The sequence below is a fragment of the Nicotiana sylvestris genome, chromosome 3 (assembly GCF_000393655.2).
Source record: "Nicotiana sylvestris chromosome 3, ASM39365v2, whole genome shotgun sequence".
NCBI lineage: Eukaryota > Viridiplantae > Streptophyta > Magnoliopsida > Solanales > Solanaceae > Nicotiana > Nicotiana sylvestris.
Genome location: NC_091059.1, coordinates 105,883,645 through 105,944,592, shown reverse-complemented (window position 1 = coordinate 105,944,592; position 60,948 = coordinate 105,883,645). Strand labels below are relative to the sequence as shown.

The window sequence follows — 60,948 nt, the reverse complement described above, 5'->3', positions numbered from 1 at the left end:
TCTTCAACAGCTTGTCTACCCAATCACAAAAATTGGGAACATCTTCTACAACTCTCATGGTTGCTGAAAAAGAAAGGCAAAATTAGAAAAATTAACAAAATCGAAGAAAAAAGTACGAGAAAGTTAGAAGACTCACGTGCAAAATTCCACTTCTCAAGGAAGAGAACGTTCTCATCACCCACTAAACCAACAGTGGGGGCAACAACAAACTTGGCATACCAGCCACAGTCATTGTCATCTTCAGGGCTCACTAGAACTCTTTTGCTCCTGGCTACTAGTGTAAAAACACCATTGCGAAAGAGTCTAGGGGAGTAAAGGTGAATCAGATGCGGGAAAGTAAAAGGCACACTGGCTGTGTTGATCAAATGTCTCAAACAGGCGAAAGCCCTCCATATTATTGGGCCAATTTGACCTAAGCAAATATCAAAGAAACGGCAGAACTCGAGAATAACAAGATCAATAGCAGGTTTGAATCCTAAAGTGAAAGGGTACGTATAGACAAATGAAAATCCGGCTAAGTAAGAGGTAATTCTTTGATTCGGATTGGGAATAATGATAGGAAAGTCATGATCCCAATGGCAGTCTCTACGAACTAAAGAAATCAAACCTTCAATAATTTGAGTGGGATAGATATCAGCATGGTCTAAAGAAGATACTTGATTTCTAAGAGATTCTCTGTCATTGAAAAAAGATAATTCCGCAGGAACTATTTCCTCTACTAAAGGTTTACGAAGAGGTTCAGAAGGTTCTTTACCCCTAGAAGAAGATCTTTGTGAAAAAGAACCCCTAGTTCTAGAAGAGGGGCCAGAACTAGGCGAAGGAAGAGAAGAACCATGCAAAGATGAAGATCCCAAATTACGAAGCCTACCTCATCTTCTGCTCCTACTGGAGACATCAGGGAAGTTATCAACTATGGGGACCCTTCTAAGGTTAGGGTTTGATGAAGACATGACAATGCGAGAAAGAAACAAATAAAGATTCAAGAACTAAATGTTTTGAAAACTTTATGTGATAAAGACAAAGAAGAAAATTATATTTATACTACGAAGCAACTGTCAAAGAAAAGGAGCACTGATGGAAAAGTCAAAATGAGAACTGATGCTTCGTGATTAGTGAAGTTGTGAAAAAGCCTTAAAAGGCATTGCAACGTCGCAGATTCAGTATAAGGGTGCCACGCATGAAGAGCATTATATGGAAGTAACAAATGAAGTATTGATTTTATTATAGCATTAATGGTGACAAAAATTTCCGTTTTAATGAATTCCACTTCCTAAATATTCAATTGATGAATAAATGGCAAGTGAGGGGACTATCTGTATTGGGAAAAAATGAGTTTATATATTTAAGTGATTAGAAGATGACGTGACATGACACGTAGACTGGTCAAAGAGTTATGATTGGCAAAGAGACACGAGTTGCAACAGATACGAGCAGAGGCATAAGAGGAAGCAAGCGCAGATACTCAAAAGATTCAACGACCGTACCTATTTAAGTCCAGGAATCAAAGGGAATGAATCTGACAGTTCACGGGAGTACAGATACAGTATTTAATGAGCCTTAAATACTAAAAACATTAGAGAATCTGTATTAAATATAATGATTATGTAATGTAGCATTTAATGTATTTAATTACCTATAATGGCCTTATTATGACAAAGGCAAAACACATATCTTCGAAGTAGCTATAAAAGGGAGATAATGGATCAATTGTAAACACACGAAATATTATCTGAATATACCGATTTACTTGCTTTTCTTCTGATTATCTTATTGCTAGCCAAATTACTTTCTTTCATATATACTTTTGATTATCAGTAACCCGAGTTCTTTTAAATTAAAGCTTTGACCGAAATCTCATTTTTTGGTTAAACAAAAGTATTTTTGTGGAAAAACAATTTGTGATTGACTGATTAATTTAAGAAATACTTTGTCTTCTATCCTTAACTGGTATGTTCTAATTTAATTACAAGTTCAAAACTCTATGTGTTCTCTTACTGCATTAGTTTACTTATTCTTGTCTATCACTTGGCTTTTTGATATGTAACTAGCATGCTTAAATCCTGGTTTCACTTAGCATATATGAGTACTACCTATTCAACTTATGATTAACATGTCTGATGACTTGTCTATTGCTTTCTCTAGCATGTCTCAATTTGACTCTACTCCATGTATGATTGTCTGTCTGTTTGTTTACCCAATTCCTCATAGTAATCTACTTTGCTACGTTACTTACTACTCCCTAAGTACTTCTGACCCTATGTTCAATTCTGCCTAGTATAACTATGTTCTTACTGTTTGTTCTATGGCTGTGTAATTGACTCCTAAATCCCATAAAGAACTCTGAAAAGGAAACTTTTGTGCTCTTGTTGTTACATTAATATGTTCTATGTGTCCCCAATTCTTATACTCCCTGAGTGAAATTTGTGTCTGAATGATGTTGTTTAAACTGTTTGTTGATTTCTCACAAGTCCATTGTTTCTTTCAAACTGTTTTATTACTAATCAATTCCTATTTTTATAAAACTTCTTTACTTAATTGAGCCATTTTCAACACTATTTTTTCATATCAAAACCATTTCAAAACTAGGTCAAGCACTCTCACATTACTCCTAGAGTATTAGGTTGTGCCCCTCTGGCATGTGTACCACCTTGAGATCCTTGAGATCTCTCTGAACTCTGGCATGTCAGAGCTGGCCCTTCCACACTGCACTTAAATCAGTTATTGTTGAGGAAAGGTCTAGGTATGAGCATTGCCCGGGATCCTTGAGGTTCTTAGGGAACTTTGACACACCTAGACACGATACTGTCTATGGAACTTTGGCATTTGAGGCTATTGGAGGCTTGGGAAGTCATTTGGGCCTGCTTCAGGCTCCCTATAGTTAACTTCTTCTTTTTCTTTACTTGTTTATGTAATTTATTCAGCTGGTCTATAATAATTATTTGTAAACAATATTAGGGTGATTAGTGAAAAGGGGTGGGTAGTTATATCTGTTGGGTAATTCGGGTAGATACCATGCCTATAGGATTGTGTTAATGCACTTGCTATGTTTTCACAATATTAGAAATCATGTCTATAGGATTTAAATGGCTTTAATAATAGAAATCATGTCTATAGGATTAAAATCAACTTTATAATTAGAAATCATGCCTATAGAATTTAAATAGCTTTATAATTAGATATCATGTCTATGAGGTGTAAAGTGATTAAGTTCAGTTTCTGTTACAACATGTATTTACATTTGTTTCCCTAGAAATCATGTTTATAAGTTCCAACATCTTCTCTTAACAATTAGATACCATGCCTATAGAAATTAAAATCAGAAATCCTGCCTATAGAGCTTAAAATTAATTTAGTTAAACAAATCAGTTTAATCCATGTTAGTTCCTTTTGAACTAGTTTAATCAACTGTCCGCTTCTTTAATGAGTTTTCAAACACTGCCTTAATTTACTACCGCTAGAAACATGTCTATAGGACCTCAAATATCCGTTTAAAACTGTTCACTATTTTAGTGCATCAATGTAGATATCATGCTCTTAGGACATTACTGTTCTGTGTTTAGGCAAGCCTATAGGACGATTTAAATTTTGTAACTCTGAAACTGTGCTTTGGTTATTTAAAATTGTCCAACTTCAACAGGTTTAAATCAATATGCAAGCTAAATAGGATCTTTTACACTTTTTCCTAAGTCAATACTGCATAATCCCTGCCCACCTAGATATCATGTTCTAGGATTTTCTCTTAAATACCTGGTTGTTGTTTGAAGACGTGCATTTACTTGTTCTATTTGTGGAAGTGACTATGAGCCTATAATCTGTTCTCTTTAAATACAGTCCTACTTGTTCTTGATTGACTCCTAGACTTTTATCCTTTAAAACCTTAGGAAGGTCTAGAACTGTCCAAAAGTAGAGGTCCTAAAATACCTCCAGGGCCACAAGGAAGGGACGGGTAGTGCACACATAGGACATTTTCAAGGTTTCTAGAATGCTTTAAGCTATGACCAAGGGGAAGGAATTGCGTAGAAAGGGATAATATGACTACGCGCTAATGTCACGTGTAGCCCCTCATTGAGGAGTGTTTACCGGGCATTATGTGGGGTGATCTTATAGGCTAACCAACCTAGGACCCCTCTTTCCCAACTCCCGATGTTTAAACCTTACTCTTTATATGCAACTTATTCAAATTCTTTGAGTCATACCATGTCCAACATGCTTTTATTTGCAATTATGTGTTTCAACTACTTATTTGTTAAAGGACTAATTCATAAGTATAAGTTCTGCCGAGACCCACTGTTGTGGATCGAGAGGGGTTCCTAACACCTTCCCCTCAAGGTTATTTCGAGCCCTTACCCTAAATATCTGGTAATGCAAACTAGTCTAAGAGTTAATCTCTCTACGTGCCCTAACACACCATAATCTGTTAGGTGGCGACTCTTCAAAATATCCAAATCCCAAAAGGAAATGAGTTATTACCCCCATAAACGTCAGAACCCGGACTTTCTCCACGGAGGAAAAAAGGGGGCGCGACACTCAGGATATTCTTTTGTTTTCAAAAACCTTTTTATATCATGATACCACGGTTAAACATCTAGCTCCATTTCAACTACGTTACAATAACCATGCCTTTCTCGAACTTGGATTTCCAGCGGGTCAATATGGACATTACACGGGTATGGTAGCATTGAGGCCAAAGTAGCTAGCGTATCAGCTAACTCATTGTGGAATCGAGGGATATACCTGAACTCGACGGACTTGAATTGTTTGCTAAGATCTTTCACATGTTGCTTGTATGGGATGAGTTTGATGTCTCGAGTTTCCCATTCACCTTGGGCTTGCCGAATAATTAAATCAGAATTCCTTATGATTAATAATTCCTCTACATCTAGATCAGCTGCCATATTCATTCCTATGATGCAGGCTTCATACTTGGCAGTGTTGTTTGTACAGAAGAAATGGAGTCGGGCTATGGCCGGATAGTGTTGACCTGTGGGTGAAATCGGAATTGCTCTAATCCCGACACCTTTTGCACTTACAACCCCATCGAAGAACATTTTCTAGACATTGGTGTCCTATGGAACTACTTCAACCGAATTTACCTCCTCGCCAGGAAAATAAGTGCTTAGGGGTTGGTATTCATCATCGACCGGGTTCTCAGCTAGATAATCTGTCAAGGCTTGGGCTTTCATCATCTTGCGAATGACATAGACAATGTCAAACTCGGTGAGCTAACCTTCCCGTGGGCATTGGCTTCTAGAATATGTACTTCAAAGTATCCATCCTAGTTATGAGATATGTTGTGTAAGCCAGCAGATAATGTCTGAGCTTCCGGGCGACTCACGTTAGGGCGCAACAAGTTCTTTCTAACAAAGTGTATTTGGTTTCATAACTGGTAAACTTCTTGCTCAGATAATATATGGCTTGCTCTTTCTTCCCAGTCACATCGTGTTGCCCCAGGACACAACCGAAAGAATTTTCCAAGATTGTCAGGTACGAGAACAAAGGTCTTCCCGACTCGGGTGGAACCAACAGTGGAGGATTTGAAAGATATTCTTTGATTTTATCAAAAGCTTCTTGACACTCATTTGTCCATCTGATTGGCGCGTCTTTCTTTAACAACTTAAATATGGGCTCACAAGTGGTAGTAAGCTTAGCAATGAATCTACTGATGTAATTCAATCTTCCTAGCAGACTCACGACCTCTTTCTTAGTTTTAGGAGGTGTCAAATCCTGAATAGACTTTATCTTTGTTGGATCTAATTCAATACCCCTCCGACTGACTATAAACCCAGAAGTTTCCCAAACGGAACTCCGAATGCACATTTAGCTGGGTTTAATTTCAAGTCATACCTGTGCAGACGCTCGAAGAACTTCCTCAAATCTCGCACATGGTCTTCTTGCGTTCTGGATTTAATGATCACATTATCCACATACACCTCAATCTCCTGGTGCATCATGTCATGGAAAACGGCAGTCATAGCTCTCATGTAGGTTGTCCCGGCATTTTTCAGACAAAATGGCATGACCCTGTAATAGTAAGTACCCCAAAGTGTGGTGAAAGCCGTCTTTTTTGCATCTTATTCATCCATCAGAACCCGGTGATACCCAGCATAACAATCTATGAAAGACTGTATCTCATATTTGGCACAATTATCAACTAGAATGTGGATGTTTCACAATGGAAAGTTGTCTTTAGGTATTGCTTTGTTCAAATTTCGATAATCAACACATACTTGGGTTTTCCATCTTTCTTCGGCACTAGAACTACATTGGACAATCACGTGGTGTATCGGACCACTCAGATCACACCTGCCTTCAGTTGTTTGGTGACTTCTTCTTTGATCTTATCACTGATGTCTGTTTTGAACTTTCTTTGTTTTTGTTGGACAGATGGATAACCAGGATAGGTGGGCAATTTATGTACCACCAAATCAACGCTCAGCCCTGGCATATCATCATAAGACCATGCAAAGACGTCTTTGAATTCAAACAAAAGTTGGATCAAGGCATCTCTGATTCTTTCATCAGCGTGAATGCTTATCATGGTTTCTCGGATCTCTTTTGAACTGCCCAAGTTAACTGCTTGGTTTCATTTAAGTTTGGCTTAGGATTATTCTCAACTTGTTCCAATTCTCGATTTATTTCCCTAAAAGCCTCATCTTCATCATATTCTGGTTCATGATTCATTATTTCAAGGTTAGAATCTGTGCATGAAATCCGCAAGCATGTCATGTTATTTAAGTCCGCATTATTAGAATTGAAAAGAAAAAGATAAGAAAAATAGCAAAATCAGAATAAAGAAAAAGAGACATTTATGGACGATGACATATTGATTCCATTCCAATTAATTGAAGATATGAGGGTTTACATCAAAATCAAAAGACTATAAAGTAAATACATTCGATGTATGCCCTAAAATATCTCGTAATGTAGAAGAGATGGCAAGACTGGACTACCGGGACTCCCATCTAACAGGGAATAGCATAGTCCGGTCCCATATACTGCACCTCAGCATTGCTCGTGCCTTCCCCTGGCTAGACAATGTGAGACTCATATAGCATTTGTTTCAAGCCTTCTTAAATATCATCAATTTCTTCGGCCGTGAAGGCCTCTTCTTTTTCTTCCACATATTTTGGTTTGACAAATGATTGGGCGAGATGTGTAATGGGCTGGGACAGGACCCACCCTTTTTCTTTGCGCTCATCAGCCCATTTTCTATCGAACTCTGTAGCTCGGAAAGCCACATCGAAAAAACTTCTCATTAGTGATTGAAGTAATAGGCTTAGTGATGCCTTGTAGAGATACCCCGAGCCCCTTTTCGGACTTGTACCCATGTCTAATCATTTGGGTGGCGACCATGACCGAAGCATTAGGCAAGCAAGGTTGAGGTAATGGGGCCCCTTCTTCACATTGGTCAGTGACCACAATTTCAAAAGCTTGGTATATAATATGCTCGCTGCCTTCGCTAGCTTCAAGACATGGGACTAAAGGTCCCGGTAGATGGACTGCTCGCCCTCTCCATGGAAAACAATTTCTTGATTATCATATTAAAATTTGACCATTTGGTGAAGAGTGGAAGGAACAGCTCCGGCAGCATGAATCCATGGTCTTCCTAAAAGGAAATTGTATGAGGTGTCCATGTCCAAAACCTGGAAAGTCACCTCAAAATCCATGGGCCAATAGTCCAATCAAATCAATTTTTTCTATTGTGTCTCTCTTGACCCTATCAAAAGCCCGTACACAGACGTTGTTAGCTCGAATTCTTTTCGTTCCAATCTCCATTCTCTAAAGTGTTGAGAGAGGGCAAATATCGAGCCCGGAACCACCATCTAACATCACTCTCATAATAGCCCTCACATTTGACAGTTAGGGTAGAGGGCTTTGTTGTGGGAGGCTCTCTCTGGGGCAAATCATCGCGGCTGAAGGAAATTTTATTAACCTCAAAGAATTGTTTGGCCATTGTCTCCAATTGTTCAACAGAATTATCAACTGGGACATATGCTTCATTTAGTGTTTTAAGTAGCACTTTCTGGTGTTCATTTTAACTCAGCAGCAGAGATAAGAGTGAGACCTGGGAAGGAGTCTTCCGAAGTTGGTTGACTATTGCATATTCCAAAGTTTTCATCTTTCTAAAGAACTCTTTTGCTTCCTCATTGTTTACAGGCTTCTTGGATGGCAACCGTTTAACCCTATTCAGTTTGGATTTCTTTAACTTTTCTAGGTTATGGTACTTCGCAGATTGATTCATTTCATTCACTTCACCCATAACTTCTTTCCCCATGTATGTAACCACGGTTCTATTGTAATTCCAGGGAACTGTGGTGGTATCTTTCATAGGACTCTATGGTGCGCAGCTGATAATGACGGGCTCAGTCAGCCTTGGTGAAATTATCGGCCCCGCACTACGTAGGTCCCCTTTGGCACATATAATCTTGGCACATTCAACGTAGCCTTCCTTTCCTTGAATTTCTTGGGAGTGTTTAGGATGAGTTGTTCTTTTCTCAAGGCCTTAGGAACATAAAGAACCACGTTCTTAGCCTGCCCTAGTCTTTGTTTCTACAGCTTGAGGAACCAGAGTGATTTTCTTCTCAGTTTTGGCATGTTTCGCCACCGCTTTGGGTCTTGCCTCTGAATCGGCGATGACAATGATGACTTTCAATGCTGGATCAAATTCCTTGTCGTCATAAATCATTCCAATGACCGGCCCATTGTTGTGAGCCGGTAATGGATTGGTCACATTAGGGACTTTCTCGTCCCTCAACACAACTCTTTTTTGTTCTATCAAGCTTTCAATCGCCCTTTTGAGGGTCCAACAATCTTTTGTATCGTGGTCGTCTACTACCCAATGGTAAGTACACTTGGTACCACCCCAGTATGATGGGGATTCGGAATTTTGCAACAGACCCAGTTGGGTCGACTTCTGAAGCAAACTGGAATAAGATTCACCAATAGAGGTGAAATTGTTTCTCCTGGGAGGCTCACAAGGGCGTGGATTGTGTTGATGTGTGCTTTGTGGTAGATGGGGGTTATACGGGGCTTGATAGGGATGGTTATTTTTAGGAAGTGGAGCTCGGGCTTGACTGTAATGATGTTGTGCTCGTGCGTAAGGTTGGGCGTTTATCATTGCATAGTGAGGCGATGCCACGGCATAAGCTGCATCTTGGTGTAGATAGTAGTGTTATGGGGTTCTTGACGCCATGTAAGAGTGATCAAATGATCGGCGGGGCCCTTTTGAACCTAAAGCTATTATGGCTCCTTCCTCCCCCTTTTTACGACTAGCCAAACCCCTTGAGCCGTTCTAGATGGCTTGGGAGGTAGCTTTCAAAGCAGCTTGACTCAATATCCAGCTAGTTTTCAGACCGTTCTCTACCATTTCCCCGATTTTGATTGCTTCCACAAATGGTTTGCCCATGGCGGACATCATATTCTGAAAATAATCAGCCTCTTGGGCCTGCAAGAAGACTATAACCATTTTTGTTTCGTCCATGGGCAAGTTTTCTCTGGTGTCCTGCTCGCGCCATTTGATAGCGTTCTCGCAAAAACTTTCCGCGGTCTTCTTCTTCAAGTTAGTAAGGGAGTTTCTGTCTGGAGCTACGTCGACATTGTACTAGAACTGTCTGACAAAATCTCGAGATAAATCATCACATATGTGCCAATGGGAGATTTCCTGATCCATATACCATTCTGAAGTGATTCCTGTCAGGCTTTCTCCGGAATAGGCCATCAACAATTCTTTTTCCCACCAGCCCCTCGTAGCTGATTGCAGTATCTTTTAAGATGAGCAATTGGATCTTCGTGCCCATCATACTTTTCAAACTTTGGCATTTTGAAGCCGATAGGTAGATGAACATTTGGGAACATGCACAACTCTAAATAGGAAACACTTTTTTGGCCACTCAGGCCTTGCATGTTTTTTAAGCTTTGTCCTAAGTTTCTCATTTTTCGAGCCATTTATTCCTTCTAGGGGTTCCCAACTACTCTTTCTTGTTCAATTGGGGACTCATATTATGGTTGTTGAGCGTATGAGTCTGGAGTAATATGAGTTATGTCCGGCTGAAATTGCAGGACTTGGAAGGTGAATGTTAAAGGCTCAAAGTATGGACGGGGCACGGTTGGTTGTTGATGCTGCCCAAACTCACACCACAATTAGGTAGTGAGGTGGTCGAAGCAATAATAAAACCCAACGCGAGTCGGGGTTGATTTCTTAGGGAGTTAGAAATGGGATTAGGTGTATACCTAGTGTAATTGTATAATGTGCCTCAATTTGCATTTCCACTTTCTTGTTTGATATTTCTATTTCTACTTTATACTATTGTTTGCAAATAATAAACTAGAAGACAATAATTTTTATTTTGGTTGTTTATCAAATGATAAAGGATCTAGGATCGTGACTTCCACCTAGGTGGATACCTAACGGATTGTAAACTATAGGGCAAGTTTGATTAATCGGGATCATAATATAACAATCACACGCAATTGGTCACTCTATACCTCTCGGTAGTTTGAGTGATTTTGCCTAATTTGGCTTTCTCAAGCCCAAATGGGTATTGCACAAATCAAGTGATAGATGCTCAAGTCGGGTCGTACTATCTCTAGATTTGACCCTTTAATTGGGGCTTTCAATTTCTTGAGTTCACCCCAATTCCTTGTTAGCCAAATTTTCTTAAACTTAGTCTCTCTTTCTCAAGTAAAGACTAGGTCAAATAAGCATGAATCAATGTTTGCAACCATTAATTCTAGAATTCAAGCATAAACAAGGCTAAATATCACTAACTCAATCACAAACAAGCCCTAAAATTAAATACTCATTAAGTACCCACACTAGGGTTGGGTCACAACCCTAGCTAATGATTTAGCTACTCATGAAAAATAAAGAAATACAAGAAGAAATTGAAATAGAATGCATACTAATTGATTAGACAAAGAAAATCTAATGTTTAGAAGTAAATCTAATACAAAATTACTCAAAGAAGTAAAGAAAATGGCTCAGGTGCACTTTTGGAAACTGAACTTAACCTAAAAATGACAAAAAGTACTATTTATACTAAGCTAAAAATATCTGACAAAAATGCCCCTACGAAGGTTGTGCGGCCGCATAATTCTGGTGCGGTCCGTACAATGGGCTTCTGTGGCTGCACAATTATTGTTCGGTCCGCAGTCTTGGGAATTTGGGCTTGGAACTTCAGGCCTCTACGGTCCGCATAAAAGTGGGTGCGGCTACACTTCTGACTATGCGGTCGCACAAAAGTGATGTGATCCACACTCTTCTGCTTTTGGACTTAAAACAGCTCTCTGATTCTCTAATCTTGCGGAACGCATAATAATGATTGCGGACACACTTGACCTACTACGACCGCACAATTTCGATGCACTCCACACTCCTTGAGCTGGCCAAAACACTACTCTTTGAATCTCCCTTCTACGGCCGCACTAGAATTGTGTGGTCTGCTCTGCTAGCCTTTTTTGCCCTATTTTGTTTCTTGTTCACTTTTGACTCTTTTATGAGTTGATTTTGACTTCTTTGGCTCGTTTCCCAATATTCCTGCAAGTAAGCATATTTTGTTAGTTTCCTGGAATACCTTTAAGCATTTTTGAGCTAAAACGCAAGTAAAAGAGAGCAAGTAAGCGGTCAAAATCTCTACTTATCAACTCTTCCAGACTTAAGCTTTTGCTTGTCCTCAAGAAATTAAGGCAATTCCCACCTCCATTAAAAAAGGGATATTTCAGCTAGCCTAAGGTGAATCAATTACACATCAATTGGGACCAACAATTACCCACAACACATATAAATTATCAATAACGCAATGATTTGACTTTTTGAGTACAATAGTTATAGTGTGACACTAGAGCATCAAGAGTTGACTCTATTCATCAAGGAAGCTCGCTCTTTCATATAGGTCATTGTGGATCCCACACTCTTCCTCCTCTACTCTCCATTAGCAAATCTCACTTAAGAATGCAACACTCGAAGCAAGGATTGTGAAAAGTTCGCTCATCTCTCTCAAATGAAAGTCACAAGTCCGGCTTTAAGTACCATAAGCTTTCCCCTCATGTAAATCACCACTAATGTAAGCTCACTTAACCTGAAATCATGTAGGGCTTTTGCGGAATGTAATGAAGGCTTTTGGATCATAGTAGGACTTGTTGGAATATATTGGTTTCATCTTTCCTTAAGCACTCTATTTTCTCTTTTCGGCTCATACTTTCTCGACTCTTTAAGTCATTTTCTATTTCCTCAGGGGAATTAGAGAGACATAATGTCACTCTTTCTTGATCATGACAATTCATTTTTCTCCTTTTATATTTACTCCATGACTTTCATCGTTGTTTTCTTTTGAATTCCCTTCAACTCTTTCACTTTATTCACTTTCTTTTTGGCATTTTTCTTTTTGTTCCTTCTTTCTTTTTTTTGTCTTCCCTTTTCTTCATTTCATTGTCTTCTTTGTACGTTATATCACTTCAATCTCCTTGTATCTCTCCCAAACTTATGTTTCTACCAATTGTTTCTCAAGAATGCTAAGGAAAGATTGGGTGCTAAGAGAGAGTCAATACAAAACGGATAAAGGCTTGTAACGTGGTTATTAAAAGAAAAAGGGCTTAGGCTCGAAGGGGTTGACTGGGATATTATATTGGTAGGCTATGGAAGATTTTAAATTTCAATTTTGGATCAAGGAGAGCCTACAATCATTTATCAAGCCAAGCTACACTTAGAATTTCTCCTAGACAAACATTTGGGGCAAGTTCTAGACCATTAGCACAGGTACTTGGACTTGTATCTAAACATCTCACCTCTCACGCTTCTGGAATGCTAAAGAAAACAGAGTTGAGGGTCCACAACAACCCTACCTAAGATTGAGAATCACAAATGGCTCGATTTGAACCACTAGATGACTACTTAAGTCAACACAAGTGTCAAAAGAGTCACAACTAGAGCTATTTTAAGCCAACAACTTATTTTTAACCATACGATCATAGGTAAATATGTTGGTACCAAGTGAAGCATGCTTGAGACCCCTTTTATTCAATACTACTATATTTACCAAAACATAAAAGAAAACGGGCTCAATCCCTTAAGAAGGTTGTCACGCCATCCATCGTTGGGAAGAGCCACCCGGTTCATACATAATCCACCTTTGGAAAGAACCGTGACATTAAGAAAACTAAAAGCTTATTGTTCACTCAAAATGTAAAAAGAAGCTAGCAGATTAAAAATAAGCTACTAAAGTAAATAAGAAGATATATTACTAAGGAAAAGCAAACTAGAGAAGTTATGAAATAAACTACGGAAAGCGAGATAAATGAATAAACAAATCGATATCAAATGAATATATACATAAGGAAAATGAATATCTACATCAAATGGGGAAAATATATACATACCAAAGGAAAATAAAGATGAAAAAAATAGTATCAGAGTTATTACAACCCAAATGTCAAATAATCAAAATAGACCACCCCCGCCCAAATGAAAATAAGCATTATCCTCAATGCTTAACAAAAATAAGAACAGGGAAAGGGCCATATAGTTGAGAGAAATCCCTATGTGATCTCAGTATGCATAGGATCATCAGCAACCTCGGCCTCAAGTTGTATCTCATCATCACCTGGCTGAGGGACAACTGGGTTGCTGAGCATTTGGATCATCTCCTCAGCAGTGTGGGAAGTGGCAACCGGCTCCTCAGACTGGCCGGCTGCTGCCTCTGGTGCTGCCTTTTGCTGCTGGGACTGAAGGCTCCATAAGCAGGTCCAATGGCAGATCTCCGGCAGATGCAAACTTAGTGACCTCCCTTATCAACTTGTCCACTGATCTCTTCGATACTTGAGACTTCTTCATCTTTTTTACTTGCTTTCTTAAGTCCTCAATGACCTTCTCATGCTCCACTGGAGTATTCATAATGGTTTTCTGGTTTTCCAGTATCTTTTTCAATGTTTCCTCCACTAACGGAGGTACTTCTGGCTCTGCTGGGGCTGCGGACTATGCTGCAACATCACTAGATATAGCAATTATCTTTGTAATAGTTGCCTGCATCCAGTTATTAAGGCTTACCAATGTTTGGGAGACTCGCAGCTCAGTCTGAGAATATGTAGATGAAGCCGACACTGGCAATGACATTGATAGACTCGCAGAAGCAGGTGGTCCGGTGGATGAAGATGGTGGCATGGTTGTTGTCCTGGTGGAAGTACCGGCTGATGTGGAAGGCTTGATAGCTGAATCAATAACCACTATCGCTAGCTCTCCAGACTGGCCAGTGGAGGTAGTAGCTTTACCCTTGGATTTCGGGTTGTCAGCTCCCTGAAGATGGTACCAGGAGAAAGGCTTCTCGGCCTTCACTTCTGTATCATAATGCTTCGACTCCACCCCTTGATCCTTGAAGTATTCAGTGAGGAATTTTGGGTATGGATAGGATCTTTCATCCTTCTAGACAACTAGAGTGATGTTGGTGGACATGATGGCACCAACATTTATCGGGTACCTGGCCATAATCGAAGCCACCAAGACTGCACGGGGAAGTCGGAGCATGTTTTCATTGATACATGGGTCAATGCGGCCACACACGAACATTTTTCACCCTTTTGCTTCAAAGTTTAGGGTGCCCCGGATAATTGGAACCCTTGCTGTGAGCCACGGAGGTGTTGACCATAATCTCAGCTAACCATGGACGAGTTGCATCACCCATAGCTAGTTTTTCCAAGTATTGCACTACTTCTACTTCTTCAAACCCCACATATTTTTTCAGTGCACAGGGGTCAAAGCGGATTTTCAGATTCTGCATTTTTGTCACCTTAGTACCCTTTTTTATATGAGCAACATTTGCATAGAATTCCTTGACTAGGTACTCATTTGCATCTAGGATGGTGTTGGTGAACCATTTCCAACCTTTCCGCTCCTCGAATTGCCTAAGGACATTGAGGTTGTGCTTGTTCAAATCTTTCATCAAAAATTGTCGCTCAAGAGTGAGCGACCTCTATGGCCACCATTCCCTAAACTTGGTAAAGGCATTGGCACTGACAAATTTGTCCTCCCATATCTCTGGCCTCCTTGATCTTTCTAACCCGGCCACTGCAATATCGCCCCCTCTCCCATCATCTGGAACATCATCATCATCTAAATTTATTGGAGCAGGGGGAGCATGTGAGGAAGAGGGCTCAGAATCTTGACTACACTCTTTCGAGCCTTCAGACGAACTGGCAGCTGAAGAAGACTCATCGACCAAATGGAATCTCCCTGGGATTTGTTGTGATTGGGCTTCCGACTGTGCTTGCACGGAGTTACCCTCAGAAGCTTCCCCGGATGGGACATACTCACTGGTCTTCGAGGTATCAGGGGCTCTGCTTGTGGTTGGTTTCTTGGTTATGACTCTTTAAGGTGCTAGAGGAGGTTGCTTTTACCTCGACCCCGGCCTCGGGAGGGTTCTGCCCTTCCTTTTGCTATATCTCCTTTGCCACGTGATTGAACCATTGTTTGCAACCCATAAGAACTAGAAATTAGTTACAATTGAAGCTCATAATGCATACATAAACATGATAGAATGTTACAACAAAACATTCTTAGAAGGGGCAATGCAGACCGCACAACTGAGTGCGGCCGCAGTCTGCCCGGTGTGGACCGCACAAAAATGAGTTCAGACGCATAGCCAAGAGTGCGGACCGCACAATTTTGTCTGCGACTGCACAGCCCCAGGTTCAGACTACTAGGTTCTCTGAATTTTCATCACTGTGGATCGCACAAAAATGAGTGCGGCCACGCAAGTCCATTGCGGACCGCACAATTTTGGGTGCGGCTGCACAAGCCAAGCACGCCATTATCCTAACTCAGAGGTCTACGGACCATACAAAAGTGTGTGCGGACGCATAGCCTCTACTGCGGACCGCACAAAAAATGTGTGCGTCGCATAATTCAAACTTTATGGGCATGTCATAGGGTTTATTCAATTTTGTCCTCAAATTGTCATGATTTTAGCAATTAAACATTATTAGTTACTTACCCAAACCCCAATTATCGTTCGAAAAGCTACCCTCATGATTCTAAGCAAAAACAACTAAACATTGACATTTTAAGCATGTAATTAACCCTAAATCAAAGAGCAAAAGCAAACAAAAGATGAAGAATCTAATGAAGAAATTAACATACCAGTAATGAAGATGCACGTGATGAAATGAGGGAAAATTTTGAGAGCAATGGGGAAAAATTACTTTGCAAGCTTAGCTTCAGGGCTTAGAAGATCGAAAAGTCTAAAAAGATGCAGGAAGCCCTATTTATACTTTTACCCGTGGGACCCAATTTTTTACCTGAGTGCGGCCGCATAATTTTGATGCGAACCGCACTCCTTACCTGCCCTTGAGACGACTGGTTGCGGACCGCACAAAAATGAGTACGGCTGTAGCATTAGTGCGGACAGCATAAAAATGTGTGCGGCCGCAATTCCTTAAGCATTTTGACAGGCCAACTTCAGAGACTATGCACTTTGACACTTAGCCAAATTTTTCATGCACAGTCCTTGCAATGCACATCCATTTCTGCATACACTTCAAAACTGGTTAGCACAAAACCAAGCCTATCTAAAAGAAGAAAAATAAAAGAAAGAAAAAGAAATGGGTTGCCTACCAAGAAGCGCCTGATTTAACATCGCGGCACGACGCAGATTACCAATCACTTGAAATGAAGAACCGCCACAATGTGGCCATGATCAACCTTGCCAAGATAATGTTTAACCCGGTGCCCATTGACTCTAAAAACCTTATCATTCTTATTTTTCAAATCTAGAGCACCAAAGGGGGTTACATTCACTACTTCAAAGGGCCCACTCCATTTTGATTTCAACTTGCCCGGAAACATCTTTAATCGAAAATTGAACAATAGCACAAGATCACCTTCTTTGAACTCCTTGTTGTGGATGTACTTGTCATGGAGGTACTTCATCTTCGCCTTGTAAAGGGACGAACTTATGTAGGCATGATACCGAAATTCATCAAGCTCATTCAATTGTGACACCCTCAGGTTTGCTGCGACATCTCACTCAAGGTTCAACTTTTTCAAAGCCCACATGGCCTTATATTTGAGTTCTACCAGAATATGGCACGCCTTCCCAAACACCAATTGATATGGATACATCCCAATCGACGTCTTGTAGGCCGTCCTATAAGCCCAAAGAGCATCATCAAGTTTTCTTGACCAATCCGTCCGGTTGGCATTGACAGTCTTTGACAAAATACTCTAGATCTCCCGCTTGGAGACTTTAACTTGCCCGCTTGCTTGAGGATGGTAGGGGGTCGATACTTTGTGAGTGACACCATACTTTCTGAGTAAGGTATCAAAGCTCGGTTGCAAAAATGCGAACCCCCATCACTAATAATGGCCCTCAAAGTACCAAACATTGTAAAGATGCTTTTCTTTAAGAATGCCACCAAACTCCTCGCTTCATTGTTGGGTAAAGCAATGGCCTCGACCATTTGGAAACATAATCAACTGTGACTAGAATGTAGGTGCTCCCACAAGAACTAACAAATGGACCCATGAGATCAATACCCCACACGTCGAAGATGTCTATCTTCAAAATGGTGGTGAGAGGCATTTCATTCTTCTTAGAGATCCCACCGGCCCTTTGACATTCATCACAATGCTTGACAAGCTCACTAGCATCCTTGTAGAGCGTAGGCCAATAGAATCCACAACTCAAAACTTTTGCCACTGTTCTTGCTCCAACATGGTGACCACCATACGGTGAAGAGTGGCAAGCCTCAGGAATACCCATTTGTTCTTCATCCGGCACGCATTGCCGGATCATACCATCGGTACATATCCGAAAGAGATACGGCTCATCCCAATAATAGTCAAGGCAATTTCGTTTGAGCTTCTTCCTTTGGTTTAAAGAGAACTCATTTGGGACAATGCCGCTCACAAGATAGTTGGCTAAATCGGCAAACCATGGCATCCCAATCATTGAAACGGCTAGGAGTTGCTCGTCGGAAAATGAATCATTGATCTCAAGGCCGTCATGTGGACTCCCTCCTCCTCCAATCGGGACAAGTGATCCGCCACTTGGTTTTCACTACTCTTGCGGTCTTGAATCTCTAGATCAAACTCTTGCAATAGAAGCACCTACCACATCAACCTTGCCTTAGAATCTTTCTTGCTCATCAAATACCGAAGCGCCGCATGATCGATGTGAACAGTCACCTTAGTACCCATCAAATACGGCCAAAACTTCTCCATAGCAAAGACAATAGCAAGTAGCTCTTTTTCGATCACTGTGTAGTTGACTTGGGCATCATTCATGGCCTTGCTAGCATAGTAGACCGGATGGAAGATTTTATTGATTCTTTGACCCAACACCGCTCCAACCGCAACATCACTAGCATCACACTTGAGCTCAAAAGGCAAGCTCCAATCCGGTGCGGTAATAGTAGGAGTAGTAGTCAACTTGAACTTAAGCAACTCGAATGCCTCCATACAATCTTCATTGAAATGAACTTGGCATCCTTCTCCAAAAGTTTGCACAATGGGTTTACCACCTTGGAAAAATACTTGATGAATCGGCGATACAAACCCGATGACCCAAGAAGCTACTCACTCCCTTCACGGATATAGGGGGATGAAGTTTGGAGATCACCGCAATCTTGGCCTTATCAACCTCAATACCATGCTTTGAAATTTTGTGGCCAAGAACAATGCCTTTCTCAACCATGAAGTGACATTTCTCCCAATTCAACACCAAATTAGTCTCCTCACATCTAGCCAAGACCCTATCCAAATTGTTCAAGCAATCATCAAAAGGGTTTCCAACCATAGAGAAATCATCCATGAAGACCACAAGAATATCCTCCACTATGTCGGTAAAAATGGCCATCATACACCATTGAAAAGTCGCCGGTGCATTACATAAACCAAAGGGCATCCGTGAGAATGCAAAAGTACCATAGAGACAAGTGAAGGTAGTCTTTTCTTGATCCTCCGGAGCAATGAGAATTTGATTGTAGCTGGAATACCCATCGAGGAAACAATAGAAAGCACGCCCGGCCAACCTATCAAGCATTTGATCAAGGAAGGGAAGTGAGAAATGATCTTTTCTTGTAACTTTGTTGAGCTTGTGATAGTCTATACACACCCTCCAACTGGTCACCGTCCTTGTAGGAATAAAGACGCTCTTGTCATTGGTAACCACGGTCATTCCCCCTTTCTTTGGGACACATTGAACCGGAGAAGTCCATGAACTATCGGATATGGAGTATACAACGCCGGCATCCAACCACTTTATGATCTCCTTCTTGACCACCTCTTGAATTGCTTCATTTAGCCTCCTTTGATGTTCAACGGAGGGTCCAAAATAATCTTGTACATGTAAAAGGTGGGGCTTATGCCACGGATATCTGCCAAAGTCCATCCGATTGCTCTTTTCCTCCTTTGTAGCACCTCCAATGTGGACTCTACCTACATATTAGTAAAGCAAGAAGAAAGGATAACCGGTAAAGCAGAAGAAGAGCCAAGGAATTCATACCTGAGGTGCGGGGGCAATGGCTTTAGCTCCAAGGTAGGAGGCTCCTCAATTGAGGGCTTTGTTAGAAGAGTCTTCTGATTTTCAAGATCCAAAGATAGCTTTCGGGGCTCATAAGTGTACGACCCCATGCCTTGCAATGCATTTACATACTCCACATAGCCATCACTCTCCTCATCCTTATCAAGGTAAAGCAATACGGCCTCCAATTTATCTTCAATGTTCATTGTGGCACTAGCATCATCAACAATCACATCCATCACCAAATCCACGAACGAACAAACTTCATTGCTATTCGATGGCCTCATTAATTTGCACACATGGAAGACCACTTTTTCGTCACTCACCCGGAAAGCTCACCGACTTCCACATCAACAAGAGCCTTACCTGTAGCAAGGAAAGGTCTACCCAAAATGATAGGCACCTCATAGTCCACTTCACAATCAAGGATCGCAAAGTCCGCTGGGAGGATGAACTTGTCAACTCAAACCAATATATCATCAATAATACCCAAAAGCCTCTTCATTGTTCGATCCGCCATTTGCAACCTCATAGATGTGGGTCTTAGTTGTCCAATTCCCAAAGTTTTGAACACCTAATAGGGCATCAAGTTGATACTTGCCCCGAGATCACATAGTGCTTTGGCAAAATCAGCGCTCCCAATAGTGTAAGGGATTGTGAAAGTGCCCGGATCTTCCAACTTCGGAGCCATTGAGTGCACAATAACACTCACTTGATGAGTCATCATGAGGTCTCACAATTCATTGATCTTTTCTTGGTTACCAAATCCTTCATGAATTTTGCATATCCCGGCATTTGTTCCAATGCCTCAACCAACGACACATTAATTGACACACTCTTCTTCATATCAATAAACTTTTTGAATTGGTTCTCACTACTTTGCTTTGCAAGACTTTGAGGGTATGGTGGAGGAGGTCTTGGCGTTGATGCCTTAGCACGTGTTCCCTAGACGGGTTCACCTCTTCTTGCGTCTCCTCCACACTTTCATCTATGTCAATTCTCACTTCTTCATTAGCTTGAACCATATTGCTTGGGATTTCATCTTCTTGAACCACAACATCTTCATCCACAATCCTTCTTTGATTTGAGGTGGTTGCATCTCCACCTTTTCCACTTCTAGTAGTTACGGCCATAACATGTCCCGTATTATTCCCATCCTTTGGGTTCACCACTGTATCACTAGGTAGTGCCCCCTTAGGACGAGTGTTCAAAGCTTGTGAGATTTGGCCTAATTGAACCTCCAAATTCCGAATAGAAGTGTTGTGCGAGGCTATTTGAGCATCGGAGTCGGGATTCTTCTCCATCATCTGTTTAAACATGTTTTCAATTCTACCCATATCATTGGAAGAAGAGCTTGGGCCTTGAGAAGGATAGGGAGGTGGATTGCTTGGTTGTTGGAACATCGGGGGCCTTTGAAAACCTGACCCCGATTGTTGTTGTTCTTCCACCCTCCTTGGTTATTTCCTCCCCAATTGTTTTGATTGTTGTCACCCCAATTGCCTTGATTATCCCAATTTCCTTGATTTCCTTGATTGTTCTAGTTGCCTTGATTAGGATTGTCACCACTCCAATTGCCTTGGTGGTTTTGGTTGTTCCAATTACCTTGGTTCCCTTGTGACCTCCATTGTTGTTGATTTTGTCCTTGAGTATTGTTTTTTTTACCTTGATAATTGTTGACATATTGAAATTCTTCTTCTTGCTTATTGAATGAATCACCTTGTTCATAACCACTATCATTTTGCATGAATTGTTCCGGACGGTTTTGCATTTGTTGACCTTGTTGTCGCCTCTTGTTTGCCATCATATTCACACCTTCCATTACATTCACTTGTTTCGGCCCTTGAACTTGTTGAAGCTGAGCTTTGGCCAATTGGTTCATGGTAGTTGTCAACTTGGCAATAGCTTGCCCATGATCATGTAGCTCCTTGTGTAAGTGCATAACATTAGGGTTACCTTGCGGAACATTGGTCTACTTTTCCATGCTGAAGAGGTATCCGCCATCTCATCAAGAATTTCACATGCTTCGGCATATGGAGTGTTCATGAAGTTCCCTCCGGTGAGTTGGTTAACCACACATTGGTTTGTTGTGTTGATTCCCCTGTAGAAGGTCTGTTGGATCATGGCCTTAGTCAAATCATTGTTCGGGCACTCTTTAACCATGGTATGATATCTTTCCCAAATCTCGTGCAATGTCTCATTGGGTTCTTGCTTGAACGCAAGAATTTCATCCCGAAGAGTCGCCATATATCCCGAAGAGAAGAATTTAGGGATGAACTTCTCCGCCAATTCATTCCAAGTGTGGATGGAATGATTGGGCAATCTCTCTAGCCAGTCGAATTCCTTTCCCCGTATAAAAAAAGGGATAAAACCTCAACCGCAGTGCATCTTCGGAGACATTGGTTTGCTTGCTCCCCCAACAAATATCGACGAACCCTTTGATATGCTTATAGGCATTTTGACTCGGAACCCCGGTGAAGAATCTTCATTGCTCAAGTAGTGTAAGCATCACATTGGTGATTTGGAAGTTGCCCGCATTAACGGGACTATAGCACTTGCATAACCCTTATTCGGTAGTTGTCGGTGTGCTGCTGCTCTTGGTGGAGGTGGGGGAGGGACGGGAACATTATTTAGAGGCAGGCGGCCTAGTCTATTTGCTTGAGGTTCAAGAGGAACCTCCTCAACTTGATCATCATCCAATTCATCCCCCAATGGCACATTTCTGATGGGCTCATTGTTGAGAGCCATTTTCGTACCTAAAAGATATTCAAAAACAAAATTAGTGACTTAGAAGGAAAATAAGACAAAGCACACAAAAACCTAGATATATAGCTAAATCTGTTTAACTCCCCGGCAACAATGCCAAAAATTGATGTCACCCAACTCACACACAATTAGGTAGTGAGGCAGTCGAAGCAATAATAAAACCCAATATGAGTCGGGGTCGATTCCTCAGGGAGTTAGAAATAGGATTAGGTGTATACCTAGTGTAATTGTATAATGTACCTCAATTTGCACTTCCACATTCTTGTTTGATGTTTTTATTTCTACTTTATACTATTATTTGCAAATAATAAACTAAAAGACAATGCTTTTGATTTTGGTTATTTTTAAAATGATAAAGGATCTAGAGTCGTGACTTCTACCTAGGTAGTTATCTAAAGGGTTGTAAACTATAGGGCAAGTTTGATTAATGGGGATCGTAATATAGCAATCACACACAATTGCTCACTCTATACATCTCGGTAGTTTGAGTGATTTTGCCCAATTTGACTTTCTCAAGCCAAATGGATATTGCACAAATCAAGTGATGCTCAAGTTGGGTCTTAGTATCTCTAGATTTGACCCTTTAATTGGGGCTATCAATTTCTTGAGTTCACCCCAATTCCTTGTTAGCCAAGTTTTTCTAAACTTAGTCTATCTTTACAATTAATTCTAGAATTTAAGCATAAACAAGGCTAAATATCACTAATCCAATCACAAACAAGCCCTAAAATTAAATACTCATCAAGTACCCACACTAGGGTTGGGTCACAACCCTAGCTAAAGATTTAGCTACTCATGAAAAATAAAGAAATACAAGAAGAAATTGAAATAGAATGCACAATAATTGACTAGACAAAGAAAATCCAATCTCTAGAAGTAAATCTAATACAAAATTACTCAAAGAAGTAAAGAAAACGGCTTAGGTGCACTTCTGGAAACTGAACTTAACCTAAAAATGACAAAAAGTACTATTTATACTAAGCTGAAAATATCTGACAAAAATGACATGCGAAGGTTGTGCAGCCGCATAATTCTGGTGCGATCCTCACAATGGGCTTCTGCGGCCACACAATTATTGTGCGGTTCGTAGTCTTGGGAATTAGGCTTGGAACTTCAAGCCTTTGCGGTCCGCATAAAAGTGGGTGCGGATGCACTTTTGACTACGGCCGCACAAAAGTAATGTGGTCCGCACTCTTCTGCTTTTGGCCTTGAAACAGCTCTCTGATTTTATTGTGCGGTCCGCAGTCTTGGGAATTTAGTCTTGGAACTTCAGACCTCTGCGGTCAGCATAAAAGTGGGTACGGCCGCACTTCTGACTATGCGGCCGCACAAAAGTAAGGTGGTCCGCACTCATTTGCTTTTGGACTTGAAACAGCTCTCTGATTCTTTAATCTTGCGGACCGCATAATAATGACTGCGGTCGCACTTGACCTCCTACGGCCGCACAATTTTGGTGCGGTCCGCAATCCTTGAGCTGGCCAAAACACTGCTCTTTGAATCTCTCTTCTGCGGCCGCACTACTAGCCTTTTTTGCCTTGTTTTGGTTCTTGTTCACTTGTGACTCTTTTATGAGTTGATTTTGACTTCTTTGGCTCGTTTCCCAATATTCCTGCAAGTAAGCACATTTCGTTAGTTCTCAGGAATACCTTTAAGCATTTTTTAGCTAAAACGCAAGTAAAAGAGAGCAAGCGGTCAAAATCCTTACTTATCAGTTGTGCCATGGTGAAGACTGGTGGTGCCGTGAACAACGTTGAAGGTACCCCTGAAAACAGCGCCAAGGGACGGACCTCAGAAGACGTACCGGTAAAGTTGGATGACATAGTAGGGTACCCAAACGGGATAAATGGGTTGGTCATGGAGATGGGAATGTTGGTGGTTCCACCCGTCCTGGGGATCAACTCGGGAAATCCAGGGATTGTACTTGGTGGTCTCTACAATTGGACCATATGTCCCACATTTCCAACATGCGGAGACGCAACCTCTTGTTTTCTTCAACAATGGCCGATTCATGCTGTGACAGAACCGATGCAGCATTATCCTCAGGATCGATTATACGGAGACTGCTTTCTGAAGACATTGAGACTCTTCCTTTTGATCCTGTAAAGTACCGATGAGAAGCTAGATTACCGTCAAAACCAACCATCTGAACAAGACCTGGCTAATTTTGGACACACAATGCCCTTGTCAGTTTTAAGACATTTAACAAATAGGGAATCACACATTGGGGATGCAATGCACGTGAAGAGTTAAATGTTTCTAAAATGTCTTTGCAATGGTCGCGTGTTTCATTCCGCTTTTCATTATCTCTTTTTCTTTCTGCAGCTCTTTTTTTCGTCCATTCACTTCATATCTTGATTTCTTTTTTCTTTCTCTTTTTGTTGTTTTTTCGCTCTTGTTTTTTTCTCTGTTATTTTTCGTCACCCTTTTCTTTCTTCTTCTTTTTTCACTCAATTTAATTAATGGCATTGAATCTGATGGGGATTGCCTACGTATTATGACGTTGAATGAATCAAACCATTATGTAGTTCAGGGTAGTAAATGCAAAATGAAAGAAAAGAAAAATTTTGGGGGTTTTCAAAATTTCATTAATAATTTTTTTTGGTTTTTTTATTACAAAGACTCGAATGTACTGATAACTGACTCAAAAAAGGAAAACATACAGACTCAAAATAAAATAACAGACTCAACATGGATGACATGACAAACAAACTCGATAAAAGGTACAAACTCAAGAACTGAAAAATCAAGAACACAAATGAGCCTCAAATGTTATTCCAGGAGCTCGAGTGGCTTCAGCTGGTCTCGGTGCAAGTCTTCTTGTAAGCTCTTCTTGAAGGAGCTCGAGGTCGGCAATGATATGGCGAGCGAATAGTACCAAGTGGAAGAACATTGCTCGAGTATATTTTCACATTCATGGTACTTCATGGCCGCGTAGTAAGCTATTTCCTTGATTTTGAGCTTGATAGCGCCTTTCTCCTGGAGCAATCGCCCAATCTATTGCTCCCGAACTTCTACTATTTACATGGCCTCATTGTTTTGGTTTTGCCACTACACCGTGCTTTCTTCCAATTGGTTAATCAGTGCATCTTTCTGTTTTGAAGTCCTTTGTCTGCTGACCCATTTTGTTTTCGAGGGTGGCCAGCTTTTTCCTTAAAATTGTGACTTCTCTATCATATATTTGCTTTAATTGGTGGGCTGACCTTGCCTGTTCTTTTTCACCTTTTTCCAACTTTGCTCGAGCTTTTGCCAAGTCTTCCTCGGCCTTTGTCAGATCAGCCGCATAGTCATGCACCTTTAGCCTCAAGTTGCTTATGATTCTTTCATCCCTCTCACTCCTCATAGGCGTTTCAGCGACTATCCTCATTTCCCGGAGTTGGGCTTGGAGCGCCTCATTCTCTCGGGTTAAACTTTTCTTTTCACCTTCAGCTTCTTCTGCAAGTCATTCTCAAATTTGAGGCTTCTCGGCTTTTCTTTTAAGGCATGAATGGTTGCTTGGTAGCCCTTTTCCTTTTCTCCCCATGCCAATTGTTCTCGGATTTTATCATCAAAAGCCTGAATAAGAGGCCTTTTCGCGGGCCTTTCGGGCTCGGGCTCATTATCAACGCGAGACCTTTTCTCGAACCATATAGCATAACCTAGGTCAACCTCACCTCTCGCGGGGTTGGGCACCTGGGTATCATTTTTCAAGTATCGGTAGCCATTCCAAATTTGTTGAATTAAAGTATCAGAGAGTGGAGCTTCTAGGCGTAGCTCAATGACTTGGACACTCAAATATTCATCTTCGGGCACCACTTGGTACCTTCCTAGCTGTTTGAGAACTCTATGCGGTTTATACGATTGGACACTTCTCAAACCCATCAACAACAAATAGCTTTTTGTAGCCGTCACGTGTATGACTTCCCTTACCGAGAGCAATCCCAAAATCCATTCAATTTGACTTGCATTTAAAGATCTTAGATGGGATATCCAGGCTTTAACCCCTTTTGGAGAATTATAATCATTTACCCTATCCTCATAATTCTCAATGAAGTTGTTCTTGTTTGGGCCGTAACTCATGAATTTATGGTGATGGCGGAGATGTTCAATCAACCACATTTGCAACAAAATATTGTACCCTTCGAAGAACTTTGCCCTGGATTTACGCAATGTCGATGCTCGATAAATGTTTTACAAAAATAATTGGAGCAAGCGTGTAATCCTCTTTGGTAGTGAGGACTTGCGCAATTCAGGCCATGCAGTTATCAATTGTCCGTTCTTCATTTGGGAAGGCCATAATTTCCAGAAACGCCACCATGAAAGCAAAGCAACGATGAATTTGCCATGTGGTCTTATTCTGCTTGTTGTTTAGGACCTTTTTATGTATTTCAAACCCAGTTGAGTGCCCAAATTTGGAGTATAGGAAGTAAAAGGAACAACATCCTTTGTTTACACTGTTTTTCCTCATTTGTTTATTGATATTCAGAAGATCAAAAGAATCGGTGCACAGAGAGAGGCCTTGGGAATATAAGTTGCTGATTTATCAAGTCTCGGCCGAAACCAGAATATCCGGCTATTTCTTCCAAAGGGGGAGTAAGCTCAAAATTTGAGAAGTGAAAAACATTGTGAGCGAGATTTCAGAAAGTTACTAAGGCCTTAATCAAATCATCCTGTGGTTTGACTTTCATAATATCTGTAAGAGCGCCCAAATGCTTTGTTACCCAATCCTGACCATTTTTATCTAAGTCGTACCACTGCATCTGAAGCTGTAGTGGAGCCTGCTCTACAACCGTTAATGGCGGGTTCTGGACAGTGTTCATTTTGTACCGGTGGATAGTTAGGCTTAGGGTTGACTCTAGTTTCAAAAGACAAACCAATGGACTCTTTTTGCAAATCAAGCTTTCAATTTTCTAAGGACAAATCAAAGGGAGGGTGGCTATTTATGCAAGTATTAGCCCTAAAGCAAAGGTGGCTATTTTTGCAATAATGGCCCCTTCACACTTTCAAATAAAGTTTGAGGCCGGGGAAAGGGCACTTTATGGGAAAAAGTGATTCCCTATTGATAGACATGTTCGTTCTTGCGAGAATAGCCCTTCGAAAATTTGGAGATGTTCTAAGGCTATTCCGGCAAAAACAACTCGGGACGCAACCGAAGCTGGGTCGGCTTACTCATTTGACCAAAACATCGGACGCACTTTATTACTTTTGGTTATTTTGCAAAAATGAGGCTGAACCCTATGAAGGTTGCCTACGTATCTCACATCCGGTGAGAATCAAACTTGTGTAGTTCGGTTAGTTTTGACACAACAGAAAAACATGCCTTTTTTTGAAGATACTGACTCATTTTGAAATGATTTTCTTTTTAAATTTTTTTTCCAAAATTTCGATAGAGTTTCGAGACTTTTTTAAATACCGGGGTTTTTTAGAACCGGGCAAATTTCTCTCTCCTACCTCACTTTTGGTTTTCTCTTGATTTTCTTTCCCTAGCCGATCAACATATAAGCCGAAATAAATAAATGCACAAATAACACGTAAGATGCATCAAGATGACCTTTTATTTCGGGTACACATGTCCTTGATGGACCCAACCCCTATGTTGAGTCCCCAAACTCAAATGCATGTGATGTAAACAAAAGTTCCTACTATGGATCCGGCATGAGGCTATGTTATTCTAGGTTTAAAAACCTAGAGGTGTATTCTAGACAGGGCTTACCCAAGCGGACCGCTTGGGCCGAGGTGAGGGCAATGTACCGGGAGCACGAAAGTCTATCCGGCCTAGTTGTTGATCCAACCTCATTCTATTTGGTACGACCACTAACAGAAAAGTTGGTCACGCATACGTGTGCACCATATTTTAGAAGACTCGGAAGGGAGGCCTGAGAAGACATATTAATACAGTTCAAATAATATCAAAACGGTAAATGAGTGGCAATTTAGCACTTTAGGCCTACAAACACAGTAATAACAACAATCAAGAAAGCCAAGTATATATCACATTACAAGCTCGAGTTCTGAACCTTGAACCAAAGATTATGGGTTTGTTCCCCAACATAGCAGCCAGAGCTGTCACGCCTCTTTTTTCGAGGAATAGGGAGTTTTTTTCAATTACAGTGATATTAATCGAAATGGAATTATTTAATTTAGAGTCGCCACTTGAAATAATTTATGGTGTCCCAAGTCACCGATTTAATTTAAATCCCAAATCGAGGAAATTTAACTCTGTTTCAAAATCCACGAAAACCAGAAGACCAGGTAAGGAATTCTGTTAACCTAGGAGAAGGTGTTAGATATTTTCGATAATTTTAGCACGATCGCTTTTAATCATACTTGGCTTAACTAATTGTTTAATTACGTATTTTTTGAACATATATGCATTTTACCTTTTACTGCTTTTAATTATGGCGTTTATGGATTTATCTTTGAAATAGATTACATGTGTGTAAATCAGCTTTATTTTGGGCGCTAAAATCATGTCACACGTTCATGTACATGATTAATCACGCTTTATTATTATGATTATTATGGCCAAAGTCGTACAAACGCATACCTTGATTAATTTTGGGAATCGTAATTATGTCACACGAACGTGTACACAATCACAATAATAGATTAGAACGTGCCTAAAGCATCCTATGAAATGAATGTATTCACCACGTTTCTGATTCTCGTTAGGTAGTATTAGTATGGGCATCGAATTTTGGAGACATGAGTTGAATCTTATTTAAAATGGAGGCATGCGATATTTTGTCCATGAAGTAAACAAACACACATAATGAAGGGGCAAAGTGTAGCAAATGTTTGGTTCTATTTTATAACAATCAACTAATTGATCAATCAAATTAGTATTCCAAATGATATTCCTAAACTGCACAATTATAATCTTGCGTTGAGGTTTCAAACAAGCCAAAATATGAAGTACACATGGGCCAAAGTGAGGCCCAAGTCGTCCCCACCCTTCTGCAACAATTGGCCTGATCATGAGACGGGTCCAAATTCTTAAATGGGTTCCATATTGAGCCCAAATACATGCAGAATTTCAAGTCCTTTTTAAATTAGCTAAATAACCCTATATGGGCAAACTGCCCAGCCCAATTAATCAACATGGCTTCTCAATGTAATTTTGCAAACATCAGAAATAACAACATCAGTTACAGATTTTCTTATACATTAATACATAAATATTAGAACTAAAATTATTATATAGCTGAAAGGAACAGAGGGAGTTAACTTAAATCCTTACTTATACTAACAGACAATGCTATGAACCAAACGCCTTCTACTTTTCTTTTGACTTGAACAATATTACAACATATAAATCTGGAGCCACTAACTCATAATCAACCGCACGTTTGGTTTCAAATTGAAACTTATGATTCACAACTGTACCCTCATATGTGTACAGAAAACAGCGCTAATAGACATGTTTATTTTGAAACTCATGGGCTCATGTTAATTCTTAGCTAGCAATAACTTTACATTCAGATGAGTGAACAATCAATAACCAACCAGCCCAGTTATTGGGTCAACATAGCTCCCATATTTCTCCTAAAACTAACCAAGAGAATCATATGCTCATTAGGAGAAACAAAGATAGATTAAACTAAACATACCAATATCATAAACCACAGAAAGAAATCATCATTCATCAAGATCTTAATAAGTTTCAGTTTTTTATAAGCTGATTGTACGTGACAACTAGAAGCATGATTCAAATTCCAATATCAACTTAAACAAACAAGCATACCAAACAAACTAAGCATAAAACATCACATGAAAGCAACAACATATCCATATCTCATAGAAGAAAATGGAGAAGTTTGATAATGAAAAATCCAAAGGTTTCTAGATATGTACCTGAGCTTGGAACAAACTGAAACTTCTGCCACCTAAAGGATAAGAAAAATCGACACAAGATGAATTCAGCAAGATCAACAGCAACAAAACAAAAGAAACAGCCTCAAATTTCAGCTTGATGGAACTTTTTAGAGTATTTTTCTTTCAGAAATCAGTGTAAAAATCAGTGTCAAAATGAAAAAAAGGATTCTGGATTTTTCAAAGGATTTGTGTGTGTGTGTGTATGCAGGGATGTGAGGTCTTATATAGAAAAATGGCCAGTGAATAATCTGAGGAGTGCAGTACTTAAAATAAGGAAAAAGGGCATCTTTTCTTAATAGATTTGGACAGCTGTCCTCTTTTCTACCAGCTGTCCTTTTCTCTATTTTTTCCAGCACCTTTCCTTTTCTGAAATTAACCTTTTTTACCCCAATTTCTAGCCTGATTTCTGGTTTTTATTACATTTTAACCCCTTTCTAGAAACTTCCCATATAACTAATTCAGATTTCCTATCTTTGCTTTCCCAATTACCCCCCCCCCCCTTAAGTTCTTGTTAATAACCATTCCTCCATTTAAACTTTTTCTAAATTCTCTCTTAAACTTTCTAAGATTTTCATACTTAAAATCAATTGCTAATGCGGATTAAAACCAACTGAACTCAGAAATAACTGATCACTTCAATCAATAAACAAGCAAGGCATGGACTTAATGATTTGAACAAAACCAAGCTTATGCAATCAATCAACCAACTGAAAAATAAAATTAAGAGAAGATTGAAAACTGATAATTGCTAATCTAATTAATAAGCACAGAATTAATTACTTTTAAATCCTATTTGAATTAACATGCTAAGACCAAACAAATCGATATCTAACAAACCTAAAGAAAATAAACCTAATTAAAACAACTAGAAAATTATAGAATCATAAGTAAAAAACGGGTAATTCCCAAAAAAAACAGGTTAACAGTGTATGTAATAATTGAAACTAAGACAATTCAAGTAAAAAAAAGAAAATCATGGGAAAGACAGTAGCGACGGTCTTACCATCTCTGAGTAGACAAAAACAAGAAGAGTTGCGATGCCTTATTCTACACAATTTAACCACCCAAAGGTTCTTTCCTCCAAGGAATTCGGCCCGAAATGGAGTTCTGACCGAATTTTCTTGGAAGAGAAGACTCATGAGAGTCAAAACTTCCAGAAAAAATAAGGCATCCTGCACAAACGAACCCCTTAAACTCAGGTGTCGAGGACAAAAGCGGACCAAGCAATCATAGGGAAGTTTGGGTGATTTTCTGGGAAAATGGGCGAGGATTAGGGATTAGCAGGGTGTGAGTATTGTGGGGTGTTAATTTGGGTGGATTTGGAGGTGAGCCGTTAGTGAGGGATTTGGGAATTTAGGGGCGGCTAGGGCTTGGGATGGGAGATGAGAGAGATGAAGAATGAGGGGCCTTTGGGGGTTAGGGGGAATTTTCGGACAGTTATAACGGTTTGGTGTGGTTAGTTGCAAACCGTAGGATTAGATTTTGCAAAATTAACCATCTTTAATTAACACCTAAATTGAACCTATTTTGACAAAATTAAAAATTTGATGCCTATTCCATTTACCATTTAAACTAATTAACTACTTGATACTAACTAAATAATGCAAGGAAGATGCAAAAATAAAAATGACTAATATATTCTTGTATTTTAATCAAATATCTATGTAATTATGCCTTTAAAACTTTCAAATAAAAACCAAAAAATGCAAAATGGAGGGGGGGGGGGATATTTTTTGATGGTTTTAGAATATTCCTAATGATGCAAATGATCTACTCATATGATAAAAATACAATCAAATACACAAATAAAATACCTAAATTTCTACAAAACAATTAAAATTATTTTAAATATTTTTTAGGAGTAATTTATATATGGGGCAAAAAGTACGTGCTCACAATAGAAATCTGGTCAAAATGTATTTTATATACGACAATAATTTTTTATTGTACAGAATCCGATCAAAAACTGCAATTTACATACAACTCATAAATAACTTATACAGAGATTTTTGTTTTACATAGTTCGATAAAAAATTACTCCCTATATTCCAATTTATGTGAACTTGTTTGACCGGGCACAAAATTTAAGAAAAAAATAAGACTTTTGGAATTCGTGGTCCTAAACAAGTTAAAAAAGGACCAGAGTATTTGTGTGGTTATAAGAACTTCTCATTAAGGGTAAAATTGTAAGTTTAAACTAAATTGTTTCCAAATTTAGAAAGGGGTCATTCTTTTTGGAACGGACCAAAAAAGAAATAGGTTCACATAGACTGAAACGGAGGGAGTATAATTTTACAACTTATATAACAATAAGTATATAATTATATTAGTTGTATATATTTTATATGTCGCTTGTACACCTGACATACTAAATATATACAATTTAATTATGTCTTTTCCTTTTGAGTTTCAATATGAAATTCCAACTAAATTCTACTCGAATGTTCACCAAATTTTCTAAAAATCGAGATATAAATTCCAAAGAATATTTTCAATCATTTGTAATAATACCAATCCAAATAAGTACTAATAATTTCATAAAATTTAATTTTCGAATTCAAAGCTTGATATTTTTAATGATGTTCACCTTGCATGCTGTTCCAAAGATCACGATGTTAGCTTACCTCACATCCTATCATAATTTGTAAATTGTTGGCTTATTAAATCCTTCATAATTAATTTTGGCTTATAAGATCTTCATAGAGGTCAACTAATGGCCATGACATGACAAAAGGCGTGCTTCTCATCACACACACTGAGTGGCTGGAAAGGTTGGGAAAATTAAATATTCTTGTACTGGTTGAAGTTTGTTACTCTCTTATTCCATTTAATTTAACACTTATGGATAAATATACCTGAGAAAAAGGGAGAGGGGGAGAGAATCTAATTATATGTATATGTATATGAGAACGTAATTAAGTGATAATTTCTTTAAGAGGAATAAATAAATTTATAATTCCATAAATAGGTAAAAATCCCATTGCTATGCCTATTGACCGTATACTCCCGAACAATTTCCAATATTTATTTAATTGCATATTACATCTTGCCATTTTGGATTTGTGGTACAAAACCACACTTATTTTTTAAACTATAAATATTATAGAAATAAACAAATTGATTTCTTTTCTTCCGTCGAAACTAATTTTTGGTAAATTTTCTCTATTTTGAGATTATGAAGTATGTTATGACCAAAAAAAACAGATTATGAAGTATGTTCTTGTAAAAATGGCATGGGGTAGCCACTATTTAAGGTGGTATTTATTTTTTATCCAGCAATTCTAATGTTGAGAAAAAATAGTCACTATTCTATTAAAATTAATATGAAAAGACATTTTTACCCTTTCTTCCATTGTTTTTCTTCTCAAACCCTCGCTTCTCAGCTCTTGTTTCTTTATTAAGAACTAATCAAGCTGGGCGTGGCTCTTGCAGAGGAAGTTAGTTCATTTAATCTATAATTTTTAGCTGGAAAATACAAGAAAATAAAAGGAAAAACACAAACAAGTGTTTCTCCTTTCTTTGTTTGAGATATTCACAAACAAAAATCAGTGCAAATGGGGTATTTGTTGAAAGAGGTTTTGAAGATATTTTGTGGAGTGAATTAATGGTCTTAGGCTGTTTTTTGGAAGTGGAAGATCAGTTGCCAGAATACCAATTGAGTTTTCATATTTCAAAGAATCAAATTCTCTTTTTTTTATGTAGGTCCTAAACTTATAATTGGAAATTCTAAAATTAAGAATATTTGGTCCTTAACTTAGAGTTACAAACATAGAAATTAAGGACAGACAGTCTTTAACTTAGAGTTACAAATTCAAAAGTTAAGGACACTTGGTCGTGAACTTAGACTAACAAGCTCAAAAGTTAAGGACTATAGGTCCTGAACTTACAGTTACAAGTTCAAAAGTTAAGGACAATGGGTCCTGAAGTTTGAATTCCAAGTTCAAAAGTTAAAGATAATAGGTCCTTAACTTTGAATTCCAAGTTCAAAAGTTAAGGACACTAGTTAAGGACACTTGGTCCTTAACTTTGAGTTACAAGTTAACAAGTTAAGGACACTTGGTCCTGAACTTCAAGTTCCAAGTTCAAAAGTTAAGGACATTTGGTCCTGAACTTTGGCTTACAAGTTCCAAAAATTAAGGACACTTAGTCCTTAACTTTGAATTCCAAGTTCAAAAGTTAAGGACACTTGGTCCTGAACTTAGACTTACAAGTTCAAAAGTTAAGGACACTTGGTCCTAAACTTAGACTAACAAGTTCAAAAGTTAAGGACAGACAGTCCTTAACTTACAGTTACAAGATCAATAGTTAAGGACAATAGGTTCTTAACTTTGACTTACAAGTTCAAAAGTTAAGGACGTGGTCGTGAAGTTTGAGTTCCAAGTTCAAAAGTTAAGGACATGTAGTCCTGAAATCCTGAAGTTAAGTTCAAAAGTTAAGGACATATAGTCCTGAAGTCCTAAACTTAGAGTTTCAAGTTCAAAAGTTAAGGACATGTAGTCCTGAACTTAGAGTTCTAAGTTCAAAAGTTAAGGACATATAGTCCTGAAGTCTTGAAATTAAGTTCAAAAGTTAAGGACATGAGCAGAAAGGTATTTTCATCCGGACAGTTAAAGTTTATTAAAGTAGTGGCTAAAGACTAAAGACATTTTAAACAGTGACTTAAAAGTAAATACATGGGTTATTAGAGGCTAACCGTGCACTTCCCCCTATGTTCTTTTAGGTTGGGCCGGACTGCAGAATCGTCCGATTAGAGCCTAGTCCAAAACTGGGCCCTGAAACTTGGCGGGAAATCCAGCAGCCTCCACAACTTGGCGGGAAAACGTGCACCTACTTAGGACTCGGAGAGGGAATGCCACTAACTGCCATTCTCCTTCAACCCTAGCCTCTCTGCATTTCGTCTCATCATTTTTCCAATTGATCAGAGAATACAATTAAAAATGGTGGGCTTACCGTATGATTGCCTCACAAATCCACTGGGAGCCGTCCGATTGACATTTGAAAAGGCGGTAGCTTCAGGCTCTGATCCAGCCACATTCGACGGCAAGGACTGGGGCGCCACTGATCTTTTCAGTCAGTTCCTTTTTGACGATGGCGGTCTTTCTAAGGTTCCATTTCTGAATCCTTCAACAATGACATGGGTGCAGCCCAACACTCTAGTTCGATTTCGGGGAATGATACAAGACATGTTGGGTAATGAATTCTATGTTGGCGCATACAAGGTATCATTTGTCCCTTGATTTCTCATACTGACAGAGAACCTAATGTCTTCTTTGACCAATTTTTTTCTAACACTTGTTTTTTTTTTTGGTGTTCTAATTTAAGGAGGGAGAAACTTGGAGAACAAATAAGTTTGCTGACTTGTCTCAATTCCCTATGGCTACGGGTTCTTCACCTGACATGCGTGTGTGGGAGCGGCGTTTACTTTACTGTGTTCCTGTAAGTCCTTGTTTCTCCACTGACTACGGCCACTACTTTTCACAAGTAAATAAACTTTCTGTATCAAAACAAAATTCATGTTAGGCTTTAATAAATTTAATTTGTTAGTATTTATAAAAATGATTATCTTATATTCCCTCCTTTGACAAGGCATACAATTTAAGAAAGTAAAGATTTTTTTTTCAAGCTTGTGATCTAAAACATACTATAGCATTTAGGTTGCTAAAAGCTTAAATTTGAATTGTTTCCAAATATAGTAATGTGTCATCTTTTGGAACAGACATATAAAGAAATAGTGTCATATAAATATTTCATAGGTTGGATAAATTTCCTAAATTTGATTTCTAGTAGGAGTTATAATCTTAGCTTGGAGTGATTATTTTTCGTCAGTTGTTTTCTAAGAGAATTTCGTTCTTGTCCTTTCAAGCAGACTTACTCTTGTATAATTCTTTTTTACATTGATGGAATAGATAAACTGAAACTCATATTTGCTTATGTTTACAAAGTTGTTTATGTATTCTTGTCTTGATTTAGGTTCCAGGGCAGAATTCATGGATTGAACCTTCTTCTGGAGCCTTGCTAAATCCATGCGCAATTTCTTCATCTCCACAGAGGGAGAAGCGCCAGAGGGACAATGATCTAGCAATGGATGACGTCGATATGCAAGTAGATATCCATCTCTTTGTCTGGATATTCCGGAATTTTATTTTGCTATAAATTAACCAGATGACAAATAAGCATATTAACACAAGGCATTTTAATGATGTTTTTATTGATAGGTCACAGATGAGGAGGTTCATGATTCCACATCCAACAAAAAGATGGTATGGCACACTGAGTTTGTTATTACTTCATTGTCTTACTTTGTTCAACCTTCAATTACTAGCTGTCCTTGACTTGAAAATTGTGTATGTAAACTTGTGCTTATGTTGGTTGCTATTAATAAAATGTTTGCATTATCTGTTTTTTTATCAACTCTTTGTCCATCAACATCTAATAAGCTTCCTTTTTTTGTTAATAAACCAGCGAGAGGATGGAATTGCTTCAGGTTCATCAAATTCAGGAAGCACTCCAACTGAGGGCGTTGGTTCTGCTACGAGTGTGCTTCCAAATTTTGACACAACTTCTTTTCCATGTCTTGTGAAGGTAAATCTTGAGTTGCTCATTTAAGCTGAACTTTGCATATGCACCTCATCCTTATATCATCCAATTTCATTCTTTTAACTATCTTAGGAAGAATTTGCAAACTGATAAAACTTGGTGGGCGAATTTTCCATCTCCAAGGAAAAATGCTCCGATCTCCTATGAGAAAAATTCCCAATTTTCCTTTTGGGGCTTCAACTCTCACATAAAGTTCTTGTTTTGACAATTCAAAAGTTGGAGAAGGTTTTTTACTAATGAACCGATATCCAAAATCATTCCATTCAGGATCTTTTAATCCGTCAGAACGTCGGATTTCTGAATTTTCGTAAGGCCCTCCTGGAATTCCTTCAAAGCCTGTTGAATAATCTTTGTGGATTCTAACTATTTACATTTTTAATCCTTACAGATATACGACTCTCCTGATTCTGATTTGAAGCTAAATGATGTTTTTGAGTTTATTGGCGTCTTCACATTTGATCCGGAGTTTCCAGTAGACAAAAATGACAACAAGGATTTGGAGAGCAGCTTCTGTGATGATACATTGGTCCAGATGCCTCCTAGCAAGGTATTCTTCTTCAAATGCTTTTATGTGATGAGGCCTGCTTTAGTCATATGGAGTGAGTTTTAGGGTGTTGAAGTGATTCAGGCAGAATTATGACTAATTATTATTATTATCGGTCACTACCGGGTTTGATACTTAGAATACTTCTACAAACATGAACTTCCCTTCAACATGTTTTACTTCTCTGAATTACTTAGTTGTCAAAGGCAATCTTTGGTTCTGAGCATTGCAATCCAATAATTACCTTCATATGACTGTGTTCCTTGGACAACATCCTGCTATGGTCTTTTGGTTCGAATATCTTCTCTGTTCAGCAAACCACCTTAATGCTTTTCCTTGCTCTCAGCCAATCAAGAGATGGTAACTAAAACTAAAATCGTTATTTCTACAATGGTAGTGTGACATTCTGTGTCTTGGAGCAAAGTAAAAGGGAACATCACAGTTGTAGGACTTTTTCCATTCTATATAACATCCAATGACGGATCAGGGTACAATATATTTCTGTTTGATAGAAGCCTCTGCATTTGCTCCTGGTATCTTCATCTATTAAATCATTTGATGGCATATAGTTGCTTAAGCTAAAGCCAAGGCTACATTGATATCTGGTAGAAGCTAAATCAACTATGCAGAATGATTCTGTTGAAAGGGCAGCGGTGTAAATATATTTAGAAGCATTCAAGTCTCTTGAGCATGCACTTAAAGACACCTCTTTGTTTCAGGTACCTCGACTCCATTGCCTTGTTCACAGGAAGCTTACCGCTCAAGACTTTATTTCAGGCCCACTCACATTCGAGGTAGTTGAATGGCAAACTCTTATTATCTTTACCTATTTATTCTGATCTTTTTTATTTTATTTTTCTATGTTTTTGGAGGGGGGTGGGATAGGAGGGGATGTTTTTCTGACAGTATCTGCGAAATAATGCCAGTTGGGCTACTTCGCGAGCATAAAATTTTCTTGCATTCTAGACTAATTACTGTTTTTGTTTTGCTTGTTATGACTAATGATCCTTCTTGCTCATCTATTATTATTGTTGCAGCTTAAATCACAACTGGTGAAAGGAATAAGGGAAGCTCTAGTAGGGCACCTCACGACTGTCCTAGGAAATGATGGTGTTGCAGCTAATTTCATGTTATTGCATCTGTTGTCTAAGGCATGAAAATGACTCACTCGTCTTACCTGTAGCTGGATAGATTAGAGACTTTCTATTTGTGAGATACTGATATCAAGTACCTTCTTTTCAGGTGCATGCCAGAGCGGATTCAATTGCTGTTGGAAAGCTTTCCTTGAACCTAACATGTTTTACCAAGGAAACTCTGTCTATTTTTGGTCATCGTCTTAATTTTGCACTCAAGAACCTTCTACCATTTACACATTATGTACCTTTAACAGTGGATTACCTTAACAAAGTTTCTCTTGCCCCAAGAAAAGATTATCAAACTAACAGGTATTTGGTAGTTCAATATGATAAACCAGATTTAGTGATATTTATGTTCAGTTGACATGTCATTATTAGCCTTTTGTGTAATTTCGTGGTGGATGCTTCAGACTGGTATCAGGGATACTGCAACTTGCTGAAGGCTCTCATTTAACCATTGATGAGACACAACTACAAGCAGGGACTCTTAACTCTACTGGGGTTGATAACGCAAGGGTCCTGAAAAGCTTGTTGGAATTGCAAAAGGTAATTATGGAATGATGCTTATCTTTGCAAATATGTTTTCTTTTGTGTCCGCATACTGGAAGACAGTAATATATGAAAAAGTAACAGATATTAATTGAGTATGAAAATAATACCAGGTTAAAAGTATATGCCAAAGTAATAGATAATAATTGGGTATGATAATAATACCAGTTTAATAATATTCATGCAGGTTGGGTTGTTTAGGCGTATTTGCTTTCGGAAGTATAAACTGAAGTTATCTTATATCCACTTGTTCTTCCCTTCTTTTTCTAGGTTGAATATGACTTCACTTATTATAAGATGGACATACCTGCGGACACTCAGTTGCTAGTTCTTTCTGAGGGGAAATCCAATATACTCCCAGCAGATTTGGTTTTACCATTCCGTCCATTGTCATTAGATGCTGCTCAAGATGTTGAGACAGAAGTGCTGCGATCTTGGAGATGGTACCTGGCTACTATGAGATCATTGTCACACTCTATTGAGCAAGAAATGCAGAAGGTAAGAGTTTATGCTAGACATCTGCCTCTCATGGTTTAAGACAAAGTCAGAAGACGAGTTTAAACACTTTGTATTCCATGCAACCTCAAAACTCCCAAACATTTTGTTAAAATAAAATGGTCACTTCAGAAAAAAAAAAATGGTCACTTTAAATTTGGTATAAACATTTGTTTTCCATTTAAACTCTTTTTATGTTACAGTGATTTTGATAGTTGATCAATAACCACTCGCCTTGGTAAAAATCCCCTTAAAGCTCCATGCTTATTGTTTGTGATTGTAAGCCTTCAAAGTAGTACTAACTCATTATTGATTGCGCCTTGGTAAAAATCCCCTTAAAGCTCCATGCTTATTGTTTGTGATCGTAAGCCTTCAAAGTAGTACTAACTCATTATTGATTGCCACATTACAGGTGGTAGAAGATGACTTAGTAGCTGCCAGGCAGGCAGATAGAAGCTTAAGTAGCCAAGATTTCAGCAGGTCAGTTGGAGTATTAGTTTTATTTGTTTGGTTTTCATGTCACGCCATTGGTTGTGTTAAAACCGATGTGTGCTGCAGGTTGCTGACAATGGGACGTCTTATATCACTAAGTTTTGGTGAAACCTCTTTAACCCTTGAACATTGGCAAATGGCCAAAGAACTAGAGCGCCTTCGAAAGGAGAGATTGCAGGGTAGCTCATAAAACATTACTGGAGCGGGAAATTGGGTCACAAACCGTGTATACTTGTTAAGTGAAACAGTGGATCACTTTCTTCACTCTCTGTATAAAATGATGATGTGCCAAATCTTAAGCTGTGCTGGTATTGATCAGTTAACGCACTGAAAAGGAACTGATATTCGGAGTGGTCTTATAGATTACTACAGTTTTCTTCAGCATTTCGTATGACGGTGTTCCAAACTGAAACCTCTTTAACAGGAACATTATGTTTTATGTAAATGACTAGTCACAACCTGTTTCGGGTATGCGTAACATTTTTCATTTCGGGTCGTTTCAAAACGTTTGTACCATTTTATTTTTATATAATTTTCAAGTATTCTAATTATTTAAATTACTAAAATATCTAAACTTTGATCATGTATTATTTTGTTTTATTTATCTCAAGCTAACTTTTCAGTTATGACTTTAAGTGTGAAGACTTTTAATAGTGTGAACTCATTTTACTAAAATACCCGTTAGAAACTAAACGACCAAATTTCTCTCTAAATTTACCGTCTAAAATATCCTCCCATTAAATGCTTGATGGCATTCCTCTTTTTCCCTCCCTTCTATTCCTCTGTACAATATATATATATATATATATATATATATATATATATATATATATATATATATTTACTCAAACTAGGGTTTTAACAGCAATTCCAGCTCTGACCCATTTCTCAAAATTGCAAATAAAACTCTACAAAAATATGGGTATACAAGGTCTTTTGCTCCTCTTCGAATCAATCTTGTTGCCCACACACATGAAATAGTTGAAAGGCTGCTGTGTTGCCGTTGATACTGCACCTTTCTTTGAGCGAAGACCTGTGTATTTTCTATTCCTCCAGTATTTTCTATTTTTCACTTATTTACTACAAGATCTTTTTTCAAATGCTTGATGGTTCCATGTGTCAAAGAATCTTTTTTTTAATTTTCTTTTACCCTTGATTTGTTTTGTAATTTATAGTAAATATTTAATGGGTCAAGGATTATGGAGTTGTTTTCTTAATGATTTAGTTTCATCGGATAATGCACAGTGAAGTTGGCTATGTAATTTGGATCCTATTAAATGATAAAATGATGGCTACAGAACGTGCGAATTGTAATGAATCTTATTCAACCCTAAGCGTTTTCAACTCCTAGCATTAATTTTAGCTACAGAGTTCAATGTTTTGGAGTTATTTTCAACTTCTAAGAGAAATTTTAAAAACTATCTTAATAAAGGGTGATGCTAAACGGGGGCATTTGCATATATACACGTTTTTTGGGTCACGTTTTAACTTGTACTCATTTTGCAAAAAAATTGCAAGTGTACCTACTTTTTCGCGTAACTTCAGCATACGGGGCTGAAGTAGCAAAGACAATCACGCAAAACTTCAGCATTCTAGTAGACGGGACTGAAGTAGCAAGTGTGCCGAAGTTTTTATTTGTAATTGCTGAACTTAAGCATAATAGTTGAAGTTTTGTTCTCTATTTGCTGAAGTTTTTGTTTGTAATTGCTGAACTTAAGCATAGTAGCTGAAGTTTTGTTCTCTATTTACTGAACTTTTTGTTTGTAATTGCTGATATTTTTGTTTTGTAACTGACGAACTTCAGCTTTAGAGCTGAAGTTTTTGTTTTTGTAACTGGTGAATTTCAGCTCTAGAGCTGAAGTTTTTGTTTTGTAACTGGCGAAGTTTTTGTTTTGTAACTGTCGAACTTCAGCTCTAGAGTTGAAATTTTTGTTCGTAACTGGCGAACTTCAGCTCTAGAGCTGAAGTTTTTGTTTGTAACTGAACAAATTCAAAGGGACTCTTCCACCATATTGGGGAATCACTCTCCTAATTTGTACTACATAGTAAGGCTGTATTGTGGGCCAGCCCTAGCCCGGGACCGCTAGCAAACGGGCCAAACGGGTCGGTTCAAATGGGCCGGTCCCTAACGGTCCTAAAAGCCCACTATGGGTCGGTCCTCCCAAAATAGACCGCGAGCTCGGGACCGTTAAGCATGAGACCGGCAGGCGGGCCTGAGCCGGTTCAACCGGGCCTAACGGGCCCAATGGCTATTTAAAAAAAAAATTTTAAAAAGCCGACGGTTAGAAGTTTAAAAACTAGTCGTTGGCCTGCCATTTTAGCCATTTGGCCCCCAAACTTTTTGTAATCACACTTTTTCCCTATTCTCAACTATAAATACCCCCTCATTTTTTCATTTTTACTCACAAAATCATCAATCTCTCTCATTTCTCAAACTCAAATTGAAGTATTCAAGTCTTCAAGTCTTCACTCATCTCTCATTTCTCAAACTCAAATTCTTAATTCAAGTTAAATCATGCTCGGTGATTCTAGATTGCACCCATTTATTTTGGAACACTTTAATGTGGTAGAAGAAAATGAAGAAATTTACATAATAAAGTGCAAGATCTGTGTTCGAGTCTACACTCGTCGTCCAAAGGAGGGCACAGACAGTTTAAGGAGGCATATAAAGAGTTGTCTTGCGCGTTCTCCAGACATTCGTATTTAAGATTTTAAGTTGATTTGAGACAATTTCTGTTATTTTAAAATTATTAGACGTATTATGCTTAATGTTTTAGTTTGTTAGATTAATTTGAAGTATTATGTTGAAAGCATTGAACTTTAATTTGAAGTATTAAATGTAAACTTTAATTTGCAGCTTTGATACCTAGTTCATCTTAATATATATAGACACACACACACACACATAAGCCATATAATTTAACACAAAATATCTCAAATCAACTTAAAAGCATAAATTGTGTGTTGTCTTGTCGGTCTGAAAAGCTGACCGACTGCAAAAAAGCTGTTTCATTTCAGAAAAAGTGAATATGTATAGGTGGTGGTGGACTACTTTTTGTGTGTTGTCTTGTCGGTCTGAAAAGCTGACCGACTGCAAAAAAGTTGTTTCGTTTCAGAAAAAGTGAATATGTGTAGGTGGTGGTGGACTACTTTTTATGTATTGTCTTGTCGGTCTGAAAAGCTAACCGACTGCAAAAAAGTTGTTTTGTTTCAGAAAAAATGAATATATATAGCGCGGTACTATACTACGTTTTGTGTGTTGGCTTGTCTACAAATAACGGGCACATTCTAATTATTTTCTGCGCTTAACAATAACCAATAGCAAATATTTCCATAAAAGCAAAGTTTTTCTTTACGCTTTAACAAATGTCTGAACCTCTTTATGTGCCAAGGTGCGAGTGCGGCAAAAAATGCATGATGCAAGACTGTTGGGATGATGGTGAAGCTGGACGCCGCTACTGGGCGTGTATAAACAAGTTTTATAGGGTTCCCGACGAACCTGTTTTCAATTTTGAGGTACGGATTGATGAACCCTGTCAGTAAGAATACTACAAAGAAAAGTTGCAGTATCTTCATTATTTGTGTTTGAAGCAGTGGGAAAGAGAGCGACAATCTAAACGAGAAGTTGCGGAGTTGAAGGAGAAACTCAAAGAGGTGGAAGAAGAAAAAAATACGCTGGAAGACAAATTTAAGTGGTTGGAGCAGAGAATACTAGGCGGTCGTAACTAAACAATGACATGTACGTGTTGAGCCTAGTAGTGTATCTTTATGTTTCCTGTGTCATGTGTTTTCATTAGTTGTACTGAATTTAAGTTATGTTAAGTTTCTATGTTTGTGTTTGTGTTGTACTGTTAAAATAAAGAAGAAACATGCCTTGACTATTTTTTTTAATTTTTTTTTATTTAAGACAATTTCTTGTAAATTATATATATATAATTTATAAGAAATTGCTTTAGATAGAAAATTTAAAAAAAAAAAAATAGCCCGGAATACTTAGGCCCGTTTAGCCCGGCCCATTTTGCCCGGGACCATGTGGGCTTAGGCCCGTAGTGGGCCGGTTCCACCCTCTAGGACCGCTAAGCCCAGGACCGTTTGGCCCGACCCATTTAGCCCATTTAGGCCCGGGCCCGGCCCACAATACAACCTTACTACATAGCCATATCTGAAAATTCTTTTTCAGGACCACTTCCTATTTCATTATCAAATTTGTCGAATCTTGAGTATCTTTTCGTAGATAGCAACAGCCTTACAAGTCAAGTTCCTAAGTTGGAGAAATTGTATAAGCTTAGTCATTTAAGCATATCCAGCAACCTCCTGGGAAGCGGAGGATATGATGACCTAAGCTTCATCTCGTCCTTAACAAATGCCACAAATCTTGAGGAATTAGGTTTGGATGATAATAACTTTGGAGGGGTGATTCCTGAATCAATGAAAAATCTCTCAACTTTGAATTCGGATTGAGGGCGGATATAACTTTAAGGAGGAGAAGGATGAGGAGAAAGGGGGCTGAAGTTGTTTAAAAAGTAGGTACAAGTTAAAACTTTTTAAAAAATGGGTATAGGTTAAATGGGGGTGACCAAATAGGGCGCCCCGTGCAATTTATTAAATTCCAAGCCTTGAAATATGCGAAAATTAAATGTTGGGAGCTGAAGAGTCTTGTGTATTATATTTGTATTTCCATTGTATTTATGTGTATTTTATGTTTATACAAATTATACGATTTAGTGTGTATATAAATTATTGTATTTTCTTCTTTTCTTAAAAATAAATACGGTATATGATTTATTATACTTCCTTCATATCAAACCAAGTCAAGTAGACACTTTACCCTATTTAAAAAATGGATTCAAACCAAGAAAATTCGGTGGTGCAAGAAAATATGAATCCATATCTACTTATTATTTATATTTCATAATTAAATTGCTAATTATATCCCAAAATATAACGATTGGTGTCAATTGACTAGTGGAACCATAGTAAACGTAATTATATGGTCGCTATCAATATACGCATGACCTTAATGAATAAAATTATATGTTGGCTACTATACACATATATATAAACGTTCAATGTAACTATATATAAAGCGCAACAATGTAATTAACTAGTGTCAATATCTACTTATTATTTATATTTCATAATTAAATTGCTAATTAAATCCTAAAATATAACGATTGGTGTCAATTGACTAGTGGAACCATAGTAAATATAATTTATGGTCGCTATCAATATTTACTTATTATATATATAAACGTTCCATGTAACTATATATAAAGCGCAATAATGTAATTAACTAGCATCAATATCTACTTATTATTTATATTTCATAGTTAAATTGCTAATTATATCCAAAATATAATGATTGGTGTCAATTGACTAGTGGAACCAGAGTAAACGTAATTATATGACCGCTATCAATATAGGCATGACCTTAATTAATGAAATTATATGTTGGCTACTATACACAATTGTGACGACCCGACCGGTCGTCTTAAGAATTTACGCCCCGATCCCCCATTAGCTACTTCCCCCGAGTTTATTTTTGCTATTTTGATTTGCCGAGATGTTCGGTTTTGGGTTTCGGAGAGTTTTGGAACACTTAGTCCCTAAATGAGAGCTTAAGTATTGGAAAGTTGACCGTAGTCGGAACAGTGTGAAGACAACCTCGGAATGGAAATCCGATGGTTCTGTTAGCTCCGTTGGGTGATTTCGGGCTTATGGGCATGTTCGGATTGTGTTTTGGAGGTTCGTAGTTAATTTAGGCTTGAAATGCCGAAAGGTCGAATTTTGAAGTTTCCGGTTCGATAGTGACATTTTTATCCAAGGGTCGGAATGGAATTCTTGAAGTTGGAGTAGCTCTGTAATGTTGAATGTGACGTGTGTGCAAAGTTTCAGTCATTCGGACGAGGTTTGATAGATCTTTTGATCGAAAGCGTATTTTTAGAGTTTTTGGAATTCTTAGGCTTGAATCCGATGAAAAATAGGTGTTTTGATGTTGTTTTGAGCATTCCGAAGGTTGGAACAAGTTTGAATGAAGTTATGGGATATGTTGGTAGGTTTGGTTGAGGTCCCGGGGGCCTTGTGATGATTTCAGATGGTTGACGGAAAGATTTTTGGAATTTTGGAGTTGCAGCTTCAACTGTTCTTCTGTCATAACCGCACCTGCGAGTATGGGACCGTAGGTGCGGAGCCGCAGAAGCGGCGGATCTATCGCAGAAGCGGAAATGGGGAAGTTCAGCAGGGACCGCAGAAGCGGTAGGATTTTCGCAGGAGCGGTACCGCATCTGCCGATGGGGAGTCGCAGATGCGGAAGATTGGTTTTAAGTAAGAAGTCGCAGATGCGACCCATGTTCCGCAAAAGCGGGACCGCAGATGCGGTAATAACTGGGCAGAAATAAGAAATTTCGAGGGTTTAGTTTCAAAAGTTGGAAATTCGATTTGGAGCTCGAAAGAGGGCGATTTTGAGAGGAAATTGAAGAGGAGATCATTGGGTAACAATTCTTTAACCCTTTTTAGTTATATTCCATCAATCTATAGTTAGTTTCATCATTTAATTTCGGATTGGAGATGAAAATTGGGGAAACGTTGGAAGAAAGTTCTTAGACCTAAAATTCTACTTTTGAGTGGGAATTTGACCTTAGATTTGGATAATTTTGGTATGCATGAACTCGTGAGAGTATGAGAATTCTGAAAATATAAAATTTACCCGATTCCGAGACGTGGGCCCGAGGGGCGTTTTGGTCATTTTACCTAATTTTGCGTATGAGCTTAGAACTTAATTGTAGAATCAGTTACTTGAAGTGTTATTTACATTATGCAATTGAATTGAATAGATTTGTGCCATTTAGAGTCGAATACTTGTGACAAGAACGTGATTTCGAGTTGATTTTGAGCTAGTTCGAGGTAAGTGGCTTGTCTAACCTTGTGTGGGGGACCTTCCCCTTTAGGATTTGGTGTATTTGATAATTGAAATGCCTTGTACGTAAGGTGACGAGTGCGTACTTGTGCTAATTGTTGGAAATCCGGTTTTTATTAAGTAATTACTAGTATGTTTCTTTTCCTGTTTTTATTACTTGCACCATTAAGCCTGTTGTTAGCTTAGAAAAGCATGTCTAGGTGACTTAATTGCTTTACTTGGTCAAACTGCCTTACCTGAATTCTGTGCAGCATGCTAGGCTAGAATTACTTGTTTGCCTTAATATGAAATTTGCCATTTCTGAATATTTCCATGTTGCTGCTGTGTATTTACATTGGGACTACGGATGTGGGATTCAGGTAGCTCCCCCTTGTCTGTATATTTTGGGACTACGGATTTGGGATTCCGGTAGATTCCCCTGCATAGTTATATGGAACTACGGGAATGCACCCGGTAGATTCCCCCAGTACTAGGTATTTACATTTGGGACTACAGAACGGGATTCCGGTAGATCCCCGTGCACCATGAGTTGGACTACAGGATGGGATCCCGGGAGATCCATTGGATATGTATATTTGGGACTACAAGACAGTATCCTGGGAGATCCCCGATTGTTATTTTTATGCTGAACCGTATTTCTTTCTGTGCTTACCTTGTTTCTGTAATACTTGTTGTTTCCCTTTATATCTTGTGATATTATTGTTGCACTTATTTATATTGTTTTGTTCTACACTGTTAAACCTTATATTTTATTTAACTTCAGTAGGGCCCAGACCTTCCTCGTCGCTGCCCGATCGAGGTTAGGCTTGACACTTCCTAAGTAACACTGTGGTGTACTCATGCCCTTTCTGCACATGTTTTTCATGTGCAGATCCAGGTACCTTGACTCAGACTTACCACCCTTGAGGTGAGGTGACCCTTCGAAGACTTCAAGGTATATTTGCCGCGTCCGCAGACCTAAGAGTCTCTCTCTATTATCTCCTGTAGTTACAACCCTTCTGTATTTACTTGTTTTAGACTATTCTGGAGTTAGACCACTATGTAATATCCTTAGCTTGTGATTCATGGGTTTCCGGGTCTTGAAAGTACGTACTGGCTTGATTGTTAAATATTGTGTATGCCGAGCGGCACTTTTAAACACTATTTTATTACTCTAATTCTGTTTTAAATCGTTTAATTTCGGCAATTTAGTTTATCTTTCGCAATTTAGGCTTACCTAGTCGTAGAGACTAAGTGCCGTCACGATGGTTCACAGAGGGCGAACCGGGGTTGTGACAAGTTGATATCAGTGCTCTAGGTTCATAGGAGTGATGAATCACAAGCCGGTTTATTAGAGTCTCACAAGTCGGGGTCGTGACAAGTTGATATCACTATTTTTTGTATCACTCGGTCAAGGCCAATGTGGTGGCCAATGCTTTGGGTCGCTAGGCAGAGAGTTTTAGCAGTTTGGCTTATTTACCAGCATCAGAGAGGCCTATGCCGATGGATGTTCAGGCCTTAGCTAGCCAGTTTGTGAGATTGGATCTTTCGGAGCTCAGTCAGGTTCTAGCATGCGTGGTTTCTCGGTCTACCTTATTTGATCGTATCAGGGAGCGGCAGTATGATGACTCTCATTTGCTTGTTCTCAAGGACAAGGTTCAGCATGGTGATGCCAGAGATGTGACTATTGGTGATGATGGGGTACTGAGGATGTAGGGTCGGATTGTGTACCCAATATAGATGGACTTTGGGAGTTGATTCTGGAGGAGGCCCACAGTTCGCGGTTTTCCATTCATCCGGGTGCTGCGAAGATGTATCAGGATTTGAGACAGTACCATTGGTGGAGGCGGATGAAGGAAGATATAGTTGGGTTTGTAGCTCGGTGCCTCAACTGTCAGCAGGTGAAGTATGAGCACCAGAGACCGGGTGGGTTGCTTCAGCAGATAGAGATTTCGAAGTGGAAGTGGGAGCGAATCACCATGGACTTTGTAGTTGGGCTCCCACAAACTTTGAGGAAGTTCGATATTATTTGTGTGATTGTGGATCGGCTGACCAAGTCCGCTTATTTCATTCCTGTGTGTACTACTTATTCTTCAGAGCGGTTAGCGGAGATTTATATTCGGGAGATAGTTCGTCTGCATGGTATTCCAGTGTCCATCATTTTAGATAGGGATACTCAGTTCACATCACAGTTCTGGAGAGCCGTTCAACATGAGTTGGGTACTCGGGTAGAGTTGAGTACAACATTTCACCCTCAGACGGACGGACAGTCCGAGCACACTATTTAGATTCTTAAGGATATGCTCCGTGCATGTGTGATCGAGTTTGGAGGGTCTTGGGATCAGTTCTTGCCATTGGCGGAGTTTGCTTACAACAACAGCTATCAGTTCAGCATTCAGATGACACCATATGAGGCTTTATATGGTAGGCGGTGTAGATCCCTGATGGGTTGGTTTGATTCGGGCGCGGCTAGATTATTAGGCACAAACTTAGTTCAGGATGCTTTGGAGAAGGTCAAGGTGATTCAGGATAGACTTCGTACAGCCCAGTCCAGACAGAAGAGTTACGCGGACCAGAAGGTTCATGATGTTTCCTATATGGTTGGAGAGCGGGTTCTGCTTCGGGTTTCGCATATGAAGGGTGTTATAAGATTCGGGAAGAAAGGAAAGTTGAGTCCGAGATTTATTGGCCCTTTTGAGATATTGAGGCGTGTTGGGGAGGTTGCTTATGAGCTTGCCTTACCTCCCTGCTTGGCAGGAGTTCATCCGGTATTTCATATTTCGATGCTCCGGAGGTATCACGGTGATCCATCGCACGCGTTGGATTTTGGTTCAGTCCAGTTGGACAAGGATCTATCCTATGCTGAGGAGCCAGTGGCAATATTGGATAGGCAGGTTAGAAAGCTGAGGTCAAAGAACACTGCATCAGTAAAGGTTTAGTAGTAGGGTCAGCCGTTCGAGGAGGCGACCTGGGAGACCGAGCAAGATATGTGCAACCGTTGCCCTCATCTTTTCACTACTTCAGGTATGCCTTTATGCTCGTTTGAGGACGAACGAATGTTTATATGTAGGAGGATGTGATGACCCGGCCAGTCGTCTTAAGAATTTACGCCCCGATCCCCCATTAACTGCTTTCCCCGAGTTTATTTATGCTATTTTGATTTGTCGGGATGTTCGGTTTTGAGTTTCGGAGAGTTTTGGGACACTTAGTCCCTAAATGAGAGCTTAAGTGTTGAAAAGTTGACCGTAGTCGGAACACTATGAAGACGTCCTCGGAATAGAAATTCGATGGTTCCGTTAGCTCCGTTGGGTGATTTCGGGCTTAAGGGCGTGTTCGGATTGTGTTTTGGAGGTCCGTAGCTAATTTAGGCTTGAAATGCCGAAAGGTCAAATTTTGAAGTTTCCGATTTGATAGTGAGATTTTAATCCGAGGGTCGGAATGGAATTCCGGAAGTTGGAGTAGCTCTGTATTGTTGAATGTGACGTGTGTGCAAAGTTTCAGGTCATTCGAACAAGGTTTGATGGACCTTTTGATCGAAAGCGTATTTTTATAGTTTTTGGAATTCTTAGGCTTGAATCCGATGAAAAATAGGTGTTTTGATGTTGTTTTGAGCGTTCCGAAGGTTGGAACAAGTTTTAATGAAGTTATGGGATATGTTGGTAGGTTTGGTTGAGATCCCGGGGGCCTCGAGATGAATTCAGATGGTTGACGGAAAGACTTTTGGAATTTTGGAGTTGCAGCTTCAGCTATTCTTCTGTCATAACAGCACCTGCGAGTGTGGGACTGCAGGTGCGAAACCGCAGAAGCGGCGGATCTATCACAGAAGCGGAAATGGGGAAGTTCAGTAGGGACCGCAGAAGCGGTAGGATTTCCGCAGGAGCGGTACCGCATCTGCGCATGGGGAGTCGTAGATGCGGAAGATTGGTTTTAAGTAAGAAGTCGTAGATGCAACCCGTATTCCGCAAAAGTGGGTCTAGAGAAGCGGTCCCAAGACCGCAGATACGGTAACAGCTGGGCAGAAATAGGAAATTTCGAGGGTTTAGTTTCAAAAGTTGGAAATCCGATTTGGAGCACGGGAGAGGGTGGTTTTTAGAGAAAATTGAAGAGGAGATCATTAGGTAACAATTCTTTAACCCTTTATAGTTATATTCCATCAATATATAGTTAGTTTCATCATTTAATTTCGGATTGGAGACGAAAATTGGGGAAAAGTTGGAAGAAAGTTCTTAAACCTAAAATTCAACTTTTGAGTGGGAATTTGACCTTAGATTTGGATAATTTTGGTATGCATGAACTTGTGAGATTATGAGGATTCTGAAAATATAAATTTTACCCGATTCTAAGACGTGGGACCGAGGGGCATTTTGGTCATTTTACCTAATTTCGCTTATGAGCTTAGAACTTAATTGTAGAATCAGTTACTTGAAGTATTATTTACACTATGCAATAAAATTGAATAGATTTGGGCCATTTGGAGTCGAATACTTGTGGCAAGAACGTGATTTCGAGTTGATTTTGAGCTAGTTCGAGGTAAGTGGCTTGTCTAACCTTGTGTGGGGGACCTTCCCTTTAGGATTTGGTATATTTGGTAATTGAAATGCCTTGTACGTTATGTGACGAGTGCGTACTTATGCTAATTGTTGGAAATCCGGTTTTCATTAAGCAATTACTGATATGTTTCTTTTCCTGTTTTTATTACTTGCACAATTAAGCCTATGTTAGCTTTGGAAAACATGTCTAGGTGACTTAATTACTTTACTTGCTCAAACTGCCTTACCTGAATTCTATGCAGCATGCTAGGCTAGAATTACTTGTTCGCCTTAATACGAAATTTGCCATTTTTGAATATTTCCCTGTTCCTGCTGTGTATTTACATTGGGACTACGGATGTGGGATTCCGTAGCTCCCCCTTGTCTGTTTATTTTAGGACTACGGATGTGAGATTTCGGTAGATCCCCCTGCATAGTTATATGGAACTACGGGAATGCACCCGGTAGATTCCCCCAGTACTAGATATTTACATTTGGGACTACAGAACGAGATTCCGGTAGATCCCCGTGCACCATGAGTTGGACTACAGGATGGGATCCCGGGAGATCCATTGGATATGTATATTTGGGACTACAGGACAGTATCCTCGGAGATCCCCGATTGTTATTTTTATGCTGAACCGTATTTCTTTCTGTGCTTACCTTATTTCTGTAATAGTTGTTGTTTCCCTTTATATCTTGTGATATTATTGTTGCACTTATTTATATTGTTCTATTCTACACTATTAAACCTTATATTTTATTTAACTTCAGTAGGGCCCTGACCTTCCTTGTCGCTGCCCGATCGAGGTTAGGCTTGGCACTTCCTAAGTAACACTGTGGTGTACTCATGCCCTTTCTGCACATGTTTTTCATGTGCAAATCTAGGTATCTTGACTCAGACTTACCACCCTTGAGGCGAGGCGACCCTTCGGAAACTTCGAGGTATATCTGCCGCGTCCGCAGACCGAGGAGTCTCTCTCTATTCTCTCTTGTAGTTACAACTCTTCTGTATTTACTTGTTTTAGACTATTCTGGAGTTAGAGCACTATGTAATATCCTTAGCTTGTGATTCATGGGTTTCCGGGTCTTGGAAGTACGTACTGCCTTGAGAGTTAAATATTGTGTATGCCGAGCGGCACTTTTAAACACTGTTTTATTACTCTAATTCTGTTTTAAATCGTTTAATTTCCGCAATTTGGTTTTTCTTCCGCAATTTAGGCTTACCTAGTCGTAACTAGGTGCCGTCACGATGGTTCACGGAGGGTGAACCGGGGTCGTGACACATATATATAAATGTTCAATGTAACTGTATATAAAGCGCAACAATGTAATTAACTAGCATCAATATCTACTTATTATTTATATTTCATAATTAAATTGCTAATTATATCCCAAAATATAACGATTGGTATCAATTGACTAGTGGAACAATAGTAAACATAATTTATGGTCGCTATCAATATCTACTTATTATATATATATATATATATAGAGAGAGAGAGAGAGAGAGAGAGAGAGATGTTCAATGTAACTATATATAAACCGCAACAATGTAATTAATTATTATCAATATCTACTTATTATTTATATTTCATAATTAAATTGCTAATTATATCCAAAATATAACGATTGGTGTCAATTTACTAGTGGAACCATAGAACATAATTTTATGGTCGCTATCAATATGTATTTATTATATATATAGACGTTCAGTGTAACTATATATAAAGCGCACCAATATAATTAACTAGTGTCAATATCTACTTATTATTTATATTTTATAATTAAATTGCTAATTATATCCCAAAATATAACGATTGGCGTCAATTGACTAGTGGAACCATAGTAAACGTAATTTATGGTCACTATCAATATCTACTTATTATATAGACGTTCATTGTAGCTATATATAAAGTGCAACAATGTAATTAACTAGTATCAATATCTACTTATTATTTATATTTCATAATTAAATTGCTAATTATATCCCAAAATATAATGATTGGTGTCAATTGACTAGTGAAACCATAGTAAACGTAATTTATGGTCACTATCAATATCTACTTAATATATATATATAGACGCTCAATGTAACTATATATAAAGCGCAACAATGTAATTAACTAGCATCAATATCTACTTATTATTTATATTTCATAATTAAAATGCTAATTATATCCCAAAATATAACGATTGGTGTCAATTGACTAGTAGAACCATATTAAATGTAATTATATGGTCGCTATCAATATACGCATGATCTTAATGAATGGAATTATATGTTGGCTACTATACACATACATATAGACGTTCAATGTAACTGTAATGACCCGACTAGTCATTTTGCTTTTTAGAACTCTGTTCCTATAAATAAAACTTCCCGCGCTTGCTTTAACTAATTTATGACCTATGGGGAGGGTTGGTTCGGGATTTGGAAGGAATTAGGTTGAAATATGCTCATTTGATTCCTTAAGATTTTCTTAAAAGGCTAAGTTTGACTTTGGTCAACATTTTTAGCAAACAGACTCGGATTCGTGTTTTGATGGTCTCGGAGGGTCCGTAAGAAAATATGGGACCTGGGCGTACGCCCGGAATCGAATTCCGAGGTTCCTAGCCCGAGTAATGAATTTTTATTAGAAATTGTTAAATTGAAATTCTAAGGATTTAATGAAAAGGAATAATGCTTGATCATGTTGGTATCGGACCCGTATGTTGGTTCTAGAGCCCGGTACAAGTTCAATATAATATTTTATTGTCTGTGAATTTTTGGTGAGAAACGAGACTGATTTGACGTGATTCAGATGTCCGGTTGTAAAGATAGGAATTTGAATGTTCTTAAGGATTTCATGCATTTTGGTGTTGAATACGTGGTTTTAGGTGTTATTTCGGCGGTTTGATCGTTCGGGCAAGTTTTTACAATGTTGTTGGACTTGTGTGGGTGTTTGGGGTGGAGCCCCGAGGGCTCGAGTGAGTTTCTGCATGGGCTGGGGGTGAAAAACACCCCAGTTTTCTGGTGTTTTTGTGAGAAATTGCAGGTCTCGCAAATGCGAGGAATTTGTTCGTAATTGCGACCTCACATTTGCGAGGAAACCACCGCAATTGCGATGAATGCAGCAGGTGGACAACATCGCATTTGCGAACCCTGCAGGGTCCGCATTTGTGACCCCAGGATCGCATTTGCAATGAAAGCATGAAGGGAGCCAGTTCGCAATTGCGAAGATTTTGTGGCAATTGCGAGTTCGCACTTGCGAACCTGATGTCGCAAATGTGACATCAGAGACCTAGGCACAACTTTTAAAAACGGGACTTAGGCCATTTATTTCATTTTATCTCTACACTTGGGCGATTTGGGAGCTTTCAAAGAGGGGATTCCAACATAGCATTGACAGGTAAGTTAATTCTTTTTAATGTGAGTTTAATACTTGGGTTTTAGGTAGATTAACACACAAAAATTAGTGAAAGCTATGAGATTAGAGCAAGACCTAGGGTTTTGATAAAAGTTATATTTAACCACGAAATTTGTTATGAAATGAATTAGAAATCATATATTATTGATCATTAGGTTATAGTGAACAACTTCCTTCGACAAATTTCAGAATCCTGGCAAGTGGGCCCGGGGTCGGATATTTGGAAACTTGTATTTAATGTTGGGAAATTGCTTAAATAGCTAGAATACGATCTTGTGAGCTTATATTGACTAGTTCCTACCTCATTTAACTAGTTTTGGATCGTTTGGCTCCAAATTGAGGGTTTGGGCTCGTTCTTGGTATTGGAAGTACACTTTGGAGCGAGGTAAGTCTCCTTTCTAACCTTGTAAGAGGGAATTGTCGCCATAGGTGTAATAATTGAATAATTTGCTACTAAATGTGAGGGATACGTATGCACTAGGTGATGAGAGTTCGTGAGTAGCTACTATTATGTTAATTGTCCGGGTAGTCTAGGACCCATATCATGCTATATTTGTGAATGTCTCTATATTTTCTTGCTAATGTGATCACTTAGGATATACTAGAGACTTGTAAAGGAATATAAGCGAATGTATACACTTGTTGGACACTTGTATGAATAAGTTTGAAAATAAATGCACCTTTATGTGTTTTTCTTGATATTAATTGATATTTGTGAATCGGGCCGATCGCCTCGGTAGAAATAGATGCATCTATGGTTCACGCCATTCGACTCTCTGGCAGTGCATAGTTTACTTTTTGTTGGATCGGGCCGTCGACCTTGGCATAATGTGCACATGATATCTATCTGAAATATATAATTGGTTAACTGTAAAATTGTTATGAACCTGACTTATTACCTCTTGCTACAAACTGTTGATTAGTTGCGACTCCCATGCTTAGTATAACACCTTATTGTATTATTTGACCTTAGTAAGTATCAAGTCGACCTATCGTCTCTACTTCTTTGAGATTAGACGGGATACTTACGGGGTATATATTGTTTATGTACTCATACTACACTTCTGTACTTAATAGTACAGGATCTGAGGCAGGTACACTTGGCTATCAGTCTAGTGCGCGACCCTGATTCATAGTTCGAGTCTTCCAAGATGAGCTGTCCCCTTCCTGTGTCGTTCATCCGCTTGATGGAGTCTTCCTTTACTTTTGCTGTCTTTTCTACCTCGGACAGTAGGATAGTTTTATTCTTTTGTACATTCTACTAGTTGCCCACTACTTGTGACACCAGGTCTTGGCACACACATTAGTAGACTATTATTTTGGGTTTGTATAATTATTTTTGGCACATTATTGATAGTTTATGGTTTTAACTTTAACTTAAGGAATTTCTGCACTTACATATGGTGAAAGTAAAATAAGAACTTAACTTTATTTCAGCGTTGGCTTGCCTGGAAATGGTGTTGGGCACCATCACGATCTATTATGGAAATGGGTCGTGACAATATGGTATCAGAGCACTAGGTTCACGTAGGTCTCACAAATCATGGTCAAACCTAATAGAGTCTTGCGGATCGGTACAGAGACATGTATTTATCTTCGAGAGGCTATAGGGTATTAGGAAAAACTACTCTTTATTCATTTCCTGTCGTGCAGTGGTTGATATACTAAATTTTCCTCTTCTACTCTTTCACAGATGGTGAGGACACACACGGCTGATGTCCAGTTGTGGATGGTGAACCGCAAAAGTTATTGGATAGATGGACTAGACTTCACCCTCCTGTTTTCGGGAATGAGCGTCATGAGGATGCTCAAGACTTCATTGATAGATGCAGGGACAAACTGCACAACAGGAGGACATTGGAGTCGCATGGGGTCGACTTCACTACTTTTCAGCTAGAGGGAAGGGCCCGCAGATAGTGGCAGTCTTATGTTCTGGGTAGACCCGCATGTTCTCCTTCTATCACTTGGAGTCAGTTCACGCAGTTGTTTCTGGATAGGTATATTCCACCATGTGAGAGGGAAGAGCTATGGTATCAGTTTGAGCAACTTGAGCAGGGTCAGATCTCCGTGACCGATTATGAGGCGAGGTTTTGTGAGCTATCCCGCCATGCATTAATGATACTTCCTACTGACGCAGAGAGGGTGTGGAGGTTTGTTGTGGGGTTAAATTCTGGCATCAGGGCCAACATGGCTCGAGAGGTGGAGATAAGGACTCCTTATCAGCTAGTAGTGGAGATTGCTCGGAGGATTGAGGGCTACCGTCTGAGGGGTAGGGAGCAGATGCAGTAGGATAAGAGGGCTAGATTCTCTGGAGAGTTCAGAGGTGTCCCCGATAGGGGCAGAGGTCAGCTTGGGAGGGAACAACCCAGCAGAGCCCCATATTCAGCACCACCACCTGCTTGGGGTGCTCCAGCGCGCCCCTATTTCAGTGCCATTCTAGAGAGTTCTTATCGCCACCCAGCTATTTAGGGTTCCTCCGGGGGGTATTCGGGTCCTTAGGATTATTCTTATTCTTATTTCAGTGCTATGCCGGAGGTTCATACCGTCCACCGGCTATTCAGGCTTCTTCTAGTGGGTCTAAAAGCCATCAAGGTCAGCCATCAGGGCAGCAGGCCGCCGCACCGCAGGGTTGTTTTGAGTGCGGGAACCTTGGTCATATGAGGAGATACTACCCCAGGCTTCAGGGCAAGGCAGTGCAGCAGGGTTAACAGCCTATGATTTCAGCACCGGCTGCCCCGCTACCTAGATGTAGAGGGCAGACTGGTAGGGGTCATCCTAGAGGTAAAGGCCAGGTAGGGAGAGGCCAGCCAGCTACTGCTCGGTCAGGTGGAGGCCAACCAGTCGGCGCTCCACCCAGATTCTACGCCCTTCCGGCCAGGCCAGATGCATTAGCCTCAGATGCTGTCATCACAAGTATTATTTCCGTCGGCGGTAGAGATTCTTCGATATTATTTGATCCAGGGTCTACTTATTCATATGTGTCATCTCTGTTTGCTCATTTCCTGGTTATTTCTCTTGAGGCTTTGGGCACTCTGTTCATGTGTCCACTCCGGTGGGCGATCTGTGGTTTTGGATCAGATCTACCAGTCCTGTGTGGTCACCTTCTGTGGTTTCGAGACTAGAGCGGATCTCCTATTGCTTGACATGATCGACTTTGAGGTCATCCTGGGCTTGGATTGGTTATCTCCATATCACGCCGTCCTAGATTGCCATGCCAAGATTGTTACATTAGCAATGCTTCCGAGGTTGGAGTGGAAGGGTTCCACAGTTGATATATCTAGTCAAGTTATCTCTTTCCTAAAGGCTCGGCAAATGGTAGAAAAGGGGTGTTTGGCGTATTTGGCTTATGTTCGGGACACCACCGCAGAGTATCCGACGATTGATTCAGTTCCAGTTGTTCGAGAGTTCGCCGACGTGTTTCCTTCTGATTTTCTTGGCATGCCACTGGACCGTGATATTGATTTGGCTCCAGGCACCCAACCTATATCTATTCCACCGTACCGTATGGCTTCTAAGGAGTTGAAGGAGTTGAAGGAGCAACTTGAGGAGTTGTTAGCGAAGGGGTTTGTTAGGCCTAGTGTATCACCTTGGGGTGTGCCAGTGTTATTTGTGAAGAAGAAGGATGGGACTATGCTGATGTGCATTGATTACCGCCAGTTGAACAAAGTCACCATCAAGAACAAGTATCCGTTGCCACGTATCGATGATTTGTTTGACCAGTTACAGGGTGAAAGTGTGTTCTCTATGATCGCCTTAAATTCAGGTTACCATCAGTTGAAGATTCGAGACTTGGATATTCTGAAGACTGCATTCCGGACTAGATATGACCATTATGAGTTTCTGGTGATGTCCTTTGGCTTGACTAATGCCCCAACGACATTTAAGGACTTGATGAACAGGGTGTTTAGACCTTATATTAATTCCTTTGTCATCGTCTTCATTGACGACATCTTGATATACTCACGTAGCCTGGGGGAGCACGAGCAACATCTGAGAGTATTGCTTTAGACATTGCGAGAGCAGAAGCTATATGCTAAGTTCTCCAAGTTGTTTTGGCTAGAGTCAGTGGCATTCTTGGGGCATGTTGTGTCAGGAGAGGATATTAAGGTGGATCCCAAGAAGATTGAGGCAGTTCAGAGTTGGCCACGTCCTACTTCCGTGATCGAGATTAGGAGTTTCATGGGGTTAGCAGGCTATTACAGACGATTCGTGCAGGGCTTTTCATCTATTGTATCACCTCCGCTAGATTGACCCAGAAGGGTGCTCCTTTCCGTTAGTCCGATGATTGTGAGGAGAGCTTTCAGAAGCTCAAGACAGCTTTGACCACAACACTAGCTCTTGTGTTGCCTTCCGATTCGGGGATGTATACGGTATATTGCGACGCTTCACGCGTTGGATTGGGATGTGTATTGATGTAGGAGGGGCGAGTTATTGCATACGCTTCACGTCAGTTGAAGGTTTATGAGAAGAATTATCTTGTGCAAGACCTAGAGTTGGCTGTGATTGTTCATACTCTTAAGATATGGAGGCATTATCTGTATGGGGTGTCATGTGAGGTTTATACTGATCATCGCAGCCTACAACATTTATTCAAGTGGAGGGATCTTAATTTGAGGCAACGCAGGTGGCTTGAGTTACTAAATGATTATGACATCACCATTCTTTATCATCCGGGCAAGGCAAATGTGGTCGCGGATGCCTTAAGCAGGAAGGCAGAGAGTACGAGTAGTTTGGCGTTCATTCCAGTAGAGAGAGGCCACTAGCTTTAGACATTCAGTCCTTGGCTAGCAGACTTGTGAGGTTGGATATTTCAGAGCCCAGCCGAGTTCTTGCATGTGTGCTTGCTCAGTTTTCATTATTGGGGTAGATAAAGGCCCGGCAGTTCGATGATCCACATCTGGCGGTTCTAAGAGAGATGGTGCTTCAGGGAGGTGCCAAGGAGGTTTCTATTGGTGAGGATGGTGTTTTGCGACTCCAGAGTCATCTATGTATTCCTAATGTTGATGGTCTGAGGGAGAGGATTCTAGAGGGGGCACATAGTTCGCAGTATTCCATTCATCCGGGAGCTATGAATATGTATCGTGACTTGAGGCAGCATTATTGGTGGCGGAGGATGAAGAAAGACATAGTGGAGTATGTGTCTAGGTGTTTGAATTGCCAGCAGGTCAAGTATGAACACCAGAGGCCGGGTGGCCTACTTCAGCATATGCCTATACCAGAGTGGAAGTGGGAGCACATTACCATGGATTTTGTAGTTGGGTTGCCGCGGACTTTGCGGAAGTTTGATTCAGTATGGGTCATTGTTGAAAGGTTGACCAAGTCGGCCCACTTTGTTCCAGTGGCGACTACTTATATAGCAGAGAGGTATGCTCAGATCTACATTCGGGAGATAGTCCGATTGCACGGTGTGCCTGTTTCCATCATATTAGACAGAGGCCCTTAGTTCACTTCCCATTTTTGGAGAGCCGTTCAGAGTGAATTGGGGACCCGTATAGATCTTAGCACGACATTCCATCCTCAACCCGATGGGCAGTCCAAGCGGACAGTTCAAATTTTGGAGGATATGCTTAGAGCATGTGTGATTGACTTTGGAGGACAGTGGGATCAGTTCTTGCCCTTGGCAGAGCTTGCTTACAACAACAACTATCAGTCCAGCATTGAGATGGCCCCATTTGTAGCTTTATACGGTCGACGGTGTCGTTCTCCTATCGGGTGGTTTGATCCGGGTGAGGCTAAGTAATACAGTACAGATTTGGCGCAAGATGCCTTGGACAAAGTAAAGTTGATTCAGGAGAGGCTTCGCACAACTCAGTCCAGACAAAAGAGTTGCGCAGATCAGAAGGCGCGTGATGTATCATTCATGGTTGGCGAGAAGGTTATCTTGAAAGTCTCGCCAATAAAGGGCATTATGAGATTTGGGAAGAAGGGCAAGTTGAGCCCAAGGTTTATTGGCCCCTTTGAGGTGTTGAGACGAGCTGGGGAGGTTGCTTATGAGCTTGCTTTACCCCCCAGCTTATCGGGAGTTCATCTGATTTTTCATGTATCGATGCTTCGGAAGTATCATGCCGACTTGACCCATGTGTTAGACTTCAGTACTATTCAGCTAGATGAGAGTTTGGGTTATGAGGAGGAGCCATTTACCATTATTGATAGACAGGATCGCCAGTTGAGGTCCAAGA

At 39.5% G+C, this 60,948-nt stretch overlaps 2 protein-coding genes across 8 annotated transcripts; one reads left to right on the top strand and one right to left on the bottom strand.

Moving 5' to 3' along the window:
- Positions 1–10,881: 10,881 nt before the first annotated feature.
- On the bottom strand, positions 10,882–31,529 carry LOC104245335 (uncharacterized). Of its 7 annotated transcripts, none has more exons than XR_011406140.1 (4): positions 31,126–31,529; positions 30,102–30,133; positions 16,127–22,261; positions 10,882–11,536 (listed from the first exon to the last, which is right to left on the bottom strand). XR_011406140.1 is itself a non-coding variant. In XM_070170920.1 (4 exons), the coding sequence occupies exons 1-3, from the start codon at positions 31,259–31,261 to the stop codon at positions 24,166–24,168; spliced, it is 432 nt and encodes a 143-aa protein (XP_070027021.1). In that variant the 5' UTR covers positions 31,262–31,529; the 3' UTR covers positions 22,969–23,880; positions 23,977–24,165. The 7 variants fall into 7 exon arrangements, 1 of the variants encoding a protein (XP_070027021.1); XR_011406139.1 differs by having other exon boundaries at positions 10,882–16,512; positions 16,601–22,261; XR_715707.2 differs by lacking the exons at positions 10,882–11,536; positions 16,127–22,261 and adding exons at positions 22,969–23,880; positions 23,977–24,425.
- A 3,458-nt stretch (positions 31,530–34,987) lies between these two features.
- LOC104245334 (mini-chromosome maintenance complex-binding protein) lies at positions 34,988–40,561 on the top strand. Its single transcript, XM_009800927.2, has 13 exons — positions 34,988–35,341; positions 35,445–35,558; positions 36,093–36,224; positions 36,338–36,382; positions 36,585–36,704; positions 37,108–37,266; positions 37,983–38,057; positions 38,301–38,414; positions 38,506–38,708; positions 38,810–38,945; positions 39,219–39,446; positions 39,856–39,923; positions 40,002–40,561. Exons 1-13 carry the CDS (start codon positions 35,060–35,062, stop codon positions 40,123–40,125), a joined length of 1,800 nt encoding a protein of 599 aa, XP_009799229.1. The 5' UTR covers positions 34,988–35,059; the 3' UTR covers positions 40,126–40,561.
- Positions 40,562–60,948: the final 20,387 nt, after the last annotated feature.

Bases quoted from the DNA above. Each gene is read 5' to 3' on its own strand.
- LOC104245335 (XM_070170920.1), bottom strand. From the start codon at position 31,261: ATGAGTCTTCTCTTCCAAGAAAATTCGGTCAGAACTCCATTTCGGGCC. The intron at 30,134-31,125 runs GTAAGACCGTCG...CTTATCCTTTAG, and splicing joins TTTTTGTCTACTCAGAGATG to GTGGCAGAAGTTTCAGTTTG. The intron at 24,430-30,101 runs GTACATATCTAG...GTCCAAAATTAG, and splicing joins TCAGTTTGTTCCAAGCTCAG to CCAGGTCTTGTTCAGATGGT.
- LOC104245334 (XM_009800927.2), top strand. From the start codon at position 35,060: ATGGTGGGCTTACCGTATGATTGCCTCACAAATCCACTGGGAGCCGTC. The intron at 36,383-36,584 runs GTATGGCACACT...TTAATAAACCAG, and splicing joins CCACATCCAACAAAAAGATG to CGAGAGGATGGAATTGCTTC. The intron at 39,447-39,855 runs GTAAGAGTTTAT...GCCACATTACAG, and splicing joins TTGAGCAAGAAATGCAGAAG to GTGGTAGAAGATGACTTAGT.